Below are 72,089 nucleotides of genomic sequence, written 5' to 3'. Positions count from 1 at the left end.
AATTTTGCAGATTTCTAGCCATTGTGGTATTTGCCAGAATTTCTGTTCGAGTCACACTGACCCAGGATGGCCCCCCAATTTGTTTCAGTGGCACCAGAAGTTCTTCCCGGAATAACCTAACTCCTCAGTTAGAGGGGCTTGGATTTAGAGAGAAGAAAGAGGAAGCTGGTATTTTTCAAAGAGTTATAGAAAGAGGTAGAAAGGAAAGTGCTGATTATACACTCTACGAACAAGCACAGAGGAATATAGGAAGGCCCAAGAGGCACCATTTGGTACTTTTCTATATGTTTCTCCTTCCTTTTTTATTCCCTTGTAATTATTTATTGTTATTAAATTACCCTTCCTAACCATAATCTGGTCTGCATCGGTATTTTTTCTGGGTGCAGGGCCAGCTTCACGCTGCTCCACTGTACATGGGTGTACAGTAACTACACGAGTATCCAGTGGGGTTTTGATAACAAACACCAGGATGAGTAAACATTTGTTCAGTTGGAGATTAGTGACTGGAGGTGTTTGGTCAAACCCCAGGCATCCTTGATTTCAGTGAGTATTTGACTTTGCCTGCACTCTAGACACATGAATGATAAAAATGTGTTGTTTTCATAGTGGTAAAATAGTGAAGAAGTCCTGGTTCATTTCAATTTTCTACCCATTTAAAAGCCATGCTGGAAAGAAGATAAGAGATTGGCAATGACGAGGTGTAAGCGTGTAAGAGCTTTTACTTGCTCTGTGCCAGTTTGTGATATAAATCATGTCTGGTGCATGCAGTTATGAAGAGGTGATTAGAAAATGCTTGGAGGCTGATAAGAACCTCCATGTGTGCTTCATTTTATGTTTCCTAGGCCCAAAGAGAGCAGGTGTCAGCACTGATTATGACAATAAAGCCCTCCTGCCAAGGCTCAGTCCCTGTGTTTGTTCGCCATCCAGATCTTTGTCTGCTAATAGCATTGTGAGGCTGGATTAACACTTAACATAGACATCAGTAGTGCATCTCTCCCCAGGGAGCTTGAAAAGCCAATCTCCACAAGAAAATAGCCGTTCTCTTGGTGCAGGATTGGAGCAAAATGCAAATGAAATGGGATCCCCTGGGAAGAGCAGCAGGACTGAATTACAGGCAAGCTTCAAATGACATCAAAAAAAGAGAACCATTTTACAGCATGGAAGGTCATTACTGAAGAGTCGACAGACAAACAAAGGCTTCAAACCACCACTGGCTTTTATACTACACTTTAAAATGTGGATGCCTACATTATATTGTGTATAAATAAATAAATAAATATATACATACAGTACATACATTATATATATACATTAACATACAACAAAGAGGTTGTTCTTGCATTATTATTATTTATTAATTATTATTTATTTGTATTATTGGAGTTAATTGAGTTAAGAAAGCTATTGTGATAATTACAACCTGCATGTCTTTTTCCATGCAAACAACTATAAACCTGTACACAATATATATATATGTGTGGCAAAATAAAAAAAAAAAAATTATATATATATATATATATATACGTATATATATATATGTATATATGTATATATATGTATGTATATATATGTGTATATATATATATATATATGTGTGTATATATATATGTGTATATATATATATAAATATATATATGTATATATATATGTGTATACATATGTATATATATATATATATATATATATATATACATACAGTGGTGTGAAAACTATTTGCCCCTTCCTGATTTCTTATTCTTTTGCATGTTTGTCACACAAAATGTTTCTGATCATCAAACACATTTAACCATTAGTCAAATATAACACAAGTAAACACAAAATGCAGTTTTTAAATGATGGTTTTATTATTTAGGGAGAAAAAATCCAGACCTACATGGCCCTGTGTGAAAAAGTAATTGCCCCTGAACCTAATAACTGGTTGGGCCACCCTTAGCAGCAATAACTGCAATCAAGCGCTTTTATAACTTGCAATGAGTCTTTACAGCTCTGGAGGAATTTTGGCCCACTCATCTTTGCAGAATTGTTGTAATTCAGCTTTATTTGAGGGTTTTCTAGCATGAACCGCCTTTTTAAGGTCATGCCATAGCATCTCAATTGGATTCAGGTCAGGACTCTGACTAGGTCACTCCAAAGTCTTCATTTTGTTTTTCTTCAGCCATTCAGAGGTGGATTTGCTGGTGTGTTTTGGGTCATTGTCCTGTTGCAGCACCCAAGATCACTTCAGCTTGAGTTGACGAACAGATGGCCGGACATTCTCCTTCAGGATTTTTGGTAGACAGTAGAATTCATGGTTCCATCTATCACAGCAAGCCTTCCAGGTCCTGAAGCAGCAAAACAACCCCAGACCATCACACTACCACCACCATATTTTACTGTTGGTATGATGTTCTTTTTCTGAAATGCTGTGTTCCTTTTATGCCAGATGTAACGGGACATTTGCCTTCCAAAAAGTTCAACTTTTGTCTCATCAGTCCACAAGGTATTTTCCCAAAAGTCTTGGCAATCATTGAGATGTTTCTTAGCAAAATTGAGACGAGCCCTAATGTTCTTTTGCTTAACAGTGGTTTGCCTTGGAAATCTGTCATGCAGGCCGTTTTGCCCAGTCTCTTTCTTATGGTGGAGTCGTGAACACTGACCTTAATTGAGGCAAGTGAGGCCTGCAGTTCTTTAGAGGTTGTCCTGGGGTCTTTGTGACCTCTCGGGTGAGTCGCCTCTGCGCTCTTGGGGTAATTTTGGTCGGCCGCCACTCCTGGGAAGGTTCACCACTGTTCCGTGTTTTGCCATTTGTGGATAATGGCTCTCACTGTGGTTCGCTGGAGTCCCAAAGCTTTAGAAATGGCTTTATAACCTTTACCGGACTGATAGATCTCAATTACTTCTGTTTTCATTTGTTCTTGAATTTCTTTGGATCTTGGCATGATGTCTAGCTTTTGAGGTGCTTTTGGTCTACTTCTCTGTGTCAGGCAGCTCCTATTTAAGTGATTTCTTGATTGAAACAGGTGTGGCAGTAATCAGGCCTGGGGTGGCTACGGAAATTGAACTCAGGTGTGATACACCACAGTTAGGTTATTTTTGAACAAGGGGCAATTACTTTTTCACACAGGGCCATGTAGGTTTGGATTTTTGTTCTCCCAAATAATAAAAGCCATCATTTAAAACTGCATTTTGTGTTTACTTGTGTTATATTTGACTAATGGTTAAATGTGTTTGATGATCAGAAACATTTTGTGTGACAAACATGCAAAAGAATAAGAAATCAGGAAGGGGGCAAATAGTTTTTCACACCACTGTATGTATATATATATATATATATATATATATATATATATATATATATATATATATATATATATATATATATATATATATATATATATATATATATATATATATATATATTGTGGAAGACTGCCGCTTCCGAGGCTGGTCCGCACCCCAGGCCGACAGGAGGAGCTCTCCAGACAGCGGGATCGTGCTCGAGGTCCAGCAGGGCCTTATGGACTCTGTGGTGTTTATACACAGCCCTGCTGGATACCTTGGCCCACCAGGAGTCGCTGTGGGGGACTTATGGGCTCTGTTGTGCCTTATGACCGGGAGTACGCCACGGTCACGGACAGGAAGGTATGGCGTGCTCCCGGTTGAAGTCATAGACTGATTGCCCTGACCCGAAGGAATAACAGACTGCTGGGACAGGAATACCTCTGGGTCGGGGCCTATAAAAGGACGGTGCCTCAGTCCAGACACTGAGCTGTGCTGGGTGGGAGAGGAGCAAAGTGTCTGGGCGAGGAGGAGAGGTTATTGTGTTTATTAGAGTGTGTTTATTTGTAGTTAATGAGTAGTGTGGAAGGTGCTTGGTGCACGGAAAGAAAATAAAAGAGTCTTGGACTGTTACCTGGTCTCGGAGTCGTACCTGAGGGTTCGAGGGTGCACTACTGCCCCCTACTGCCACACTGGCGTAGTCGGCAGGATTCTCTGGCCGCCTGTTGGCAGAGGACCTGCATAACAAACAAATTTCGTGGGGCAGACAACCCTCGGTCGATTCCCCATTTTTACACGGAGGTGCACAACACCACCCGCTGCCAAGGAAGCGGCAACAGTGTGTGCTATCCCGCTCTACAAGGCCATGGGAAAGAAAACGGGAAAAAAGAAGGTCAGCCCCAGCCGCCTGCAGGGCATGACGGACGCCGCGATGTCCTGGACCCTCCTGACCGGGAGCGAGGAAGACAAAGCGCTGATACGGGCCAAACAAGCCCGGGCCGCGAAGGACCCGGACACGGACAAATGCCGGCGCGATCGTACTCCTTAAACGGTCCGGGTGCCACATTCCGCTCGGAGGCGGCTGCAGGTAAACCGCCCGGCGCCCCGCCTTTGTTTTATCATGTTTTGCAGACGCCCGCCGGAGGATTGCAGCGGCGTCTTGGACGACGGCCTCATGCCTCGGCAAAATGGCCGCGGCTCCCAGAAGGCAAGTCGCGGTGAAAGACGGCTAGAGACAGCCGCGGTCGGCGACAACAGACTGGTCACCCGCGGGGGATGTCGGGGCGGTGGAGGAAACCCGGAGTCCGCCGACGAGGCGGTCGCCCCTAACGGGTCCGAGCCTCCTCGGGAGGGGAGGGCGGGCGGCGCCGCCGAAAGAAAAGCCGCCGACAAAGAGGGACGGGTTGTGGCTGACGAGTCTGCCGCGGTAAAGGAGAAGGCAGATCGCAGCCGCTTGTAGTAGCCAGCCGTCCCTCTGAGGACTCCTACTCCCAGGAGCCTTTGCGACCCAGCGAACACGTGCCTGGAGGCGGCGTGCTCATTGGTTCCCGGCCGGAAGGTAAGCACAGCGCGGAAGCGAAAATGCAGCCGGCTGTAGTAACTAACTGTTTGGACTTACGGGGTCTCGAGAAATACCTCGAGCCCCTGCACCGTTTCTTGCAGGGTGTCGAAGACCTAAAGGAACGAGTGGAGGAACTAGGAGCGACGGCTGCAGCACCTGTAAAGGCGCTGAAGGATTTCGTGCAGCGGCTGCGGAAGCTCCGAGATGATCGATGCGGGAGTACAGGTGAGTCCCTCCCGTGTCGTAGAGAATAAGGGGACACAGTGCGATCGGGCACCGCGAGAATGAGTAGCGCGCGCCAAAGCACTGTGTGCCCGACAAGAGACTGGGGCACGATGACCGAATGGTCGGGACTGGAGCAAACAGCCCGGGGCATGCGCGTGGCGTGGCTTTCCGGGCAGTACGGCTCACCAGGACCCGACCGGTCTTGGTCGCGGGTAGCGCCGGTGGTAGGAGTGCCGGGGATGCGCCGCCGTGCGGTGCAGCTGAATAGTGCTGTTCATCGGTGCGGGACGGTGCAAATGACGCCGACTCCCAGTAAGCGGAAGGTAGCGGGTGTGCAGACAGCACAGAGGCTCTCCTCTTCCCATGGAGGGCCTCAGGCTGAGCGCAAGCCCACATTAAGCGGAGATCCCCAAAAGGAATGGTGGGTCTCCCAACAGGATGGAAGGAAGGTTTGAGGGCCGCCAGGCGCCATGATGACTTCCCTGGCAGGTGAGGGGCGGAGACGACGCTGACGGAGTTCCCGAGATGTTTTTGGTCCCGCAGAGGGGAACAGCCAGGAGGACTCCGTCGGTGCTATAATTGCCGGCGACCGGGCCACGAGAGGCGCCATTGTCCCCGGGGAGACAGGAAGTACACCGTCCCTCCAAGGTTCGCCGAGGACAGGGACAACGCATTCAAGGCCGGATGACGCGTCCCTCCTGGAGGAGGACGCCCCTCGGGCCGGACGCCCGCCCAGAAGTCGTCACTAAGGGGGAACTGTGGAAGACTGCCGGCTTCGAGGCCGTCCGCACCCCAGGCCGACAGGAGGAGCTCTCCAGACAGCGGGATCGTGCTCCGAGGTCCAGCAGGGCCTTATGGACTCTGTGGTGTTTATACACAGCCCTGCTGGATACCTTGGGCGCCACCAGGAGTCGCTGTGGGGGGACTTATGGGCTCTGTTGTGCCTTATGACCCGGAGTACGCCATGGTCACGCGTGACAGGAAGGTATGGCGTGCTCCGGTTGAAGTCATAGACTGATTGCCCTGACCCGAAGGAATAACAGACTGCTGGGACAGGAATACCTCCGGTCGGGGCCTATAAAGGACGTGCCTCAGTCCAGACACTGAGCTGTGCTGGGTGGGAGAGGAGCAAAGTGTCTGGGCGAGGAGGAGAGGTTATTGTGTTTATTAGAGTGTGTTTATTTGTAGTTAATGAGTAGTGTGGAAGGTGCTTGGTGCACGGAAAGAAAATAAAAAGAGTCTTGGACTGTTACCTGGTCTCGGGAGTCGTACCTGAGGGTTCGAGGGTGCACTACTGCCCCCTACTGCCACAATATATATATATATATATATATATCTATATATATATATATATATATATTGTGAACGCTGGCCCCAGCACAGACAGACGGACGACATATTTTGCTCCACACACTGTTTATTTACAATATATACAATTATATAAATGTCACGTGCACTCACACAACCCCAGTGCCTTCAGCACCGAATCCCCCAAAAGTCCAGGGCCCACAGTCACTGTGCCTTTCCTCTGGCCGCCTCCTGTCCTCTATCCAGCTCCGTCTTCTGCCTCCCGACTTCCACCAAATGACTGGAGGGAGGCCCCCTAAATAATGCCCGAATGAGCCCCAGGTGTTTCCGCCTCTTCTCCTTAGCCACGCCCAGCGTGGCGAAGTGTCGGCTGCTTTCCTGGCGGCTCTCCGGCGCCACACAAATCTTCCCCGGCACTTCCTGGTGTGGCGGAAGTGCCGGGCTCCCGGATAATTAGGCACCGGGCGCCACCTGGCGGTGGCCATGGGTCCCTACAGGGCTGGGCTTCCAAGCCCTGTACCCGAGGCCCCCTGCCTAACCAGGACGGATGCCCCACTCAGTCTGGAGGAGGCACACGCCCTCCTCCGGTCTTCCAAGGCGTCCCGGCCGGGCTCCATCCCCGGCCAAAGACCACGCAGGGTAAACCGGCATCGGGGCGCCGCCTGGCGGTGTCCACGGGTCCCTACAGGGCTGGGCTTCCAAGCCCTGTACCCGTGGTCCCCTATATAACCAGGACGGACGCCCCCTCGCGGTCTGGAGGAGGCACAAGCCCACCGCTAGCGAGGACACGTGGGTCCGAACGGCACAACCCGAAAGGGCAGCACGTCCCCAGCGAGGGTCCTACTATGTCCCCAGGGTCCAACACGGCACCCTGGGACATCTGTCTTCGGCACCCCCGCCGGCGCAAACGCGCTCAAGTGGTCTGCACCGCTCGCCCCCGCTGTCCCCCCCAGCTGGGTCATCATAGGCCTCCCGGCGTGGAGCTCTCCCAGAGCGCCCGTTCCAGGAGGGCAGGTCCCTGTCGGCGTCGGCCTCAGCGCTCGTCAGGGCTTCGGGCCTGTAGGAAAAGGGAAACAGAGGGCCAGAAGCACAGCCAGGACACTCACCCCGAGCGCCCCGTCGGTCTCCGTACCGACCGTGCTCCTGCCCCCCCGCCAGTCCCCAACTTGCCTGCCTGAAGGCCTCCGCCGCCGGTTCCATGCCCATCCGCTCTTCGGCTGTGGCACCGCTCTTGAAGGCAGCTCGCCCAGCCGCCCAGGGAATCTCCTCCTCCTGGCCGGCCAGGGGACCACAATATATATATACATATATATATATACATATATGTGTATATATATATATATGTATATACATATAATGTATACGTGTATATATATATATATATATGTATATATATATATGTGTATATATATATATATGTATATATATATACATATATATATATATACATATATATATATATATATATATACATATATATACATATACGTATATATATATATACATATATATATATATATATATATATATATATATATATATATATAGCAAAATACCCAAGCTTCGCAGCGATGTCATGTGTCAAAGAAGTTATGAAAAGAAAAGGAAACATTTTAAAAATAATGTAACATGATTGTCAAAGTAATTGTTTTGTGTATTTGGTGGCAGCGTCACAAAGTTGTTTTCGGTAGCTGCATCAGAAAATGTACCACGACGTCTGACACGCCTCCTTTTTACTGTTTTCTCACAGCTTGGATTGCTGCTGTCATATATATACACACACACACATACATACATATATATAATATACATATATATATATATATACATACATATCTTCATATCTACATATCTATATACATATCTACACACACAAATTATATATATGTGTGTATGTATGTATGTATGTATGTATGTATGTATGTATGTATGTGTGTGTGTGTGTGTGTGTGTGTGTGTGTGTGTATATATATATATATATATATATATAATCTAGATAGGGGTGTTTGTGTATATATATATATATATATATACACATACATATACTTGTGTGTATGTTTGTTTTTGTCTATATGTGTATGTATAGCTTTGGTCACTGAGTGCAAGGGAAAAATAATAAAATATAGTCTATAAGTTATTAAACAGTAAAACATTAACGTTTCAAGAAGTACAGGTACATTGAGCACTACTGGAGTGGTTGCGGGTAAACTACATTTTAAAGACTGTGTAACACAACAGGTAAGTAACTAACAGCAGCTAAAATATATATGGATCATCTCTCGGTAGTAGATCCCTTTTGAAAGGCGCTACACGACGGCTGTGGTATAGAAATTACATTTTCTATGTGAACGTTCAAATTTGTGCCTCTGGTAATGTGCCTTACCAGCAATTAAAGAAAATTATTTTTGTGTCCTCTGCAGTGTTAAGAGAGAAAGGCTTTGGTTTGGGATAAAAGGAAAAAGGTGTAAAGAAAGGAAAGTTGCCTTTTCTTTTATATAGTATAGAGAGATGTGTTCGCTGACGTTATGATCGCCTTTTGGGGACAGTCGCGGTGGGTCTTGTGTAGACTGGTGAGACGTCCCCGCCATTAATCGGCTGTGATGGCACTGTCAGTCCTCCACTCGTATGCGTGTCTTCATAATCCGAGGTGAGGACCTGATAATCGTATACGTGCAAAAGAAAGTGTGAATCGCCTTAATATTATTTTGCCGTGGTGTAGAAAAGGGGTCCCATGTTTGCACTTGTCTGGGCTATAGCTCAGGGGGCGGATGAAAAATTAAAAGTGCTCACTTTGACTTAAGGCAGAAGCGCAGTCAGCGTCTCAAAGGCCGGCACAGCTATGCACGTGCGCTGGCTGCTCGACTTTTGCTGGGCAGGAGACCCCTTTTGTACACACGCTCATGATATCAAAAGTCTCAGCTTTTGGAGGTCATATATATATATATATATATATATATATATATATATATATATATATATATATATATAGCAAAATACCGCTACGCAGCGGAGAGTAGTGTGTTAAAGAAGTAATGAAAAGAAAAGGAAACATTTTAATAATAACGTAACATGATTGACATTGTCATGAGTGTTGCTATCATATATATGCCTGCCTAAATAAGTCACCCTCGCTTTGCTCTTACTTTTTACCGCTCATTTAATCATGGCTAGTGGCGGAAAAATTATAAAATGGAAGGAGGATGGCTTTACCAAAACAATTATTGATGGCGAATCGATTATTCATAAAGCTTGAATTGGTGATCTGTTTTTCTGTGTTAACCTCATATTTTTTCATACTTCTTCTCAAACTAAGGTGGTGCGAGGGTAAAATGAATCGGGATGCGCTGATCAATGTAATCGTGTACCAGGAAATCATGCATTGACAAAAGCTCCCTTTGCTTGTAATGCAAAGTGTGATTAAATGCATTATTTTTCAATGCGTTATGGAGCACATGCATCGAAGCTTCTCAGCTGTGCTTGTGCTAAGAAAAGGAAAGATTTTTAAAATAGCGTAACACGATTGTCAATGTGACCTTTTGTAAGTAGTGCCTGGAGGATTCAGTGTGTTGAAACTCTAGAGACAGCGTGTGTATTAACTTGTGGATTTTTCTGTGAGTATTTGGTGGCAGTGTGACGAAGTTGCTTCGGATGATGGCGTTAGCCGCGGAGCTCAGCTCAGAGCGAAATGAGGTGGGAGGGGAGATGATGACGTGACTCCCCACCGCCTTAACTGTCAATCCCCACAAACACAGTCTCTGAATTTGCATAAGCACACCCCTTCACCTACAATTTTAACTTAGTTACAAAGTGATCAAAACTCTCGCTTATATCCTGTGTCCTCTCATTAAACTTGTATCCCGCATTACCTGTGGGCATGTGAAACGCCAGCGGTAGCCTGTCTATGAACTTAATTTAAAGTTTAGGTTTACACCTTGCTTTCTTTCCGAGGTAGCAGCACTCATGAATATGGTAGTATATGTCACTCGCTCGCTTCTTATTGTTTCGCTGCCTTCTCAATTATATAATGCATGTTTTCTTAAGCGCTTTTTGGAGGTCTTCCTGGTTTTCTACGTACTGCGTTGACAGTCAGTTCACGTGATTACGTGGGAGGCGTGATGATGTCACACGAAACTCTGCCCCCCACGTCTTTGCAGCTCAACTCTATTACAGTTAATGGAGAAAAATACCTTCCAGTTATGACCATTAGGCGTAGAATTTCGAAATGAAACCTGTCCAACTTTTGTAAGTAATCTGTAAGGAATGAGCCTGCCAAATTTCAGCCTTCTACCTACACGGGAATAAGGCCGTTATTCTCTGTGGTGTGTTCACTCCTTTCCTTTCTTCGCCAAGAAAGCAGCGTTTTCATAGGTTCTCCACTCTTTTAGCATATTCATAAGTGCTGTGGAAATCAGCACGCCTCCGACGCGGCTACTGTGGAACTCAGCACGCCTCCCACGTAATTGACTGCCTGCCTATATAAGGCTATTCTTCCCCGCGGTGTCTTCAGTCGTTTCCTTACTTTGCGAAGGAAGCAGCTTTCTCACAGCTTCTGCACTGTTTTATAAACGAACGATATATAAGAAAGTCCTTTTCCTTGCTTCGCCAACGAAGCAGCCTTTTTATTTAATCCACGGGTTCTCCGCTGTTTCATTGTTCATTTATTACGATTTTTATAGTTATTGTGTAGGTTTTATTTAATCCACGGGTTCTCTTCTGTGTTCACTGCGGTGTCTTTCGTTTACGAGCTTCGCTAAGGAAGCAGCTTTCTCACAGCTTCTTACTAACAGTTTGAGGGAAGGCTGAAGAATGTTGCGGTTAACCTTCATTATTCTGTCCACTTTGTGCAATGTACCAGGTCCACTAGCAGCAAAACAGCACCAGAGCATGATGGTACCACCACAATGCTTATCAGTTGTGACAGAACTCTTGTGGTTGAATGCCTTAACTTTTCTCCTCCAGACATAACTCTGATCATTCTCTGGCCAAACATCAAATTTATGTCTTGTCTGACCATAAAAACGTTCCCCTAAAAGGCTTTTTCTTTGTCCACATGATCAGTCACAAACTTTAACAGAGCTTGAAGGTTTCAGTTTTGAAACAGGAGCAGCCTCTCACTCCATTGCTGTGTAAAATTTCATTGACTTTGGGCAGTGATACTAGGATGTTCAAACAGCCTGCAGTTCATGACAGACCTGTTTCTTGTTGGTTCTTGCTGGTTCTTGGATTACATCTGAAAACTTGTAGCAATTTCCTCTCAGCTGTGATTCAGAATGTGACAGTTTGGGTCTTCTTGTAGACTTTGGCAAAGTGACTAGAGCCCCACATAATTTGTACCTACAATTACTTGAAATGATGACTCCAAGAGACCTTGCTGTCTTGTGTAAATCTTTGTTCCTTTTTCTTGTGTCTGCACTGAACTCCTAAGACTGTTCCATTTTAGGTTGTCTTCATTCTCATTACGTGGTAAAGATTGGGTTGAATGTCAATGTGAGTGTGACCATGCCCTGCACTAGACTGACTTCTCATACAGACTTGGCTCCACATATAAGCTTGGAAAGGCTCCTATAATGTGAAGTGAATCCTATGATGGAAAACAATAGGTCTAGTAAATGGACAGATGGATGCTTCTTGCTAATTTTCCAGGAATTTTGATTTGCTCCTAGAGGGTAGTATATACTGTAACCCAGGCACAGGGAATGCACAAACCAGTGTATTTCTTTGTGCCAGTCCCAAGCCCGGATAAATGGGGAGGGTTACGTCGGGAAAGGCATCTGGTGTAAAATTTTGCCAATAAATATGCGGACAACAATTTTGGACGATCCGCTGTGGCAACCCCTAACGGGAGCAGCCGAAAGAAGAAGAAGAATAGAGGGTAGTATATAATTAATTAAATTGCACTAAATTAATGGAGCAGGTTTGATAAATGGTAGATAGATGGACTGGCTTCTCTTAAAGGGTTTGGTCTTGACTTCTGACTTATTCTTCAGAGATAAACTATGGCTGTCTGTACATAAGAGTCTTCTGTAATTCAAAAAGTTGATACAGTAAATGGATCAATGGATGTGTCTGGTTAGTTTTTGTGTTATTTTTACATTATGATCATTTGTGCAGTGTTCTATAGTCAAGAACTAATAAACTGGCACCAAAATCATGAAATGAAATGCTGCCTGAAAAAGTTCTGGCACCCCAAATCCCTGAACTGTGTTAAGTCAGTTTGGAAATGGATGGATGGTTTGATGGCTGAGGGTATTAAAGGAGTGAAAACAGCTTCCGTGTAAATCATTGACATGCTTATAAGGATCTGGCTACAGGTCTATTTGTTTTTACACTGATACAATTACAATAATGATTGAAAAGAAACTTAACAATTGTAAGACGTATACAACAGCCTGCATTATTTACCTTTCAGCATTGTTCAACCATTAATTTTGTGCAGCCTCACTGAATTTGGTCTTTTCCTCTAAGGGTGTCTTTGTCTCATTTAACACGTGTGGCTCAGTTTTGACTGTACGATAATGTGCCCCCTCCCCCAAGCCGCTGCCATTCATCAACTAAAGGAAACGCTCATTCAACGCGTGGGCACTCTGCCCAGCTGCTCCGCTGCCTGCGTATTCTAAGGCTTGTCTAAGCATCCGTATTGCAGGAGGCTCACCTGCTTTATGTTGCTTTCACTGTGCTCACTTAATTTCATCAATACAATAAACTTAGTGTTGCATGTTTAATACACTTCATTTCATAGTGACAGACTCTGTAATATTAAGAATATCCTAAAGACTGCCACATTTTTAACAGAATAAAGTCAGTCAGTCAATCATTTCCCAACCCGCTATATCCTAACACAGGGTCACGGGGGTCTGCTGGAGCCAATCCCAGCCAGCATAGGGCAAAAGGCATGAACAAATCCCCGAGTAGGGCGCCAGCCCACCGCAGGGCACACACACACACACCCCCACACACCAAGCACACACTAGGGACAATTTAGGTATTTTCTAAATATAAACAGAAGTTTAAATGCCAATCTGTCAAGCCACAATTAAAATGGGAACAGAAGATGCTCTCAGGCAACAGATAGATTATTACAGTGCGAATCAGTCTTCTGTACAACTGCTAAACAGCACGGTGCTGCTCTTTTATAGCATGGATTAGAAAAATAAAATAAGTTTGGAAAAACTGAGCACTGATGCCTGGGTATAATTTCATTTTTCTGGACCTGAATTAAGCTGCTACCCAGAATCTCAGTTGTGGGACATCTCATAAATTTAGTCCTGTACCAAAATCTAAACCAGTTAATAACCAGAGGATTAACAGCAAATTTAGAGCAAACGCTAAAATCCAATCCTCCACTAGGGGTATCTCAATATCTTTGTTAAGAAAAAGTATAACACCAGTCCAAAAACATTGTTTTAGATTAAAATGCTGTTTGTTAAAAAATATATTGAGAAAGAAAGCTCGTATTAAGTACAAAATCTGATTGGTGTCTTCTTACTGAAATCGTTCTGACTAAATTTCACTCTTTTCCTTCACCTGAGGCAGCACCAAATGGTCATACATTTCTTCATAAATCAAGAGATACTGATTGAGGAAGTGACCTTTGCAGAATTTTGTATGATGATCTGTAAACCATTTCTAAAGAAATAGACAATGCTTTGACACACTCAAATTGGACATACAGACCACCATTCATTGTTCATGACTGAATTTGGTAGCCTTCTGTCTAATTTAGCTGTAAATTATGATCATGTAGTGTTGATGGAGGATTCTAATATTTTAATATCCACATAGGTATGTAAACCTATATTTAGCAAATATTTGACGCATTTATTAAACTCAGTAGGGTTTTGCCAGATTGTCAATGGCCTGTCTCATAGTCATAACCACACATTAGATTTAATTAATGGTTATAGAGTTGAGATTCAAAATGTAATTATTAATCCATTAAATGAAGTTATTTATGATCACTACTTAATTAAATTTGATTTGGTTTTGGCCCTTACCAATACAATCACAGATGTAAATAAGGCCAGTGTGAAATCTAGATTGTATCTCTGCATGAACTTTTGAAGATATTTTGAGAAACTCAAACATAATCATGAAAAATAATGTAGATAATCTCACAAAAAATATAATGTGACTTTGAAAGAGTCTTCAGATACAGTAGCTCCTTAAAACAAACGTGATCCCGACTGAAGACTCACTACTTTAGTTTCGCATACCCTGACTAGAGCTGCTGATTAGCTGTGCATACTATATTTTTGTGTTAATCTTTTGTGCTAAACCATAAGTAATACAATAAATATAAAACGCTATAACCCCTCCGCAATCCTGTTTCTCCTCTTGGCATTTTGCTGTGCCACTTAGTGCTAGTGACCATAAGCCAAGTTGTTCTCCTGTCTAAGGAAAAGGCATCTCAGATACTCTGAGCCTTGGAATCATTGGATGGAAAGATTCTGTTGTCAGATTAGATGGCCCTGAATTCACTCCATTGTAAAATGCCCAGTGAGTGGCTAGTTGTCTGAGGTCTCTAGGACTGTAACTGGGTCTCATTTTGTCTTCTGATTTTGTCGGTTACAATTAACAATGAACCCTCCAGAGGTTTATTTTCTCCAGGGGTGCAGCTGACTGGGGTTTTTGTTTTTCTGCCCTCCGTTGTCAACAGGCCATGGTTCATCAATTAATTAATGGACAGATAGTGCTTTGCTCCATTTATGTTAACCAGTTTTAAACTTCTTTGTGTCTTTGGAGTCAATATGTGAAAACTTTACCTGAAAACCTGTCACAACCCTCTGCACCTGCACTCAGTGAAGAGTGCTATACAATAATAAATTGAATTGAACTGAATAACGAATGAATTGGCTCCAGCAGACCCCCATGACCCTGTGTTAGGATATAGCGGGTTGGATAATGGATGGATGGATGAATATGAATGGTCCTGTTTTCAGATATCTTTGATCCAAATTTATTTGTCATCATTTCTCTACCAAAATATCCTTTTCAGAATGTGACTGACCTGAGCTAAATAGGAGTTTAATAGGAGTAGATTAATTTGAGTTTGCTAGTTTGTCTGATTCTAAAAGGCAAACCACTTGCCTTTGTTTTGGTCTTTTTAAGGTAAAATGTGAAGGGATTTGTTTTGTGGTGCAGGTAGAACCACCTGCAACTCAACATCAGCAAGACATAAGAATGGGTGATGAACTTCCGATATGCCAAAGGGGCTCTGAGGCCATTCACCATTCAAGGGGAGGATGTGGAAGTGGTGCAGAGCTACAAGTACTTGGGCATTCACATAAACAGGAAACTGGACTGGTCTGATGAGCCAGAGCAGACTGTATTTGCTGAGGGGACTCATGTCTTTTCATGTGTGAAGCAAGCTACTGGAAATGTTCTACCAGTCCATAGTAGCCACTGTATTGTTCTGCACTGTGGTAATGTTCTGTAAGTCCGTAGTAGTCAGTGTATTCTTCTACTCTCTGGTTAATAGGGGAAGAAACTTGAGCTCAAAGGATGCATGGTGCCCAAACAAACTTATCAAGAAAGTCTGCTCTATCACAGAGCAAACCTGGGCACACTGGAAGCTGTTGTGAAAAAGAATGTGGTGGCACAATTGGATGCCATCATGAAATATCCTCTCTGTCCCCTCCAGGAAGTGCCTCTGGTGATCTTTTCTGCTCACTGCTATCATGCAATTTACTGCTTCATCCCGATGTCCCAGATGAACGCTTGCACCTTTTAAGTCCATTTAGCAATTTTTCACAATATGCGTACATTTATTTATTGATTGATTATATTATTGGTCCAGTGAGTCTCTATCTTTGTTTTTTTATGTTCCTTCTGCTGTATGTATCTAAATTTCCCCTTGGGATTTCAAATTTAATCTAATCTAAAATGAAAATGTTATCTTTCTGTGGAAGTCTAAAAAGACAGGCTTGCCAAAGCTTTTAATTGCAGCATCAGACAGGTTTTTCCAGGCATGTGTTTCTGGTTTGGGATTCCCCTCATGACATTTTCTTCAAAGAATTTCCTACTAACATTAGCCTTACATTAGATTCTCCCTGGACTTTTTGTTGATCATTATGATTGAGAGCCGCTTATGCTGTTGTACGTTTGGAATTAATAATTCTTAGGAGACCACATACACTAAACAATTACAGATTATGTTAGAAATGAATTTTAAAAATGCAGTCCCCGTGAGTTGCATACTGCTAGTTTTCAAAAGTGTTGTATAACAGGAGAGCACTGTGGTTAGCACCACAGCTACAGGTCACAAATTCACCATAAATGCAAGTCTTTGGGATGTGGTACAAGACCTACATGACCACAGAAAATGTCAATTCCTTCACTGAAAGGGACTGAACAGGTAATTGAATAGGGAACCACGAGTTACAATTGACAACCAATCACTCTACCATGATGACAGTCACAATTCATCTAAAGCTTCTTCTTTTGTTACAGGCGTATCCCCTATAAATCACCTCTGATGGTCCCAGTATCACATGAAAATGTATTTCAGTGAAACAGACTTTTCCTTTTAGCCCACATTCCATAAAACACAAAGCAAATGACAAAATAACCGTACACATCTTCCCTAAAACCCTTAAATCCTCTGATCAGGGTGGTAGCTTGAAATCTCATGTTTCAAAAGTTCTAATGAATGGCCGAACAGAGATGTCTTTTTTAGATGCACATCCCTGACGTGGCTTTATAAATACACTGAAATTAACCGCATATTGTTTATTAGTTTAAGGCATCTGATTGTAATTAACCTGTAACAATATAATGGTCCACGGAATGGTCAAACTATTCCAAATACAATACCTGCTTTAGCATTGTTACACTCACTGCACCTTCTTATTCTTCTTCTTTCAGCTGCTCCCTTTAGGGGTTGCCACAGTGGATCATCTTTTTCCATATTACACTCACTGCACCACTCGGAGTGTTTATATCACTGTATCTGAGTGGGGAATCACAGCTCTACAGCAGCTGATCGGAAAGAGAATTATCGGTATACCACATCAAGCACACGCTGCCTCAGCCATGCTGCCTATTTGAACTGCTCCCATACGGCAAGAGCCTTTCCTGTACAGTCCTTGCGGTTAAGAAACAGTTTCATCCCAAGAACTATAAACACACTCAATCAGTCCATCAAGTGTTCCTTGTAGAACTGTTTGTACGTATTAGTACAATCACCTCACTGTAAACTGTTATAATATTGCACAACCTGAGCCGTTTTATAAAGCGCGTATTTACAGATGATGATGATATCATTTTTAAGATGAAATGCAGCAAAATATGTTTATTACATTATACAGATAAAATGTTAACATCATTTAAATAATCTATATTGTTAATAATTAAACATGTGAGGACACGGTGTCACAGTGCTAGCAAGGAGCTGGTGCCTGCACAGGGATTGTTCCTGCCTCGCGCTGTATTATTGCTGGGGCTGGCGCAACACTGGAAGGATAGATGGATAGAATAATTAAACATGTACTACGAAGATATTTCAATGTTCCTTAAAAGTTTTGAAGAATCGAACATCTAAGCTTACAGATGGCTTAACATCTATTACAGAGCTGATTGTGTGGCGATTGGGAACTTGGAGAAAGAAAAGGAACAACAGGAATTGGGATTAGTACATTTGAAAGAGACAGTACTGCTGCAATAAATTATTTCATCGAAGGTTGCGCACGGCGCAGCAAGCATCTTGCAGGAGGCAGGAACAATCACTACACTGCGCTCCCATGTTTAATAACATGCTTTAATTCCTGTCATCATGAAAATGATATCAAGTATACATCTCTGTATTTAAATTATTCAAAGAGAAGTAATATCACGAATGTAATGGATTATGTATCCTGTCAGAGGAAGAGAAAGCCCGTTTAAGAAACACATAGTGATTCACACACATAGAGCATATAGAAGAACACATAGAAAACAAAGCATTTAACGTGCTACTTTTATTACAATGGTATTTGAAAGACTAGTAAATTAAACAATTTTAAGATTAAGTTTATGATGTTCTACTTTAATGACAAAATAAACTACGTGATTTATAGTGGAAATTTCAAGATTAAAATTGACATTTCGAGCATTTTTCCCACCGTGTGCCTATTTTTCTTTTCTCTGTTCCCTAATAAGCTTTCATATGACACTCAGACGGTGTGCTACGACTCGCCTTTTGACGGCAACTTTGATATCTGAGTACTTCTTTTTTATTTTAGGCACTGTGTGACTTTGTGAACTTGAGATTGCGAGTTTCTCCAACACTCAATGTCACTCGATCAACTTCCTTTTGTTGTTTATACCACTGTTTAAACCAACAAATAGTACGTTTTTCTTTGCCTCCACTTGGTATTTGCTGAAATTCTTCTATTTTCCCCATGCTTTTGTCATTGCCTTTTCACAGAATGCTGAGCTTAAGGGCTATTTATATTGATTTGCATATACAAAGAGGCATAATTCTGGGAGGAGTTTGGGGAGTGGCAGCAGGCACGTGCATGTGCGTTTCTTTTCATGCTGACCGGGATTTATGTAGTGGAAGAACATGGAAGTTGGCAAACGCACAGATTTATGCATCTAGATTTTTTTGTGCGTATGCACATTTTTGCTTTTGTCTGTACACCATATTTTAGTGTGAATTCTATGCACGGCGTTATGCAGGAGACCCTTGGACACTAAGATAGTGTTCTGAAGCAAGTGATGTGTGGTTTGGAGCAGAATGGAGAGAATAGGCTGGCTAGGAGTCAGTAATGAGACCTGCCCTTTTAATTAGCTTGTTGGTTTGGTGGGCCTCTCTTGAAGTGATGTTACCAGCCCAGCATACCACAGTGTAGAAAATCGCATTGGCCATTTGCAGAAGACATGAAGATGTCACTTCCCACATTAAAGGAAAACTGTCTTTTAAGGAAAAAGAGCCTGCTCTGCCTTTTCTTATATAGTTCATCTGTGTTATGAGACCAGTCTAACCTGTCATTGATGTGGACTCCCAAGTACTTGTAGCAGCACACAACCTCCATATCCACACCCTGATATAGTGACTGGGCATAGAGGTGACAAGTCAATAACCAGTTTCCTGAAATTAGAAGAAGAGAGCAATCAAATCTAATGACAGGAAGACCCTAAAGTGCATAAAGTGAATACTGAAGAAAAAGTGGAGTAAAAGAGAGGAAGCTTACAGAACTAAAATAGGAAAAAAAAACTCACTCAGAGTAACACGAAAGATTTTGGAACAGACTGGGCATAATTTCTAGACTTATGCAATACAGGACAATCCATGGACATGGCTAACAGCAGGAAATTTTTTTTAATACATTTTCTCTTCCACCACCACCTTCTTCCAATGTCCAGTTTCCCACACCATCTCTACTACATCAACATCTCCTAGCACTTTAGCTGAAATTAACAGTGATGAGTCCACCTCTGACCATCAGAGTAGATTATCCACAACTGAAGAACAAGTATGGAGACAACTGAGGAAGCTACACACAGGAAAAGCTGTGGGACAGATAGTGTCAGTCTTCAAGTTCTTAAGGCCTGCGTTGACCAGTTTTGTGGTGTCCGGTGTCACCTGTTCAGTCTGTCCCTAAGGCTCCAAAAAAAGGCTGCTACTCTGGAAAACATCTTGCCTTGTTCCTGTTCCTTAGAAGGTGCTTTACTGCCAACCGGTTGCTACAACACTGGCCAACATCTCTGACATTGTACTTGGTGTATCAATTGCTGCTTTACAACACAATAGGCACTGAGCATAAGGCATGACATGAAAGAACAGGCCAAACTTAGAGAAAAGACTGACGGATCCTTAGAGCAAATTAGATAGGAGACTCTGGAATGATTAGCTAATTATCTTCAGTATTGATATTGGAATATAGTGGCTATAAAAACATTTACCCCCTTGGACTTTTGCACATTTTATTGTGTAGCAACATGGAATCCTAATATATTAAACAGAGATATGTTGCCACTCATCAATACAACATACTCTACTGTATAATGTCAGAGTAACAAAAAAAGAGATATTTATCTATACAGTATCTACTGGGTCCTTTATCATTTACTTCTCATTTATATTTGGCAGCTAGTTAAGAAAACAAGATGCAATTAAAAACAGTAAATGTGGCGGTTTAGCAATTAAGGGTACGGAATTTTAAAATGTTACTTGAGCAGTAAGAGCTTGAGCAGCTCCAAGTGTAATACTGGGTGGGCACAAAGATCTGCAGCTGCCAGGTCCAGACTTTGAGGACCCCTGCTGCATCACAATAAAATGTAAAAATGTCCGGGTGTGTGAATACTTTTTATAGTCACTGCAAATAAAGGGGAGTGCTGAGCCAGTTATCTTTGTTACTTTAAGAATGATACCCGTAATTAATTATGTGGGTAACTTCTGGTATTTCCAACCCATATACTGTACTTTATCTTTCACAAAGATAGATAGATAGATAGATAATACTTTATTTGTCCCAACGGTGATTAAAGTTTTGCAGAAACAGCAACAGTCCCAATCACAAACAAACATTAATTCCGGCTTGAATAGCAGAGAGGAGTTGCAGTTTCTAACAGGCTTGTAAATGGCAGTAAAATTAAGTCGGATTGTACCACAAATTTACATTTAATTTCATTAATCTGAGGTAACAAAATTGCTGTCTTTCCAGATGATGAAATTAGGATTAAACTTTCATTTCACGTTCTTTCTGGTTTGAAGGAGTCCTTGTTTCCTCAGTGATATGGATGTAAGTTTTCAGGTTTTTATTTCTCTGTGTTTAATAATAATGAGATTTGAAATATGATATGCTAAATAAAGGTCATCATCAGTGGGTTAAGTAAGCGGTCACCCCCACAGTTTAAACATTATAGTTGCCCAGATGAAGCCATGAATTAAGAACTAGTTTTAACTCTTTTAACTCGATTCCCAGCCAAAAACCACACTTAACAAATGGATGAGGTGCCAGTCTTTCTCAGGGCACACTCATACATATATTCACACTTTGAATCACCACATCCATTGGACTTACATTCAGATTTCACCTTCTGGAGCTTTTAAACCACTTGCAGCCATGGTGCCACCATCATTCTTAAATGATTATACTGCCGTGAGCCATCTTTTGCTCATTAGGCCCAGACAAGACCCTAACAGACAGGCCTGTTCTAATCAATTAAACAGAGGAACAAATAAATAGAAATGCCAGTGTTCACAGAACTTGTTTTTTACCTGACACTCCTATTTGTTCTTTGTTACATTCTTTATTCTTTTAAAACATTTTTAAAGTTTATTATCATAGCCTCTTTTTCTGGGATAGAAACAGCTGAGGAGTATATCGAGAGTTACTTAAAAAGAACCAGAAGGACTAGCAGAGGATACTGCCTATGTAGTTGTGTAATCCGAGGTCATCTCTAAATAAAATATGCTATCAAAATCTGCTAACCCCACCTGCCTGAGGGGATGAGAGCAAAAGGTGCGCGAGTCCCATCTGTTGCTTCTCTCCTCCTTTGATGTTAATGTAACTTACTGTTAGGATGAGATCCTGTCAGGCCAGCAATCTGTTCATTGATTGGCACAGTCTGGCTGCCAAAAAACGTTTCTCTCAAATGTTGTCTTTGACTCTGTTTAGTTCAGATGGCCTTCATTAAATTACTAAATACATAGGATTTGTTGACCCTATTACTTCTGCAAGATATAATTTCCTCCAGTGAATTTCATCATTATTTTCTGTTTATGATGTTACCATCCCATCTAACATTACAGTCTATGAAAAAACGTGTACATATGGTGATCTGAGGGGGATGATGGGGGGGAGGTGGTTGGGAGTCCCCCTCCCCCAATATTTTGCATGTGGAATTAGTGAGGTTTTCACACCTTTGCATGGGACGTTACCTGATAGACCACTGGAACAATTGTGATGAGAAGAGGCCTTTAAGATCAGCAAGCTCTTCCATCCTATCTACGTAGCAGTGGTCGGAAACTTGTGAATGGCAATCGACACTAGATCTTTGAGACTCTCCTTATACTGTAGCTCCTGACAGAAACAGAAAGATTAATACACAAAAATACATTATCTCTGATTAATGTTGAGTTTGGCAAGCGCCCCTCTCTCTCTTTCTCTGTTGATCCAGTTGTATTTTTTCCTGTATAGCAGGTGCTGAATTAAAGTAACCAATTAGATTGTACTGGAACATTTACTGTTGTAAATGTCAGAATACGACACTCACTCGGTAGACAGCGCAGCAGAGGTTCCTAAAAAGAAGGCAAAATTGTATAATTTCGATCCAGAATGGGAAGAGGAATTTATTTTTCCATGGTGAGAGACAAGAATGCATGAATATTGTGTCACCAAAAGCCATCACTATCTAAAAGAAGGAAATCAGGAGCGACACCACAACACCAACCACGAGAAAGTCAAGGACAAGTACCCACCAAAGATTATCATCTTTGCCTGGAAAGTTGACAAACTGAAATCAGAGTTAAAGGCCCAGCAATCACTTTCCACAAAAGCTGTTGCTCAAAATAAAGTTGTTATTGAAGCATCATTTCAAATGAGTTACCTTTTGGCTAAAAACAGGAAGCCTTTTACAGGTTGCAATTTATTGACGTAAGGGTTTGATATTACAGCATGTGACGAGGTGAGTTGTTGCTCCATGCTCCCACTACCTTTATGGGAGCTTTTGAACCCGGCACCGTCTGTAATGTCACCGGATGAGCTGATCAGTGAAGATATTAACGACAAAGCAAGGGGATGGTGCAAAAAGGTGCAAGTACTTTAATTAAACAACAACAAAAACACAGTGTTCAAAATAAAATGCAGTGCTCCAAAATAATGTTATTAAATAAATAATCCATTAAAACAGGGTTAAATCAGTGGAGGTTAAAATCCAATAAATAATTCCTTTGAAACAACACCCGGTGCTGCCTTTCTACTGGCGACTCCCCTGCTTCTCCCATCCAGGCTTTACACCAGGGGAGTCACCCTACCTGCAGCTGACCTTTATGTCTGGCTGCCTTTCAGTTCCTGGCTCCGTCAGACCAAGACTTAGGTTCCCCAATGGCCAGGGCGCTCACACTGGGGTTCACTCCCCTAAGCCTTGCTGGCTCCTGCTGCCTACCGTGGCCTTACGCGATGAGCCAGCCACCTTCTGGATCACTCGAGCTCCCTGATCGTTCAGCTGGAGCGACTGATTCCTTCAGCCCCACCGAGTGTCGGCCAAACACCCTTTCCAGGAGGCTCTTCCTCCAGCTGCCTGATTTCACTAGCGAGCCTGCCTTCAACCTGCTCGCTCTTGCATGCACCGGCTTTTTCCTTCCTGCCACCTTCTTCTCCCTTAACTTCCATTCACTTTTTCTTTTTTTTTCACCTTCCTCCGTACTTGCGCTCCTACTATATATAATGGGGATGTGGCTCAGGTGTGGCGATTAGCAGCTCTCGGCATCAATTACGGATGCGGACGACTCCTTACCTGTGCACTTAAACGAGGACAGTCTGCATCAGAAAGCTCCTGGGAACCGCTCCGGCCACACTAGAATGCCCCCTCTATAAGCTGCGATTGTGTGGGCGATTATATATTTAAAAATTGGGCTTTTTCATCTGAGCTGTGGACCCGCTACACCACACAGCAGAGACCATTTTCAGCCACTTCAAAAACAAAGATGACATCAAATCTGCATTCTGTGTTGTATCCCTTGGCCCTGAAACCGTGACAAGGAGGGTCAAGTCACTGTCGGAGGACGTGGATCAACAAGTGTTGAAAGATTTGACATTCTGGGAAACTACAGTTCAATGAATCCCTGGATGCAATGGACACAGCTCAGCTTGTTGTATTTGTCAGAATGGCTTTCCAGGATTCTACAACAAAAGAGGATTTCCTTACTCGATTGCACTTAAAAGAGAAAACGAGAGGTGAGGATATTTATATTGTGTGTAAAATATATATCAGTGAAAATGACATCCCTATTCATAAACTGGGGGCAATTACTACTGATAGGGTCCTGGCAATGCGTATGCATGGTGGTTTTATAGCTCTGCCGTAAAGACCCTGACTTACCAGAGTTTGTGAATTATCATTGTGTGATTCATCAACAGGCCTTGTCTGGGAAGGTCATGGGGTTTTTCTCATGTAATGACACTGGTAGTTGGTCTGATAAACGCAATACGAGCTAAAGTGCCCCAGCTCCGCTTATACAAGACGTTATTGAACAAGCTTGATGCCGCTTACAGAGACTTACTTCTCCATGCTGACGTCCAGTGGCTCAGTCGCAGCAAAGTTCTGCATTGATTTGTTGATTTACTGCCGGAGATAAAAGCTTTTCTATCAAAAAGGAACAAGGAGCACAAGAAACTATCAGATGATGTGTGGATACTGGACCTTGGGTTTATGACAGAATTAACTACAAAACTGAATGCACTCAACCATGAGCTCCAGAGAAAAGACCAACACCTGCCCTCCATGATAAATGCAGTGAAAACATTCAAGGCAAAGCTCGGTGTTTTGTTCACACATCTAATGAAAGGGAGGCTGATACACTTTCCAACCTGGAAAAAAAGTCTCAAGGCATCGAAGACAAAGATGCTTTTCACCCGGATCAGTACTGTGATCACCTGGACAAAGTGACAACAGAATTTAACTGGCATTTGTTGAGTTAGACGCCATGGAAGATATTGCTGTATCGTCTCAAACCCTTTCCTGCCTTTTTCATACAGAGCAGGCAGTAGCCAATTTCAAGCAAGTATTTGATTTGACATGGAGATGGTTGATTTGCAAAATGGCATGGAGCTGAAAGCCAGATCAAGGGACAATGACTTGTGGACTTACTTGTGGACTGCATGTGCAACAAGAGTGAGTTCCTACTTTGGACCCACTTACCTCTGTGAAATGGCGTTTCACAAATGAAAATGATCAAATCAAAGTACAGGAGCCACATTACTGACAGACACTCAGATCGGCTGTTTGTAGCTATGAGCAAACTACAAAGCACTCTCAGACAGCCTTCAAGCACAGCCATCACACGGACTGAGTAAGTAACGTGACTGAAACAGTTTTGCCTTCTGGAGGCATTGTGAAATGCTCTTGGCTTTAATTGCACTAACTGAGAATGTTGTTAGCACAAAGTTAGGTTGTTACACAGATTTACAGTTCTAATGTTTAAATATCATATGGGGAATGTAGTAACATCAGGGCTTTTCCATTTAGCTTTCATCCAGTGGATAAGCATAGCAGTTAACAATGGCGTTATAGGTTTTGTTTTGTTTTTTTGTCTACAACTAACAAATTAATTTCCTCATACCAATGGAAAATAAGCCACACGCCTTTATTTTTTGTGTTGGAATTAAATAATGAAACTAAAGACAGCTATTGTCTGTTTGATGTGTTAGTTACAGAATTATTTTAGTTGGATCTATTTGAAAATTGGACAAAAGCATTACAATTACATTGAAAAGCATTACAATTTGCTTAAATAGAAGCAGAATCTCGGTTGTATTTTTCTCTCAACGATTCATAAGTAGATCTTGCCTTTAACCGAGGCCGAGGTCAGGGATCTTCAGCTTAAAAAGGTTGCAGACCACTGACTTAGAGTGTCCAAAATAACATCAAGTCAAGATCTGAAAGTCCCTAAACTCCTGCTTTCCACAACTTGGTAGTCTATTCCATGTGCCTATGGTTCTTTCAGTGAATTAAAACTTTCTAATATAAAACTGCCCTTAACAAGTTTCCAACCATGCCCCCATGTTCTTGCAGAATTAATTTTAAAGTATTAGCTAAGACCCACTGTACTAATTCCTTTAATAATTTTAGACACTTCAGTCATGTCACTTCTTAATCTACGTTTGTTTAAAGTGAAAAGGTTCAACTCCTTCAATCTCTCTTCATAGCTCAAACTTCTCAGTTCCAGAATCAGCTTGATTGCTCTTCTCTGGAGTTTCTTTGGCTCTTCCAGCATCTGTTTTGTAATATGGAGACAAAAACTGAGGCCTTACCAGATTATTCTATACCTTAATCTTAACCCCCTCTTGACTTGTACTCTACACATCATGCTACATAACCTAACATCCTATTGGCATTCTTGATCGTCTTGATGTAGATTAGTGACAAGTCCACCGTGACTCCCAGGTCCTTCTCATAAAGTATGTTTTCAAGTTTCAGACCTCACATTGTGTACTTAGATCTAAATTAGATTGTAGTGAAAGGTCAAGCAAAATGACACTTTTATTGGCTAACTAAAAAGATTACAATATGCAAGCTTTCAAGGCAACTCAGTCCCCTTCTTCAAGATACTAAATTAGACTAGAAATTCATTCTTTTGCTCCTTTTCCTCCTCTTCTTCTTGCGGCTGCTTCCATTAGGGGTCACCACAGCAGATCATCTTTTTCCATATCTTCCTGTCCTCTGTTACACCCATCACCTGCATGTCCTTTCTCACCACATCCATAAACCTTCACTTAGGCCTTCTTCTTTTCCTCTTGCCTGGCAGCTCTATCCTTAACATCCTTTTCTTAATATACCCAGCATATCTCCTCTGCACATGTCCAAACCAATGCAGACTTGCCTCTCTGACTTTGTCTCCCAACCGTTCAACTTGAGCTGACCCTCTAATGTCCTCATTTCTAATCCTGTCTATCCTCATCACACCCAATGCAAATCTTAGCATTTTTAACTGCTACGTCCAGCTCTGTCTGCTGCTTTCTGGTCAGTGCCACCGTCTCCAACCCATATAACATAGCTGGTCTCACTACCGTCCTGTAGATGTTCCCTTTCACTCTTGCTGATATCTGTCTGTCCCAAATCACTCCTGACACTTTTCTCCAGCTAATCCACCCTGCCTGCACACTCCTTTTCCAATGACGATAGACATGTATTCCTGGAAGATTCTCTGATGGCTCCAGATGAACTATGATATTTTATTCTTTTTTTTAGTAACTGGAATCCACCCAGTGGACTGTGAGTTGTACACCTCTTGCTGGTATTAGCTATTAGAAATCTCCATTGCATAATGTTTTAACCTCACCTGGAGTTTCTCTTACTCCATAACATCAGCGGTTGTACTATGAGATTCTCCGAAATTGTCAAGATCCTCACTCAGTCTTTAAGAATGAGACAAGAAACACCATGGAAAACATATGTCCATCACATTAATCGGTTAATTTTCTACTAAAAACATTCTTTTTAGTCACATGCCACAGCTCACAAGTACAGATTAGAATTCAGAAGTCCACCCAGGACTTTGCCCTAACTTGACTGTGTGTTGCTGCAAATCCAAAATCTCCATCTAAACTATTTGTGAATCAAATGGCAAGTGAAGTGAACTTTATCTTTTCAGCTTGTGGCAGCTGCTCTTCCATCTCCTACAGCATGAAAGCCACCATTTTCCAGGAGGGAATCGTGGCCTCAGATATGGAGGCTCTTATCAATTCCTCAGTGCCTTTCGAAGATCACTCAGAAGCTTCATCCTCACACAGAAATGTAACAATTGGGTCTCCAAACTGGATACCCTCCAAACTTCAGTTAAGCCTGAAAACTTGACGATGAAAATTAAAATAAGGAATCTCAGACAAACAACATCCTACGTGAATCCCTAAGACCATCCTGAATAGATTATATTTAATGTTTGGCAGTATAATGCTTGATTGCGAGATGCTGGCCAGAACTTACCAATTAGGCTATTTGGATTTATCATGGGCTCACAAAGATTGATGGTTGAAAACTTTTGCCTGTTTAGTCACAGTCATGATCTGGACAAATATGGGGGGACTACCCACTCAAATGAAAGTGTATTTATGGGATTTTAAATGTTACTTATCCAGTAAAGAACTCATGCACAGAACTACAGACTTCTACCCTGTAAACTGAAGGTCTCTCTCTAAGTCTTTAGGTTTCCCCACTAAAGTATAAATCCTGTTGGATTTCCATGCAAGTAATATGTTGTTTAAGGAAAACACCATATCCATCCGTAAGAGTGATTGTAAGTGTAGGTGGTACAGGAGTACTTTATGCCATAGGTCAGTAATTCCCCTTGTTGTTGTGGTGGTATCTCATCTGATATGGTACTTGTAAGAGATCCAAGAAGATATTTGGAGTCCTGGAACTGCCCGGCCGAAACTTTTGCTCAGGATGAATTGAATTCAAACATCTGGGAAAGCATTCTAGAGAGAACAAGGCTGGAGAATCTGACCTTGGCAATGTATGTGGCTGAAAGAATCTGTAGCTGAAAATTTGTCTGTACCTGTTTTGGAGTGTGTTGAAACAATGAAGGAAGTAACCAAGCAGGAAGACCCTCTGCTTTAACTAGGCCAAAGCAGGGGGTCTTAGTAGAGGAAAAGTTTGAAAAATGAACTTCAAGTAACCACAGAGAAAAATACATTATAGGCAGCTGTGCCATAGATGTGTGACCACAAAGTCACTGTTATAGTTTAAATTAATGGAGGAGAAGAAATGTCAAAAAACATCAGAAAAAAATATGGCACCGACAATCAATCGTATCTTTTATCAAATCTAAACTGTAAACCGAGGATTGTAGTTGTAAAAAAGCGTCTGAAATGCTAAATAAGAATACAAAACATTGAGATTCCTTTTGAATTACAGTAACTGCTAACCTGGATGACCAGGAAATACACGGGAACTACACAGTGCCGACCTTTGATCCCATCGTGGTGAAACGTGAGATCCGTACACCTCCAATGGATGTTGCAAAGCGATGCCATAACAGCTGACCTCTTGGGTGCAGAAACAACAGTTATTAATAAAAAAGGGCCATTCAGTCTCAATGTTTGTGATATTATTGTTGTGTTTGTTTTTTGCTATGATCTTGTTTAATATATGAATAATTTCTGTTTTGTAGAGTCTTCACAAATGGCAATAGGAGAGTCTATATATTACTTAAAGGAGACTCCAGGAAATAGTAATAATAATAATAATAAATTTTATTTACAGTATATAGCACCTTTCCCATGCTCAAGGCGCTTAATAAGATAAATAATAAAATTGACCTAAGTAGGCAATACAAGAAATACCAAAATACATAAACATCTTTATTTTCAAAATTCAGTTTGTAATGCTCAACATGTTTCAAACCTGTTCCTCTACCAAGTAGCTATTTCCTTGTTTTATATCTGTCTATTTAGTATTAGTCTTAGTATTAGGGAAATACTTTTTTTGTTTTGGGGAAAAACCCAATTGTTTTACTTTTTGTTTTAAAAATATGTGTTAGACTAACTGCATAAACCAGTTTGATTTTTGTAGGTGATATTAAAATCCATCTATTCACCGATTTTCCAAACTATTCTTGGGCGGTCGGGAGTCAGAGACCCTGTCCACACGTACATTTTTTAAAACATAGCTTTTTGTATGCGTTTTTGGCCTTTCATCCATGTGTAAACTGCGTTTTAGGTCCCTGAAAATGGAGCTTTTGAAAAACGATGAAGATGTTTAAAAACTCTGTTTCCTTGTTTACGTATAGAGTTTTTGACTTGTAACGTAAGAGTGTGCGCCAGTATCTTCTTTGCTTGACGTCGCAGTGTGTGCCAAGTAGTGCTGGTGTTAACTGTGTTAATGGGACTTTAAACATGTTTATATTTAAACATACAGTAACTTTATCACTATATTGCGGCCACTGCTACATCGAGCACTCTAGAAATAAAGCCACCATCCACAAAATTCCATAGATTATTTGAACAGAAAGGGGAGGTTTTCTCTTAACATACAAGCCACCTGTAATTATAAGTGTTCATTGATGACGTCGTAGTGAAATGCCCGTGTGGTGTTTGTGACGGCCGTATTTTCGCAATTTCTATGTTGAACACACATTTTAAAAAAGGGCAATGGACATTAAACTAGATGGCATTCTTTTTGTTATCTATGCCTGTTTTGTGCTCTTGACAGCAAATTTTTGAGATTTTTTAACAAAACGGTCTGCGTGTTTACAGGTTTTTGTTAAAAACAAAGGAAAACTCCCGTTTTTGAAAAATCCTAGGTATGTGTGGACAAGGCCATGGTCTATTTAGACAATGTCAAGCATAAAGCAGGAACCAAAGCTGAATGGGATGTCAGCCAGTTGTAGAAGACATGAATGACTAGCCACACTCCCTCATTATTGGGCTACCCAATGTGCCCATTTTTGGAATGTTTGAAGAAGTTGGATCACCTGAAACCCAGGATTCTGAAGCCACGAGTGTGGTATAGCGGGTCCACAGCTCGTTTAGCAAAGGCCATTTTTAAATAAATAATCACCGCTCTCGCGGCTTAGCGAGGGGGCGTTGGGTCATAGCAACCCACGGGGCGATCTGTGGTGTGGGTGTTTCTCACCGAGTGCAGGTGAGGAATTGCCCACATCCGTGATTGCTACCGTGGCTAATATGCTACAGCTGCTATGGCCCCTTGTTGGTTAGGGGGAAGAAAAAAAACGAAAGAAAAGAGAAGGAAAGAGGACGGAGGTTACTGGGAGCGAACGAGGAAGCAGGACGGTGCAAGAGAGAGAGAGAGAGACATGTAGCGTGTGGGTGAGCGAGCAAACGAGCGCTCGTGGGCAGTTGCATGGAAACCTGGGTGGAAACCCAGGAGTTGAAGTAGAAGTCGCTCCCGCTGAGTGATCATGTAGCGGGAGTGACCAGGGGATGGCGACGAGCAGCAGAAGGCCGGAAAGGCAGCGGAAGTCGGGAGGCTTGGTGGAGGAGTCCCCAACGTGAGCGACCTGGCCGTTGGTGGAAATCAAGTCTCGGGGACTGGGATGAGTGCCAGACCGAAGCCAGGGATCGGGAGGTCTCCACTCTCGTTTGAATGTGTAATGGAAAAAGGGCAGCTGCAGAGAGAGTCTCGCCTGCTGCTAAGCCCAAGCGAGATAAGCAGGTGAGACGCTAGCACAGAAGAAGCACCAGGCTTGTTGTTGCTGATTTTAAAAGACTGCTTCCAAAGAAACATTTTAACCTCTGGTTTTAAGAATTGTTTTTTTCTATTTATTGATTTTACCTCCACGTTCCTTTTTATGGATCATTTATTGAATTTTTGAAGCACTGCACTTTATGAACACTTTGTTTTGTTGACTCTTTTAAATAAAAGCACTGTTTCACTTTTTACCATCCCCTTGCTTAATTGTTGCCTTGACTGACTAGCTCACTCGGTAACATTATCGACGGTGTTGGGTTCAAGTGCTTCCAATCAGCAATGGGAGTGTGGAGCCAGAACCCGCATCGTCACAACGAGGCAGAAGTGTTTACTGCTGCACTCCTGATATTTAAAATGCTGGTTAATGTTTGAAGTGTTTAAATGCACCATCCATTATTGGTGTTAATGCTAATCTTTTTCAGGGCAAAAAGTAACTGAACCCCCTCTGAAACCGTTTTTAATTGTGCCATGCTATATAGTGCAAATTAAAGAAAACAACAATACACTAAGAATACAACAACAACCCAATGGCTCTCCCTGACAGCTGGCATCTATCTTCCTATCTAACTGACGTGCGTCCCAGAAGTGTAGAATGCTGGAAGCGATTTATTACAAAAAAAAAAAAGAAACCAAAAACCACACAGAAGGGCGTTGTTCCAGGTTTTAAGTGTCACACCACTCATTCTGCACTCATTGAGTACTTTCTAATTGTGGCCTTTGTGACCTTCTCCGCCCACCCCAGTCGGCATCTGCTGCTTTTTTCTTTTGTGGTGCACTCTTTATGACAGAATGTTAGTTTAGGAAAACAATTTGTTTGGCTCTTTGAAAGTATCTGCAGTTTTCATCTTTGTAAAACAGTTGCTGAGATTCTGATTAAGTCATCTATTGAGGAGAGTGAGGGATCACCCAGCCTACTCAGAGCAGTGCTAACTGCTAATGCTGTTTGTGATCTGAAAGGTGACAGGTGTCTCTTGGAGGGCACAGCCTTGTAACTCACTCATTCCCAGCAGTCTAGCAATAACAAGGCCAACAGAAGGACAAATGAGAAGGTGGGACTGCAGGCTTCAGATGGGAGTGAGGCCTAGGGGCAGGCGTTGAATTAACAGTGATCCTGTGCTGGCCAAAATTTTGTATTTCTTACTTGTGTTGTCTGAATTAAAAGTTTGTTTTTGACCAGTGATTTTTAGGTAGAGGTTTCAGTAAATGTGTTGTGTAAATTTAGAGTAAGCCTGATCTTACACTAAGGAACAGGGAAATAAGGAATAGCAAAAATTGTGAAGGCGGTTGGTGTGCTAACAACTGAAATATATGTGAATAAAGACAATGAGTAGTATGACGTAAGAGTGACCAAAAGAATTGCATTTTATTGATTTGCTAGGTCTTCCTTTTCAGCAGCTAGACAGACCTAAATAGATGTTAGTGTTCAAATTAAAAGAAGTGGGAGTTCAGGGTGATGTTTTAGATGGGTGCAGAATTGGCTCAAACACAGGAAGCAGAGGGTGATGGTGCGAGGAACCTCATCAGAACTGGCCGATGTTAAGAGTGGTGTTCCACAGGGGTCAGTGGTAGGGCCGCTGCTATTTTTAATATATATATATGATTTAGATAGGAATATAAGTAACAAGCTGGTTAAGTTTGCAGATGATACCAAGATAGATGGATTGGCAGATAATCTGGAGTCCATTGAATCATTACAGAGGGAATTGGACAGCATACAGGTTTAGGCAAATTTGGGGCAGATGAAATTTAATGTCAGTAAAAGTAAAGCATTAGTCATCCATCCATCCATTTTCCAACCCGCTGAATCCGAATACAGGGTCACGGGGGTCTGCTGGAGCCAATCCCAGCCAACACAGGGCAGGAACCAATCCTGGGCAGGGTGCCAACCCACCACAGGACACACACAAACACACACTAGGGCCAATTTAGAATCGCCAATCCACCTAACCAGCATGTCTTTGACTGTGGGAGGAAACCGGAGCGCCCGGAGCAAACTCCACACAGGGAGGACTTGGGAAGCGAACCCGGGTCTCCTAACTGCGAGGCAGCAGCACTACCACTGCGCCACCATGCCGCCCAGCATTAGTCATAGGAAGTAAAAATATTAGGTTTGAATACACAATGGGAGGTCGGAAAATCGAGAGTACACCTTATGAGAAGAATTTAGGAGTCATAGTGGACTCCAAGCTATCAACTTCCCAACAGTGTTCAGAAGCCATTAAGAAGGCTAACAGAAGGTCAGGTTATATAGCACGATGTGTGGAGTACAAGTCCAAGGAGATTTTGCTCAAGTATTTATAATGCATTTTTGAGATCTCATCCTGGAGTACTGTGGGCAGTTTTAGTCTCCATGTTACATAAAGGACATAGCAGCGCTAGAAAAGGTCCAGATTCGAGTGACTAGGCTGATTCCAGGGCTACAGGGGTTGAATTATGAGGAAAGACTAAAAGAGCCAATTAAGAGGTGACATGATTGAAGTGTTTAAAATTATGAAGGGAATTAGTACAGTGGATCAAGACTTGTATTTTAAAATGAGTTCATCAAGAACATGGGAACACAGTTGGAAACTTGTTAAGGGTAAATTTTGCACAAACATAAGGAAAAAGTTTTTCTTTCCCCAGAGAACCATAGACACTTGGAAGAAGCTACCAAGTAGTGTGGTAGACAGTAAGACTTTAGGGACTTTTAAAACTCGACTTGATGTTATTTTAGAAGAATTAAGTGGATAGGACTGGCGAGCTTTGTTGGGCTGAATAGCCTGTTTTCGTCTAAAGTGTTCCAATGTACTAATGTTTAAGCAAATTCATCTTTTTTTGTTGACAAGTGCATTTTACAGAACTGGTTTATTTAACTATCCACCTTAATAAAAGTATAAATGCCTGTGCATCTGTCAGTGTGTCCATCTACTGTCATTGCAAAAGATGGTGCATCACAAACATTAACTCTGCTTTTATGAATGTGCTACCAAATGGCATATAACAGAGACATATGCACTGCATGGCGCACTGGAAACATTAACGCTGAGGTCTACGTTGATAGGTTTTAACCTTATTAGGTTTTAATAAAAATTAATGTGTTTGGAACATTGACAGCATGCAACTGGATGACTTGACGTAGATTATGTGACACGAGTTATGTGAGGTTTTTTTCATGGATGTTTTTGATATTTTTTATGTTGTCCAGTGTTGGTCACCATACGCTATCATTCCATCAGAAATTTTATCTCCATTCTGTATGGAAACAATTAAAAAATTTCCACGACAAACTTTATTGAGGAGATAGGATATAAAAACTTATTATGTTTCGGTGGAGTTTTCCATTAAGGGTGAGGCTGCGTTCGAAGATTTATCCATCCTAAAATTTGCAAGACCTTTCTACTCCAATATTATGGTTGCAGGTGGTCCAAGTCTATCACTGCTATTGTAGTGTGTCTGTAAAAGCTTCAGAGCCATACACATACACATCTAACTTGAGAATGTCCATGCTTGTACTCGGTGTACTTTCTTTTCGTGGCTTTAGTGAAGTCCAAAGGTGCCCCATGGCTTTATCTAGACAAGCTCACCGTGAATTACAAATGTGGTGAGGTTCCAGCCATCAAGCTAAGAATTGTGGTTAAAGGCTGTATGGATAGGGGCATTTGTTAGGAATGACTTCTTTGTTGACAGCCTAAAATTTGGTGTAAACTTGAAGACCACCTCATTTTATTCTTGTGGTCTAGCATGAGAAGAGGAATATAAAAGTAGAAAGGAGGGAATGCAAGCCATCATTTCTGTAGCCAGATGTTAAAAGTCGTGTCCCATGAGCAAGTTAAAAGTCTCAGAGGTTGGTGTGTTTCTTTGCAAGAATGGGATTAAACTTTAATTGTGTCAAACTGATAAGCTTAGTGCAGAACTGGGGGGGCACAGATATTATAAAAAATATCATATATGCCAATTCATCAGTGTCTGTAAGCATGGGCATTGGGCAGGATTGGAAGTAGGGTGTCCTGTAGTTGGACTTGTGAATGACTGGTGGGTATGTCGTGGTCTTTAGGTGCTGGAAAAGGGCAACATCTTGACATGACGGAAAAGTTTCTGTCCATTTCTGTGTTTGTGCCCTTGAGCTCTCCAGTAATGGATTTTATCTTGATATTAAAGTCTCTTGTTATTTCATCTAGCAATGTTCTGAATTGACACAGATTGGCCAGGTGTCACAGGTCTGTCATCATATGGTGAGCTGACTTATCAAATAATGGGAATCACTGACAGAAAAAGGATCCCACTGTGCAGTTCTTTGTCTTCAATTTTGAGCCCAGATGGTTGAACTGTCTAATCCTTGTGCTTGATAAAGTATATAAATCAGTAAGGCCTCAAGATTACAATTTCAAATTCTACTACAGAGCCTTCTATGAATATTGTAACAAATGAATCAACTGAAATCACCCAAGAAAGCTCATACGTTTATTTGGCACACTATATAAAACTGAGTGAAATGTGGGAGTTTCTGAGGCAAAATAAGGATCTATGGCCAACTGCTTCACAGAACTGTTTATGATGTGTTTGTGATATGACATTCACAATCAAAAGACAGAAACAAGAATCTTTATTTAACTTTACAAAATGATGAGTTTTAATACAAGAAGCCAAACTTCTTTTCTGACTACAAAGCTGAGGAGTTCATCACTTCTAACAGCATCCACCCTCATGGCATTACACCTAACACTACTTGTATGAAGAAACACAAATCTTGTAAATCATTTCTAGCATTTTATTCATTATGTTACATAAGAATCTTTCAAAAAAAGGAATGGGCACACAGGAACAGATCTGCTCAAGTCTGATTGTGTACTGGTTGAAAGTCAGTTGTGATTCAAAGACGGAAGTGATGCACAATACTTTGTGCTGCTTATGCGCTAACAAAACACACTAACAACAAATGAATACATTAATCTCTAAGTCATAAATATAAATTAGTTAAAAAAATAGATATATATCTTAAATGATGTTGCGCAGATTGATGTTGACATGAAAGAAATGGTTAGGTGGCTCATAGAAAGTATGTTGTGAAGCATTACAAATACTCAATTTATGCCTTTAAATTTGGCATCTTTCACATTTTCCTTCCCAAGGATTTCCATTTTATGTCATTCAGTGATAACAGAACACTTGTAACAAATTTATTATGTAACTGGTATGATACTGAGATGAAACTAATCACCATAAAGACCAAAAATGTTTTTGATTTGATTTCCATCACAGCATCAGTGCACCAAAGCAAACACACAGAGGTTTCCAAGACTAGAAACACACAGTCCTGAAAATTCACAGTATAATTTCATACAGACACTAAAACCGGTCCTGTTTTTCGAATGGGTGGTAGTTATTATTTTCAAAACGTATAATATAAAAACATTTATGACATTACATTTAATATTTGATATGTATTTTTGGGAAAAATGGAGGTCCTCGATTTGTTTGCCTTCTGGTTCATTGAGCTCAGTGGGTTCTTCTTCAGATACTGTCAGATATAATTGTGCTGTGTGTGTGTGTGTGTGTCCTGCAACAGACTGGAGCCCTGCTTAGTTGGAACAGTTTGGTCCACTGCTGCCAGAACTCCCTTCAGTCCCTTTGATTCTGTGTCAGGTTCTTGCTAGACATCCATTACTGCAGTTTTGTTAACAGTTTTTCTGTTTCTTTTCCATTGAAATTATTTGGTTCCTTTTATTAGTGAAGTAAAAATATAGATTGCTGACTGGAATGATTCTACTGTTGATAAAGGAAAAGGAACCAAACCTCTGTCCAACAATACTTCAGCCTTCTCAATTTAATTACCCGCGAACAGAACTGCAAAACTTAAGTCAGCAAATGGGCACAACAATAAAATGGGGGAGAAAGTGTTTAACTTTCACCATATAAGAGAGTATAAGAGGAAGTGTTTTAACTGGGGTTGAAATTTGAATGTGTTTTAGGCATCAACCCCAAACAAGTTTGTCTGGGGGTGTGCGGCACATGTGACGTGTTTCTTCATTCAACTGCTTATCACAAATCTCACTCTCTTACTACAATCCTCTAGAACCAAATTTTAAGCAAAATTGGCTCAAAGAAACTTTTGGTTTCCTGAATTATATTTTATCTTTCCAAAAATATTTCAATTAAAAATGTAAGAAAAATTAAAGGCCTTGAAATTTCATTTTAAGTGTCTCTAGTGTTTCCGGCCAGCAGTTATTTTATTTTGACTTCAGTGTATGTCACGACAACCCCCTTAAGATAAAAAGTTTACAAATCATGGGGCTCTGAATAAAAATGTCTAAAAAGTATTTATTTTTAATTGTTACTTATATTTTGTTATATAGTTTCTTTAATTTTTTGTTATTTTTTATTAATTACACTGGTCAACACTAAAATACTCCCATGCAAAACAAATCAGTGTACAAATTTATGTTTCTGAAACTGGAGTTTCTATATCGCAAACTGTTTCCGCAAGATTCTGTGAAAAATGCCATTTTTAACTTTTTTTAGGAATAGGTTAAATTTGTTTTATGGTATTTTCTATGTTCAGAGTATTATTTGAAGTATACTGTATTTTGAGCTGAAAATATCAGTCTTCCTCGTTCTTAATACTAGTTAGTTGAGGTGGAAACAACCCAAAATTAATTTTTTCTCTCCACTTATTCCTTCAAAATAGACAGAAATTTATATTTACAAGGTTATATGGATGCCTTTTTATTGTCCAGAAGAGAAAAAGTTGTTTAAATTGTGTCAACAGAAATATGCAATGGATCCATCCATTTCCTTGACCAAGTTAGCAGGCAAGCAAACACTAAAAGAATACACACCAATAATTTATTATAAAAAAATAGCATGTGCCATAGTGTTCTTGGGAATTCAAGAGTGGAAAATTATGAGGAATAAGTTGAGGAGCTTCTCTCTTTCTACAGTACCTAACACATGTCTTTAAAAAATCGATTTCCTATGCTCGTTACTTGGATTTTGTTTTTCTTTGAGAATAGGAGAGCCGTTTCTGATGAACATGGGAAGACGTTCCACCAGGACATTGCTCATTTGGGGAGACATTACAGTGGCAAGCGGAGGGGAGTCTGTGTTAGCACCCTTCTGCTGGTCATTCCACCATGAAACAAATATGAGGAAAACAATTACCAGGTAACTCCATTTTGTAAGTAATATTTATATTTTTAAAAAGTCTCCTTATGTAATTTATCATTTTTCAAGTCTAAATAATTAATTTAATAAAATTACTTTTTCCCTAAAATAGAGATTTCTTTTTTATTATTTTAAACCTTCATCTTTCAAAAACAGGATGTGCTAGAACAATTCCGTAGCCTGATTTGGATTTGGAACCCACAAGTCTAAAAAAACACGCGGACTGGAGCAAAAAATTTTGTTTTTCTGGTAGACCAAAAATGTGTTATTTTTGGTGATTAATTTCTTTGTCATTTTCTTTTGTTTCTTCTCCTTTTTTTGTTGCCCCCAGGGGACGGTGCCTCCTAATATCGCAGCTGGATTAGCATCTGAGTCCACCAATGAGGCATTCACAGGCCCCAGTCAAGGTAAACACTAAGAATTTCTCTTTTCTTCCCGTTTTTGGGATAACCTCCTGATTTTGGATTTTTCTCATTTATAACTACCCACTTCTGTATTACAATTATTAAATCTTGCTTTGAGGATTGGCAATGAGTTTCTCTATCTTTTTGTATGACTAATTTTACATTTTTAAGAAAGTCTTTGGATTCTTTTTAAGAGGCTGGGTTTCTTTTCTTTGTTTTTGTAAGCCTTTCGGATTTTTGCCTTAATTTTTGAATAAAGTCATTTTTGTTTAATTTCCTAGATTTCGTTTTCACCTTTTCCTCAAATCCTGAACTGAATTACGCAGGTTTAATAATGGAGAGATCTTTGCATTACACGAGTAAGTCACCCATAAGCTTGAGGTGGTGCATTCTGTATGTTGGCAAACTTCATTGCGCACTGATGTGTGTCATTTTTTAGGTCTCTATAGTCTATCTATCCATCCTAATTATGAACCTAAAGGATGAGGTGATTCCTGGCAGCAACATGCCAAGGCAGGCGTGCGTGTGTGCTGGCATTAATCAGTCCCAGGCTACTCTCCAACATGTGCATTGTACTTAACCGATATGGAGACTCCAATTAATGTAATGTGTTTCTTATTTACAATGTTGATGGAAGCAGAAGCACCTGAAGAAAACCCACACAGAGACTGTGCAAACTGCACACAGAACAGTTTCTGCTGCTGTGAGACAAACACCATTTGGCTACCATGCCATTTATGCTATGGATATGCAAAATTTCATTTGATGCAATTCTGAACTATGAATTGGCTAGTGATTCCAGGCCAGAATTCTAGGTGTTGTTCAAATAATCTATTCATCCATTTTCAAAGTCTATCCTGGAAGCAATGGCAACAACTTAGGAATCAATAATGACAGAGTCAGTAGTCTGTTGTAGGACACACACCCACAAATGGCCATACAGGCCAAGTTAGAGTCACCAGCTCTCTTAGCCTCCATATCTATAAGACAATGGGACGGATCTGGAACATGTGAAGAAGAATTCCAAGTGGACAGCTTGTCACAGATAAATACAAGGCAGGGACTGAATCTCTAGTCCCTGGAGCTGTGGCGTGGCACTAATAATCACTGAGCTACCACACTGCCTAGTCATCATTATGCTAAATCCTAACTGCTTACTTTGGACTTTACATATCTTTGTAAATTAAACATGATAAAATTATGAAGAAGGTGAAGTGAACACAATCAATTGATTTCTTGTTAAAAAAAGAATGAAAAGTTTGTTTTCATTGAATTACATCACATTATACAGTATATGCTGCATCACATAAATCCTTACTACCTAGTGGTGGGACAAAAATCCCTAACATTTTATTCAACAAAAATGTAAAGTAAGGATAAGGCTTCCCATAATAATGAACCAGCTTCATGCAGTAGGCATAAATACCGGCACCCCCCGGAATATGGAGAAACTGCAATGACCAATTATGACTGATCATTATCAAGGCAGAGGCACAGTGTACGGAGCTATGAATTCTTCACATACTGTAAGTTCCTTTGCGACATTACCTGAAGGTGTGGAATGTTGGTTGTGATTAATAGAACGTTTTCTCATATGATACCCAGAGTGCAATTTGTTGCATTCTGAACACTGCACCTACAGATTCATCCATTGTAGGTAAGACAATTCCATTTTAATGTACCCTTTGAGGAAATAAATCTTAATGTCCCACAGGGACAGAAAAGGTGCAGAACCCTTCAAGGTACTCTCTAGGTACTACAGTGTGACCATAAATAAGTAGGAGAAGATAATGTCTCACAGCTTCAGGTTTTTCTTTAAGGGCTGAGTGACGGTGACACAGCCATGATAAATGAGGCAGCGTGGCATGGGGGGCTCCTCTGTAAATTCTCCTGAGGAAGGCTCGAAGCTGAATACCTTGTCGGTGCCCATTCCCTGTTCATTCCTGCCACCAAGAATGTACATTTTGCCATGGCAAATCGCCATGCCACAGCTTTCCTGAGATGGAGAAAAAAAGACATATGATTAGTAAGTTATGTGTTCTTTGAATTGCTAAAATACATACTTTCAAATTTAAAATGAGATAAAAATATTAACACTGTCAGGCACGTGCACTAAGAAGTGTCTTGGGGTTTGCGGTCAGGAACAATAGGGTTTAAGAGTGGTGTGACACTAGTGTTAAAAGTCTTACCCTTCTCACCTTTAGAGCAAAGGAAGCAATCGAGGATCAACTGTGGCACCATTTCCGGTGTGACGCCTTAAGTGCTGCCCCTTCCTCTACCTCCACCTCTACTATTTAGAAACAATGCAGACCAGAAGTCAGGGTCCAGTATTGAACCGGCACTCAACAAAGACAGAACTCCGTCCTTGGAAGCACAATATTCAGGCTGAGACCAAAAGCTCATTTTGGATTGCAATTAATGAGGACTTCGCCACAAACAGTCATCTGTGTCACCTCGTTTGGTTTTACAATAAGCTTACAAATTTATTTTGCATCATTTATGGATTCCATTTACCTCTAAGGACTTTTTTAAAAGCACTCAAACAATTGTAATTTTTGAGATGAGCAATTGAAAGAGAACACCTTCAGCCTATTCCTCTGATGTCATTAGTTCTCATTTGTTATTTGTTACATCTTAGAACAAAAAGAACATCACAGTCTTGATTCGGCCCCAAGCACAGAATTCCTTAGTGGACTCAACACCATCTACATCCAGACAGTGTATGGAGCAATCTAGAAAGCTAATAGGAAGTGAGGTTATGTATCACCCTGTGTGAAGTACAAGTCAAAGGAGGTTACATTTAAGCTTTATAATATGCTTGTGAGGACTCACCTGGAGTACTGCGTACAGTGTGGTCTCCACATTATAAAAAAGCACCTAGCCGAGTTAAAAGAATGTCCAGAGAAGAGCTGCTCGGTTAATTCCAGGACTAAGAGGTATCAGCTATAGATCGAAGGAGTTGAACCTTTTCAGTTTAAGGGAATGGAGATTAAGAGGGGACATGACTGGAGTGTTAAGAATTATGAAAAGAATTAGTATAATGGATCCCAGCTATTTACTTAAAATAACAAGAACTGGGGGGACGCAACTGGAAACTTGTTAAGAGCAGATTTTGTTCAAATGTTAGAAAATTTTCTTCAAGCTAAAAACCTTAGACACATGGAATAAGCTACCAAACAGTGTGGTGGACAGTAGGAGTATAGAGACCTTCAAATCTCACCTTGATGTTATTTTGGACAATTTGGGTGAACAGGATGAACAAGCTTGTTGTGCTGAATGGCATCAACTTTTATATATGTTCTAATGATCTCATCTCAACTGATCCTCTGCATAAATGACTCGAGCCATTCTTACCTCCATCCATTATTAAACCTGCTTAATCCAGTTTGGGGTTACCGGGGCCAGAGTGGGCAGCATTATGTGCCAGGAAGTAACAAATCTGGGTTGTCAGTGAGGTACAGGATCATTTAGAAATCTTGGCAAAGTTGTCAACCTACACATTCACAAATAACACAGGAGAGTTTACAGGAAGAGCAGCCATCTTACCAAGGGGCCGGGCAAAGTCACAGCTTCACTCCACAGATTCTTTTCTGGGACATAGCTATACATTTTTTCCATAAGTCCACCAACAACATATATGGTTTTGTCAAGAGTGACAGCATTCAGGCAACGGAGGTAAAATGGAGTAGGGGCCATGTGAATCCATTTATCTTCATCTGGATCATAGCATTGTACCTGACAGAGGAAAACAAAATCACAAATATAAGAGCCAAAAATAAAGACTGGAACCATTCTGTTGCTCACATGACAAATAAAACGCTATTCAATACTTCAACTGTTCTTAATTTTATTAACTATGGACTGAACTTAAAAATTAGCAAACTGATACAAAAAATTAAACAGATGAAAAAGTATATTAGTATTATTTGCATTTATATAGCGCTTTTCTCACTACTCAAAGCACTCAGCAACTGCAGGTTAAGGGCTTTGCTGAAAGGACCCAACAGAGCAGAGTCCCTTTCTGGAATTTACGGGATTCGAACCGGCAACCTTCCGATTGTAAGTGCAGATCCCTAGCCTCAAAGCCACCACTCTGCCAATAAAATATGAAAAAGATCATAACCGGAATTGAAAACTAGACGTTGGCTTTTAGACACGTTCATCCCTAAACGAAATCTGTCTTTCTGGTGTGATGTCTCTGTGCGTCCATGGCACACTGTTCTTCATCAAACTTCACACTCTTACTACAATCCTGAAACACACTTGTACAACATTTTGAACAAAATCAGTTCGAAAAAATGATTTATACTGGTTTTATTTACAGGATGTGACTAAGTTTTCCTATTCAAAAAAATATTTTAAAAAAATATCTCTGATGGATCCATTTTGCATTTGCTTCAGAGGAAGCTTTTCCCATTGATGGCATGAAAACTTTAAAATAAAGTATACAAATGAAGGGGGCTCTGACTAAAACTATTTAAAAAGCACTTTTTTTTAAATTCTCAGCTATTTTCTAACAATAGAAGAAAGCCTGACATGTCTTTCTAGCCTTACCTCATTCATCTTCATCTCCGACTTTATAAATTTAGACCATGAAACACAGATGAACTGACATTGAGAGAGATCAGAGTAAAGATAAAAGTTTTGTAACTCCCTTAGGCCCAATTTGTTAGGCCTTCTTTTAATAAAATGTGAAAATAAATTTGGCTCACAGAATTCAGATGCCGCACCACGGGCTCAAACAAACAGACAGACAATCTCCATACATAATGATAATGAAAGGCCAGTAAAACAAACTAAAAGGCTTGACTTAACACTGGCAAAGCTTGCAATGGCGCACGGCACTAAAAACAGGCCTGCAGTCATTTCCCTTCTCAACTCGTAATTAAGCCTAAATAGAATATTTCAATAATCCTGGAAAACCTCCTTTTTCCTTCCTGTCCTGCTCCTCGAGTTACCTTCATCGTAGGCAGCTTCCTGAATGTTCACTGCCACACTCGTGGGTGTAAGATGAAGCCTAAACCTGAAAGGTCATTACAGTCTTCAGTAATACAGTTTGAACATTTCCTGGCTAGGACTCTCTTGATTTGTCTCACTGGATGGTAGCCATGCACTCTAATGATCAACTAGCAAACAAGATGTGTATTGATGGCCATTCTCCTTGTTGAGCACTAACAAGAGTCTCAGATCAACCCTGAGTTTAAGTAATGCTGTTAGGGAATATAACAGCTCACGAATAACAAATAATTGCAATTGCAATAATTGCAAATACAGAGCTACAGCACAATCGGTCAAATATTTTTTTCATTTACAATTAGAATACTGGTAAGTTAAACATCCCATTCATCCCATTTAATTGTGAGCTGTGAAGCAAGGACTGTGATGTAAAGTCAAATGCAGTAGCCAGTAGGGGGCACTTTCAAATTAGTTGCATTACTGCCCTAACTGGACACATTAAACATTTACTGTACAATATTTTATAATGGTTTAGTTTATTTATTCCAAAGGTCCTGCACACAGGTTTGGGTTTTTCATTCTTTGTATACAGTCAGGTCCATAAGTATGTGGATACAATTTTCATAAGTTTTGCCATTTACACCACTATAGTGGATCTGAAACAAAGCCATCAAGATGTGATTGAAGTGCAGATATTTCAGCCTTAATTGAAGGGGTTTAACAAAAACATTGTATGAGCTGTTGAGAAAAGACATTTTTATACATGGTCTCCATATTTTCCGGAGCTCAAAAGTATTTGGACAAACTAACAATCATAAATATAATAATCGTTTTCAATATTTGGTTGAAAACCCTTTACAGTCAATGACTGCCTGAAGTCTGGGACCCATGGCCTTCTCTAAGCGCTGGGTTTCCACCCTACTGATACTTTGCCTGGCCTTTACTGCAGCTGTCTTCAGTTGCTGCTTGTTCATTAGATTTTCTGCCTTCAGTTTTGTCTTCAGCAAGTGAAATGTATGTCTAGTTGGGTTGAGGTCAGTTGATTGACTTGGCCTTTGAAGAACATTCCACTTCGTTGTCTTAAAAAGCACTACTTGGTTTGCTTTGGCAGTATGTTTTGGCTCATTGTCCTTCTGTACTGTGAAGCATCATCCTATCAGTTTTGCAGTATTTGACTGAATCTGAGCAGACAGTACAGCCCTGTACACTTCTGAATTCATCCTGCAACTTCTGCTAGCAGTCATATAATCAGTAAACACTAACAACTGACTTCCATTCACAGCCATGCATGATCATACCATAAAACTGCCTCCACTATGTTTCACAGATGATGTGGTATCCATCGGATCATACACCATTTCTTCTTTTCTTTTCTCCATTTTCTCTTTCCAACATTCTGGTATATATTGATCTTAGTTTCCTTTTGTCCAAAGAAAATTGTTCCAGAACTGGACAGGCTTTTCAATGTTTTCTGGCAAAGTTCAACTTGTCCCTGTGTTTGAGGCTGACCAGTGGTTTAAACCTCAGGGCAAATCCTCTGTTGTTACTTTCATGAAGTCTTCTCTTGATTGTAGACTTTGACAATGATAGGTCAGCCTCCCAGAGAGTGTTCTTGGTTTTGCTAAATGTTGTGAAGGAGTCCTTCTTCATCAAGGACAGAATTCTGCAATTCTGTTGTCTTCTGTGTCTTCGGCAGAACAGTTGTCTTCTGTGGTTTTCCAGTCCTTCTCTGGTATTGCAGAGTTCGTTGGTGTGTTCCTTCTTTTTAAGAATGTACCAAATGTATCACTCCTGGTGTTTCTGCTGTCTCTCTAAAAGGTTGGTTTTGTTTTCTCAGCCAAATGATGGACTGTTTTTACTTGAATGGACAGCACTTTGGACTTCATATTGAGAGTTCACAGTGACAAATGCAAATTGCACACTTGGAATCAATTTGAGACCTTTTACCTGCTTAATAGTTAACGAAATTGTGGGGGATCTACTCCCACCTGGCTATGGAACAGCTTGGCAGTCAAACGTCCAAATACTGTTGAGCCCCTGGAAATGGGGGGGCTATGCAGAAAAATGACTGTCATTCCTAAATGATATTTTTGGTAAACCCCTTAAATTAAAGTTGAAAGTCTACACTGCAATTACATAATAACTGATTTATTTCTAATCCATTGTGGTGATGTACAGAGTACAGATGGCCGCTGTCTTAACTAGTGTCATTACAATGACATCTCAGACATCTGGTAGCAATGGAGAACTGTCATCAACAACAGCATGGCTGGAGCCAAGTGAAAACATGGGAAATGGCAGCGCCCACAATGAAAATCAAAACTGAAGATGGCAGTGCTGTGACTTCACCAAAGTAACAACACAGTTGAAATGAAGATAAGATTAAAAAATACTTATGAAATGAAATTTACAGTGTCTAAAACATAATATAACATTTAGTGTTTTTTTTTATTTTACTTCTTTTGTTTGGCTAGCACTTTTCCTCATAGTTGGCTGTCCTGGGTATGACTTCTGTCTCTTTCTAGCCTGTGTTCTTGTCTGTTACCCATTTTAATATTGTTGCTGCTTCTCTTACCTGTCTGCTTGTGACTTTCTGCTTTGTCTTTGTCAGCATTCTGAATTACAATTTCTTTTGACAAGTGAACGTGTTTTTAACTGGTTTAATGCATGATGTTTAATATGAGAAGGATGCACGGAGATGGCAACCACAGGCCTAATGAATGAGAAGCAAGAATGAGCCCTAAACTGGGCACCAGCCATCACAGAGCAGAGTCAAAGCACGATTCAACTGGGTCTGTTTAGATAATCCAGTTAACTTAATGGTACTGCCTGTGAGGTAACCCACATGAACGCAAAATCAAAAGGTCAAAAAGTGAGCACTCCCTAATCACAAATGGAAATGAAGGTTAAGACACTAAATGGTATCCCATATGCAGTCCTCATAGTCCATATTGACTCTGTTTAATCAACATAAAGTAAAAGTATTGTTGCACCTGCATCACATAAAGATTAAAAGATATGCTAAACAGTTCATAAATTTAACACTGATACAAAGCCATACCTTTATTCACACACAAAAAAATACTTTGTATTGTGGCTCAAAAAGTCAGCAGTAAGCATTTTGTAATAAAGTCCGATGGCAGATGTCTTCCTCCAGTATTGTTCCTTGCTACTCTATAAGACATGGACACATTGCTCAGACTCATATGGCTAGCACACTTACTTGGTTTGTATTGGTTTGATCGTTAACAGCTCCACCAATCACAAACAGCTTGTTGTGGCATGTGGTGACAGCAGCAGAGCTCACAGCCTCCAGCAAAGCAGCAACAGGATGCCACTCATTGGTAAAGGAATTGTAACATTCAACACTCGCCACTCTGCCATTTCCATCAAATCCTCCCACTACATAAATCTACAAGAAAAAAGAAACAGATTCTTTACAATTTTGTATATGCACTGTAGCATGTTTCACTGATGTCAAATTGTCCAGACCTATAAACTGAAAAAAGCTAAATCTAAGCAAGTGAAAAGATTTTATATCAATCCGTTAAATCTTGTTTTCCATACTGAAGGATTTATTGTCTTATCAAGAAATTTGTGTTTAAGATTTTTAAGCCTATTTAAAGAAATTTTATCATGTACATATTTCCTACCCGATTGGCATATTTTTGTGGTAAACAAAAGCAAAATAACTTGTGTTATACATTGTTTTTTTCTGTAGTTTTTGCATATGTGTCTTTTGCAGTGTATTAACTTCACTACGTGGACAGAATTCCAAAGACACAGTAGTACTGGCTGCCTACAAACCATTTTCAGGGTTAAAACTGAATTTTCACGTACGTATACTGTAATATGAGAATTTTTAAATCACTTCCCATTCATATCAACACATGGGAATAAATAGTTACTTTGGAATTCATACATCTGTATGTTTGTGATTCGATAGAATGTAGTGAAGAAGAACCTGATTATCTGGAGAATAATTAAAGAACAAACCAGCCTTTGTTTGAACATCTGGACCACTGTGGCCCCTAAGGTCTGAACACTTCTAATGCAAAGCACTTTTCTTAAAAATAAAATAAAGTACACATCTAAAGAGTTAATGAACACTGTCAAACGTGTGCATGGGAGGCAGCTGAAGGGCTCACAAACGGATAATTCCATATCAGACTGGTGGGTGGCAGGGTGTACTGATCCTCCCTCTTTTTCATCGGCAGACCAACTGTGGGAAATTTCACGTGGACTCGAGGACGTCACTTCCGGTTCAGGGCCCAATGATGTCTCTTCCAGTTCTGATGACATAATTTCCGGTTCCTGTCCTGATGACATCACTTCTCTTTGCCTATTATGATCGTTCTATTGTTGAACTGAAGTCTGTTGAGACCTGTTCTATGGAACCAAACTTTCCATTTTGGCAGCCTGATTCAAGCATACTGGCGGCTGCCCCCAAACCTCTTCCTGTGTCTGTCAAATCATTTCACAACACTCAAATTTTGTACTTCTAAAGGTTTCAACAGTTAAAATAATAGACTACTGAACAGAAGAGTGTTTAAAGAACAATTATATGCTTCTGTCTTTTATATTTTCATAGGATTACCACATCAGTCCTCATTACTTATTAAATAAAGTAAAAAAATTACTGTGTCACACCTTGCCTTGAAGTGCTACCATTTTGTGCCTCCATCGCCCTTTGTTCAAGGGTGCAACTTGAACCCATGCATCGAGCTTTGACATGTACCTCCACACGGCCTTGCTGTTGATATGGCCACCTGAAAGAGCAAACAGCACATCAGCAGATAGTTTTGCATTTCAAAGCTGTTAGTTGTAGTAGGTTGTTGTACTGTGTTAGCCATTATGGATGCAATTAGAAGTGAAGCGAAATGACACCATTTATTGGCTAACTGAACAGTTCTTCTTGCCAGGGCTGTCTTGAAAGCTTGCATATTGTAATCTGTTCAGTTAGCCAATAAAAGGTGTCATTTTGCTTCACTTCTCAAAGCTGTTAGTTAAACTTTCTCATTTAGGTATAACAGTGACACACCTTGTTCCCCACAGAGCAAGTCATTTTCATTCTACACAGTGTCACGAACGGGGATGGAGGGGACAGGTTAAGGAGTCCAGCATTGTAATTCCCCACCGCTCCAGGTGTGGACGTTGTGTTCTAATACCTTTTCTGTTCCTCCCTCCCTCCTTCTGCAGACTGGAAGATTAATGGCTGCAACACCACATCCGGTGTCCACCCACCTGGACCCGTCTCTTCCTGCCAGTAGGACTTAAACCCGGAAGATCTCTCATCTTGAATCAATTCATACTTAGACTCACATCTGAGAAGGTTCTTACGATTATCTTGAATTCCTGTTTATTGTTTCACCAACAATTATATGGGGTTCTCCATCTGATGCCCCAATTGTTTATGATCTCATCTGTCTTTTGTTACAGCATTTAACCCGTAATATTCAGAACAATAGTAATAAATATGCATTAGAATCATATTGTTTATGTTGTTGTGACAGACAATCCCCACTAAACAACATCAGGACCCTTAATAATGGCTTAGTAAAGACACTTTTTATGACATACCTGACACATAGATGTCGTTTTGAAGTGTGCATACAGCAAATTCAGATTTTAAACCCCCTGGAACAGTAGCAGCTGGTGTCCACTTTTTTGTTTCAAAGTTATATTTTTCAGTACATGACAGCTGAAAGAATCCCTTTTTATCACAACCGCCAATGACTACTAACATCTCAGTCATTCCTAAAAATCTAAAACACAAATATCCAAGTTAGTACCCTGTATAGATGGTGGAAAAACATCTGCTGATCTAAGTGGTAAATTACACAACACGTTCAAAGGACAGCTCTCTTCATGGTGGATTTGTTGATTGTAACCACTGAGAGTGGAGCACACTTTCTCAATACAGAGTAAGCCTTTTATTCTGAATGAATATGGCGAGGAAATTTATAAATTTCCTATACTGCTTATTCCAGTTAGAAGTGTGGTCAGCCAGAGCCTTATATAGCAGCAATGAGGGAAAGGCAGGAAGCCACCCAAGGTACGGCACCTACTGCAGGGAACAGTCAGCTACAAACCCACAACGAACCACACTGGGCACTGAGACAACTATTACACTAACTGCACATTTTTGAGATGTCCTTTCAGAAAACTGACTGTGCCTTTGTTTTGCATTCTGTAAATTATGTCATTTTCTTCAGCTCTCTTCCTAATTCTGTGTTTGTAAATTTTGTAGTTCTATCAAACTATTAGGTCCTCCATGTGTAACCTAAAGGGCCATGTTTTTCAGGGCCGAGGCATTAGCTATTCCTGATTATGCTGTTCCACTCACTTTGTAATCCTTGCTTGTCAAAGAGTGTATTTGTTTTATTATTTTGGATATTTGGCTTTTGGACCATTTTGCTTTATTTCAGAAATCAGTAAGATTTTGGCCTCAACAGTTTTGTTCTTGGGAGAACTTTCATGGTAGTTTTGATTTTTTTCTCCTATCCTATTTATGTGTCCTTTGTTTTCCTCTTTAAAGATTTATATTGGAATATTTTGGATTTTCTTTTGATGTTTGTTAAAATGAAATAAATTTTAAGGCAAGGCTTTGTCATTTGTGGCCCAGGGTTAGGGTTAGGGTTAGGGTTAGGGTCAGTTCTCCTCTCACCTTCATAATTTTTCTAGGCACTAAGAATTTTTGAAGTTTGTACATTTTAAGCCTTTTTATGAGGGATTCCAGCCTTTTTGAATTGATTAGGCCTAATCATAACAAGGACACCTCATTACTACTAAGCTGGGGGTAACGGGGTGCAGCAGTTAAGGTTTTGTACTTTAAACCCTGAGGTTGCAGGTTCAAATCATGTTACTGACACTGGGACCATGAGCATGACACTTCACCTGCCTGTGCTCCAACTGGAAAAACAAAACAAATGCAGCCAATTATATCTTAAATGTTGTACGTCAACTAGAATAAAAAGATCAGCCAAAGAAGTAAATCTAAATGGGTAAAACTGACTGAACCAGGACCCCTATAAAAGGCCACCTTCGCTCCTCTGTTCTCCTTCTCACTGTGGAGCATGAGCTTCAGAACAGGAATGTTTGGTGACATGACTTTCAGGAAAGGAAGCATCTTAATATCTTCTGAAAGATATTGTCATATTATACAGCTGTAGGTAGCATTGACCAAAAGAGAGGAGACCACACTTGCTTATCCTTCACCAATTTGCAGTTGATAATTAAATCCTCAGAGAAAACCCACATGAACTCTAAAGGTTACTGGGCTAAGCAGACACTAAAGGAACTGATCTCAGATATGAATAACATCTTAAATTGTACACAATGGGAGATAAAAACAATTGTAGATGTGAAATCTTGCACAGTGTTGTATAGTATAGCATGTTCTATATACAGTAGATCAGAGGACCCCATCCAGCATTTTAGAATGAAATTGGGTGCAGACTTTACATTCAAGCAGGAATAACTGTGGGGGCAGCAAAAGCAGTTACAGTTACTCCCCTCCAGGATGGCTGGGGTCATGGATCCCATTCGCTGTAAAGCGGATGTCATTCTGCATGCACCAGAACCAGGAATCCATCCATCCACTTCACAACCGACTTATCCAGAGCAGGATCATGGGCAGCTGGAGTCCATCCAAGAAAGCATTGGTCACAAGAAGGACAGGGTTCCAGTCCGCTGCAGGGTGAACAGACTCCCTCAAATACTCACATTAGGGCCAATTTAGAAACACCAATCCACCTAACCTGCATGTCTTTGACTGTCTGGGGACACCAGGAGGAAATCAATACGGACATGGGGAGGACTTACAAACTCCACTCGGGGAGCACCTAGTGACGCAAACCCTGGTCTCCTTGATGCAAGGAAGCAGCACTGCCAGTGTGCTACAACGTCAATATACAGTAAACCTGAACATCCAATGTCCCAGAAACCAAAGTAAGTTTTATAAATGTATGACAGGCTATTAATTTATAACAGTTTATTTCACTGTTTGTCTGCAACTGCTGATTGTTGGTTGTGTATAAGTGTTGTTTTTGGCTGTTAAGTCTCTGTAAATAACCAATAAAAGTTGATCTTTGTAGGAAACAAAAAATCAGTCTGTGGGAAAATGACAGGAACTGGCAACTGGAGGACAACTGCCTCCATTCTTGGTAGCAACTGGTAGAAATCTGGTAAACCCGGGACCTCCTCTACAGCTTTCCCATTATCAGGGCAGCTGATGTCATTTTGGATATTCATTGGACTCAGTTATATATCAGTATATGACTCAATTTGGAATGTTTATGTGACATAGTCATGATGTATTGTAATTTATATGTATTGTAAATCAGGGAGCAATGCAATGTGGAGCAGGATGAATAGTACTGTACATGATCCACTAGTACTGATCTAATTTTGTTTTCATATACTGTGTTAGTGTGGGTCACCCAATCTTCTCATTTTATTTTTGCTGCTGCTCTAAAGGGATTTGGTGGCATATAATTGTACCATTCAAAGGTCAGTACAAGCCATGATAATAAAAGTTCATCCATTCTTAAAGCCTACTATTTCTAGAGCCAGAGAATTAACAAATATAGGGCAGCAGCCGACTCTGGACCAAATGCCCAACAAGGGCAGTCACACTCCTGAATAGAAATTGTTCCCATCAACATGTCACACAGTGATGGCAAAAAGAAGCTGAATTTGAACTACTAAAGCATACATCGCTTCAACATCCATATGCAAGATAAACACCCTTAACCTATGAGAGCACCAACTCATTAAAATACTGTCTTTATAAGAAGGATCATTGTTCATTATGACAGTTGTGACAGGCTTTGTAATTAGCCAAGCATTGCCGGGGTAGAAGGAACTACAGCATGTAAAGGGTTGAGGGAATGTCCAGCAGGGGCTGTCTGTGACTAAAGAGGTGTCATCCCAGATGCAAGTGCCATTTATTTCTGTGATAGGATGCACAGGACAATGGTAGAAAAATTAGAGACATCAGGCCACAGCTCATAGGTAGACAGGATAGTGGGAGTTTGGTGGCTACAGACGGACAGTTATAGTGGGAGCGTAGGTTGGGACTGCGAATGCATGATTGTGTTTCGACAGATTGCTCTTCCTTCAAGTCCCATGTCTGGTTGTAACTGATGGTGTAGCATTTGTATGTTCTCCCTGTGTCTGCAGAACTAACCCTCTGTGAGTGTTGATGTGTGTGTGAGTGGATCATTTGATAGATTGGCTTGCTGGCCTGCTCTTGGGGACCCCTGCAGCTCTGAAATGGACTAAGGTGGGCCTGTGAATATTCTGCTATGTTATGGGTGTGTGAAAAGTCTGAAATTATTGCATGTACTGGAAAATGTTTTCTGCTATTGTGCTTTTCACCTTCTGTACTTACTGGAATGGTTGTATGACTGAAGAGAACGCTTGTCTTGGCATTACTCCTTTCAAAGAACTTTGTAATGTGTAACAGAAAACTGCTTCTTGGCATTTGATAGGAATTTAGATGTCAAATTTTGCTTCACTGGAAATCTGACACTTACTTTGAACTGACATATAGCTACCAGATTGCACGTAGTGGAACTTAACATGGGTGCTGACATCTCTACCACACCGTCCTGTCAGTGAATACGTGTTTTATTATCACTTATACAAATAGAGTCTGCCATTTTCCATACCTAGATTTCTCAGTTTTGGGATCTCATGGCAGGATTCTTCTTGTTTGTCATTTTTCTTTTAGAAGACGTAAAAAAGACTAATAGGGCAGAGATTAATACTGCTGCCTAGTCACTGTTTGTCACCATTTGCCATTGTGGGTCTTCTTCTAGCACACTGCTGTCAACCTACATCTCAGATATGTGCAGGCTAATGGGTCACTCTACATTGGCCTGATGTCAGTGACTGTGACTTGCGTTGAACGATTCCCTTTGCATTATTGTATTATTTACTGTATATACTCGCGTATAAATCAGGTCTTAAAACCCAAAAAATCGATCATAAAATCAGACCCCAACTTATACCCCTGCTCAAAAATGCAACACTTACATTTTTTTTTACATCATCTTGCCTCATCCAATCTCACATCAGTTTCTCAGACGCATCGAATTTTGCTGCAGCAGCGCAGTTACCAATTTCTTTTGCCACTTCAACGACTTTTAATTTAAAATAAGCCTCATATTTTCTTCTGATCCAACACACTGTCGTAGATAAGGGATGCTCTTATTATAAAGGAGTATGAGAGTGTGAGATACATTTGCTTCGGAATAGTTCGGGTATTACTGTGTGGTTACTTTGGCACAATGTACAGAAAAAAAAGGCAGTGTGCTCCGTGATTACTCTCTCAGGTGGGCGTTAACATATCATAATCTCTTGGACCAATAGCATGAGTTTTCCACATTCGACTTATACAATCGACATAATAAAATACCTAAAATTATATGGTAAAATCAAGCCCTAACTTATCTGCGGAAGAACTTAAACGTGAGTATATACAGTAGTTCTGGCCCACCGTGGCCCTCCACTGGAATAAAAGGTTTAGACAATAAATGGAAGAACAGATTAAAAAACCCCAATCCTGCATCTCCACCACTGGTCCAGCATGTGACCATGAGAGAGCCACTCAATATGCTACTCTTAAAATTGAACAAATATGATAAAAATGTGTAGGGGTTAGCTATGGGCAGCAACTATACAGAATAAAGGCTTTGGTTGTCAAAACACCACCTACTTGCCTTGAAACAGATAATTAATTCGTCGTTGAGGTCTTGAAGTATTGTATGAGGGACGTTCAAAAAGTTTCCGCACTTTTATGTTTTCGTTGGAAATGATGAAGGCAGGAGGAGCAGTAATTGGGCTTTAAAAAGTTGGTATGATGCTGGGAAAATTGCACCGCAAACAAAGGTGATTATGTAGATTTGTTTTTGAAATTCTTAACAAATAATAGTTAAAAAAAAGTGCGGAAACTTTCTGAACGTCCCTTGTATATACAGCTAGCACTACCAGACTTCTATAAAATGTTTAATGTGTACATAATGTCAAGGTTGAACTTTCTTCCACTTTCACATTTCAAATCTCAAGATGGTGCGACTGTACAAGCTTAATGGTGACTCTAAATTGGCCTGCTTGGGTGAGTGCATCCTCTCCAGGATTGGTTCCCACCTTTTATTTGATGATGCCAGGACACACACTCAGCACCTATAATTGTGTTAAGGAGGTTTGAACATTAATTAGCCTGAGGGAAATGTCTGTAGTTTTTGATAGTAAAGAACAATAATGTCAGTTAATCCTCAAAAAAATTTAAGAGGACATCTGTCCATCCATCAAGTTTTTAATCTCCCTTTTTCCAGCACAGGACCATTGACAGTCTGAGCCTATCCTCCATCTTGCTGACATGGGCAGAACATGCAAACTCCACACAGACACTGCCCAGGGTGGGATTAGACCTTGGGGCTGCAACAGGGACAGTTTGATAATTCAAATAAAACCAGATTTACCTGCGCGGATGGGTCCTTGTAGACATGACTTCATTTCCAAAAATATGATACCGCCGAGCTTCTTGAAGTAAGGGCCAGCACTCCTCGGATTTCATGATGACTTCATCCATTTCAATTTTATTAACGAAATACACAGGGTCAAGCAAAGGAAGCTGAACTAATGCCAGCAGGTTCTTCAGGTGCACCTTTCTCGCAGGAACGTCATGGTGAAGCCATCGAATCACCGCATCGACAACAGCCTCATGTTCAACTGTGAGCCGTTCGCTGCAGAGAAACTCAACGAGCTCCACGTCTGACAGCAGCAGGAATTCCTCGTGTTTGAACACTTCAGCAAAATCCTCAAACAAAAACTTGGTGCATTTCTCAGTCAGGGTGTGAACAGAGAAGGATCGTGCTAACTTGAGAATTCCTAGGCAGTTGGAAGGGTCAATTTGCTTTTCAAGAAATTTGACACAAGCATCACGAACGACATTTATTTGCAAGTGATCAGATGCCAGAAAAATTGACTCCACATTATCCTCATGGATGTCCACTTTCCCTTCATACATAAAATTTAATAAGGCCTCCATATTGGATGGTGAAATATCGTGGATCTTCACTTTATCCTGGCAGCTCTCTTTCAAGTTGCTGTGAAACATAGCACGGAAATAGATGCTGTTGGCTGAAAGAGCAGCTCGGTGGCAGGGGAACTCCACTGTGCCAACCTGAAGCACCACATCTGTAAAGATGCCATTCTGCCTGTAATTGTTCAAGACCTGCAAAATCTGCTCAGCGTGGCATGGGCCTGAACAGTAGTCCACATGCTTCTTGGTCTGCTCCATCTGCATTTCAGATGAATTTCCAAACCCCATGCTGCAGCAATGATGGGGATTGATCCTCCAGAGATGTCTAAGCAAAGAAATAAGAAGAGTCACACATAAGGCATTCTACAATGGACCTTAACACATAATTCTAATAAAGATTAAAGGCAGCAGCAAAAAAATAAAATAAAATAATTTAAAACTTAAACTTGGGTAACATGTAGAGTAAGCCAAGAATATTTGGTCTAAATCTGTAACAGCTTTGTCTGTTCTTCAAACCAGTACTGAAAGTTGCATCCTGTGAAAAAGGCACTATATAAAACAAAGGTTTACATCTTGCAGAAGACACATGTACTCCATACAGGATGAACTTTATAAACTCTAAAGCCATCCCTCCGTCCACAATCAAGATGGCTTAATCCAGTGCAAGGCCAGCTACTATCTTGGTATCATCAGGCAGGAAGCTGCCTTGTACAAGGTGCCCCTCAATCATTTACTCACTGGGCACTTTTCTGGGATGGAAGAGGATAAATGGAATATCTGGGGGATGGAAACCTACATAGACACCAAGAAAATGCAAAAATCTAAGTGGATGGGAATTTGAAACCACCTTATGGAATTGTTGCTCATCAGCACTAACCACTGTGTTGCCCACCCCCTAAAATTTAAACACAATATTGAGCTGCAAAATGAATACATTTAAGGTATTAAATGAACTTACAGATATACTGTATATATTGTCACACATGGTCAACTGGGGATCACCTTCCGGCTCTGCTGAGGTAAGCTATACCACTCCAGAAAGAGAGGTGGCGCTCACGCTAACTGTTGCTTCTTTTCTACCCACAACACCCGGAGCCACTCGGTGAGGTCAACAAACCCTAGCCTTTCTGGTTGGGGCACAATAAAACTGTACAGTCCCCGGAGGCTGACGTCTGACTTTGGACCCAGTCAGAACCCAACCTGGGACCAGTGTCCTGGGCCTTGCTAACCTGGTTAAACCCTTTTTTTCTTGAGCTATTACACAAACATTTTTCATTTTTTACCTCTGTGCATGGTTTTTGTTTATCCCATGTATGAAATGGGGACAACCGGAACAACAAGTGGCTTGTGATAGTCCATTCATCAGTCACAATACTGTACAGAGAGATAGTTTCCTATGACAGTATTTAACAAATTCACATTGACAGATAGCTATGAGAGACACTATACAACATATCAATAGATAGAAAGCTATGACATGTACTCTGTGATACAGTAGTCACATAGAAAATGCACTACAAGATACATAGATATGAAAGACACTAGATGGATAGATGGTGCAGATACATATAGGCTATAAATAATAGACATAGATATGAAAAGCACCATATACTTAATAATCAGACATTCCAATGTATGTGAAAGGCATTGCATAATATGTAGATAGATTAGGAAAGGCACTTTATAACTGATAAATAGATAGATATGAAAGGCACAAGATTATAGATAATTAGACAAACAGGCATGAAAGAGTCTACATAATACAGAGATATGAAAGGCACCAAATAGATAGATAGATAGATAGATAGATAGATAGATAGATAGATAGATAGATAGATAGGTTAGTAGCACACACCGATACAGTTCATTGCCACACCCACCACAAACCAACTCAGGATCAAGATTAGGACCTGAGTGCAGCCATGCAATGAATGGGTGATACCTCAGCACCACACTAGTTCAGATGGAGTGGAACAGTGTAGATAGATAGATAATAAATTATGTCCATGTCTCGACTCTCTCCCACCACAACAGCCGCACAGCTTGTTTAGGTAACTCATCATGCATTCCTCTTCTGGTTTCTCGCTTAGATGCTCGAACGATTTACTGCCCTTCCAAGCGCACACCCCAAGAGAGAATGGGAGCGGGAACAATAAATCAATTGGAATAAAAATATCTTGTTTCAACGAAATAAAGTATTACTATGCTGGGTGTGTATGTATGAATTTACTCGTTTTGATTCGGAAGGTTTCAGTGATAACAGAAGCAAAACCTGGGGTCACCGATTCATATCCGTGCACAAGAATAGTTTCATTAATATTTAACGAACCCATATGCTTAAGTGGGCTTAGTTTTAATTTTTTGTGTTATTATCGAAAAGTAAAACTGGATTTTTTTTTTATTTTTGCCATTGCCTCCATTTACGAAATCATAGAATACATAACAAAAGTTCTCTGATGCTCCTGATCCCCGTAGTACGCAACATCACACATGTCGAGAACAAAAGAGCGCTGACGGCAGCCGTAACAAAGGTGCTCCGCCGAACCAGAACGAAGAACATGCGCTCCGGACGTGGACGTGTCTTTATTATTGTTGTTTTGGTGTTATAGGTAGAAACGTAATCCAACGAATGTTAATGTTATATAAATGCATTGGCCAATAGTTAAAGTAACCGTAAAGTAAATGTAATTCAAAAATATGATAAAAAGCAAATATTTAAACAAACTAAAAATCAGTATTACTGTAATATGTAGAAAAATCTCGCTCGCAAAAGCACACATTTCTTGCCTTACCCGTCAAACGGCCAGTCTTTCCGATTTTCTCTTGTTCTGTCTTCTTATTTATGCCCAGGTGAGCTAAATTCCACAGACGGTGTGCCTGCGCTCTTGTGTTCGCTTTTGCTGCCCGTGAACGCGCGGCTCGCTCTTGTAGCCAAATGACAGTCACGGGGGAGGACCCTGCGTGTGACTCGAGACGGAGACGCCGCTGTGAGGCCGCCCTCAGCTGAGCTCACACACCGCCTTTGGTGTAAACTCTTGAAGAATGTCGGTACAGGAATCATTTGGTATTTTTATCCAATGCTTGTATAAATACGAAATGTAAGAAGTAGAAATAGAGGTTATTAAGAAACTGCAATTTTATGTACAATGTGCGCGACAAACGCGTACACTTAAACGTAACTTTAACTCTTCATAATTTTGAAAGCTTACATTTGCCAGTTAACCTTTATCATGTACATGATCTTTTCTTTGCTTGGGCTCCAGGAGCCATAAACTACAGAATATCCATAAACCACAGAATGTTGACATCCATACGAATTCTTTATGACAAAATACCAGTGTGGTAAAGTCAGGCAGATAGACAGTTTATATTCAGGCAGATATGGTGTTCATCGCACTAGTCCATCCTAGCGCAGGATACAATTTAAATGATGGCCTTAGAATGACAAAAAACAGTTCATTCTTCAGGATTCATTCACACATGGATTGCCAGAGGATGACATTTAAAAATCTTCTACTGGTGTCCTCCATATGTGCACTCTCCGTTATCAACTGCTATTCAGGCTCAATTCTTCAGCATACTTTGTCAGAATAGCATACCGGTAGTGCAAACTGATAGCTATATCTATCAGTTCAAGATACCTTATCAGAATAACATACCTACCTGTTGTTTTATAAGCGGCACGATGTTCTGATGGCTACATTTACACTGTCAGAATAGCATACCTGTTGTTTTATAAGCAGTATGACGTTCTGATGGCTACATTTACACTGAAAGAATCGCAAGAAACTTCAGAAAACTATAATAAAACTTCATTTTCAAACAGTACAACTACGTTTTTTATGTGTGAACTACTCTCAAACTGTACTAATGGTACTAATAATGCACAATTACTTACCTTTAGTCGGTGGTATCCTGAAATGATAGACAAGAGCGAAACAAAGTTTAGCGCATGCGCATATAGCGTGTTAACGTTCTGGGTATGCGCATTAGCCCACAGTATGCCATTCAGATAGGTATGCTGAAATGTCAGAATACCGGCTGTCTTCCCAATCGCTCTTAATCCCTGGGTGAGTCACGATTTTGTGAGATATCTCTAAATGTAAAAACAGGATTGATGTTATTGTCAGGTGATCGAGACTTCCATAGACAGCGATCACTAGCAAGCATTGACGGCCCTTCTTCATCTAATATGCATATTGTAATTATTTAATTTTAGGGACTGGCACGGATATGAATGGGAATGGAGCAGAGCACCGTGTGCTTTCTGTACAGCACCCTGCCTCCTTTGCATCGCTAGTTCAGTTTTCTCTCTGGGTCAAGCAGCTCCAATGGTTTGCGTCTCAAAATGCAGAACTACGGTACTTCATTTATAAAATGAGGAACAAGTGTAGTTCATTAGTATAACATGTGAATACACGATACAGCAGCTCTCTGCTCTGGCAATGACGAGGCGTAGAAATGATGGGTCACTTTCTCTGCCATCTTCTAGCAGCTCCTAGTGAGTTAGAGCAGCTCACAAGCGCTCTTAAATCTCAATTGAACGTAGGAGTAGTTTCCTAAATTAGTAAAAATTGATCAAATGCTTTTACTCATACTCATAAGTGTTTGACCACTCTGAGTGTCACTCTGAGATTTATGAGCCAGTTAGGACAGTTTTCTCACTCTGAAACGCTTAACATATATGGACACTGAGTCCAAATTCTGACTTTTTGTGTATGTGTATGTGTGTGAAATTTCCAATCTTTGCCCACGTTCTTATCCTTTTTTCCCAAACCTGTGCATATTTAGTTCATTGGTGGCTATACACGAGTCTATTCATAGTAATCATGTGTGTGTCTTTTGAGTGTGCACTGCAATGGACATACACAGTCTCTCAGTTTGATTCCTGCCTTGCACTCACATTTGCTGGAAAAGGCCTCAATCTTCGTGACATCGAATTGAATCAAGTGGGTCCAGTAATCTGGAGACAGTGACTGCTGCTGCTGCTGTGCATTGATGTCCATTCAAAATAAATAACATCGTCTTACAACTTGTAGCAAAAAGGAGCCATGGGTTTGTGGGTATTAAAGAAATTCTTTCTTAGCAGGAGGAAATGAATAACGTTGGTTGAACCGAGTCATCAAGATAAGAAAACCTTTTTTGAGCTTGAACTTGAACTTGGTATGACAGTCTCACTTAGTTAGTCAACACTGCCACACGGAGCACTTTAAAGTTATAGCACCTGAGATGGAGAGCTCCTGATAGTATGGAGTGCAGTGGCGTCCTCAGCCATGGCACAACACGACTTCAATATTTAGAAAAAGATGCACACAAAAGTCGGGAAGGTTTTAGAATTTCCCTAGAACTTTTTCTTTTCACAGCGCACTTAATGTTTGAAGATTTTTCCACGCCGCGGCAAGTTAAACCGCAGTTTAGTTTATTGTTTTACAGGGAGATTTAATCGAAAGAGGCCGCAAATATTCCGTAATAACTCTCGCTAGGACAAAGGAATCTGAACGAAACAACGTGCAATATGTTCCTCAGTATGCAAAGCTTCGAACAAGCCGGGATGCCCCCTAATTGTCGGAGCAATGAGGTAGGGACCAGACAGCCGTCGCAACGTTTAACCTCAGTTTGCAACTTCTGGGTGCATAACTCCCGTACCCCCTCCACTCAGTCACTCGACTTCTCATCAGGATGGTGGTGTACAGTATTGAACAACGCGTCCTCATGGTGCAAACCTATTGAGTCCAATTCGTTTAAACGATGTCAGAATCAACTGGATGATCGTGAGTTAACAGAATGTTACTTATAGCAAGATGGAGCAACATGTCACACATCGGAGCATGGCAGAAATTGAGTCCTTCATTGGCAACAGGGTAATTTCAAAAGGGCTTTGGTCACCACAGTCGCGGGATCTGACACCACCAGACTTCTTTTGGGGTATGCTCAAAGAAAAAGTCAATCAGAACAAGACTCGCACTTTTGAAGGCAAACATCCAACATGAAATTGCTGCTATTCCCCCGAGACTTTTGCCGATATGTTCAGGAACATGGAGCGCCTCGTTGAAATGTGTCTGGCAGAAAACGGAAAGCACTTCCAGCATCGCATGTGATGGACACTATACATCAGGTTATATAGCGTATTTGTTTTGGTTCAGATTACTGAACTTCATCCTAACGGGAGCTACAACAGAACATTCTGGGCCTCTTTCGAGTGAATTTTTTCGAGCCAGTTAAAGTGTAAAGATGTCAGTTTTGGTAAATTCAAGTCCTTTGAGTATCTTACCGTTGATATTCATGAAATTTGTCAATTTCTAGTATTATCCGTGTATAATTCACGCTTTTGTTTTCAGTCGACTAGATTACTATAACGCACTCCTCTCGGGACTACCCAAAAAAGACATAAATCGTTTGCAACAAGTGCAGAATGCAGCTGCTAGAATCCTAACTAGGAAAAGAAAATCCGAACACATTTCTCCAGTTTTGATGTCACTACACTGGTAACCTGTGTCTTTCAGAATTGAATTTTAAATTCTGCTTATGGTTTATAAAGCCTTAAATAATCTCGCTCCATCTGATATATCGGAATGTCTGACACCTTATATTCCAAATCGTATCCTTAGATCCTCAAATGAGTGTCTCCTTACAATTCCAAAAGCTAAACTTAAAAGAAGTGGTGAGGCGGCCTTCTGCTGTTATGCACCTAAAATCTGGAATAGCCTGCCAATAGGAATTCACCAGGCTAATACAGTAGAGCACTTTAAAACACTGCTGAAAACACATTACTTTAACATGGCCTTCTCATAACTTCACTTTAACTTAACCCGGATACTCTGTATTTTCAATTCATCATAATAACTATTCATAGTGGCACCATAATCCGTACTCACCCCAACTTTCTCTTCTGTTCTTTTCCCGGTTTTCTGTGGTGGTGACCTGCGCCACCACCACCTAATCAAAGCACCGTGATGTTCCTACATTGATGGATTAAAGGCCAGAAGTCCACATGACCATCATCATCAAGTCCTTCCATGAGAACCCTGAATACCATGAGGACTGATTGAGATCATTTATGTTAGGTAGAATGCCTAGTGACGGCTGGGCAGTCTCATGGTCTGGAACTCCTGCAGATTTTATTTTTTCTCCAGCTGTCTGGAGATTGTTTTGTTTTTTCTTTCCTCCCTGGCCATCCGACCTTACTTTTATTCTATGTTAATGAGTTTTGTCTTATTTTTCTCATTTATTTTGTCTTTTTTTCTTTCCTCATCATGTAAAGCACTTTGAGCTACATTATTTGTATGAAAATGTGCTATATAAATAAATGTAATGTTGTTGTTGTTGAATCTCCCTGTATGATACATACCTGACTTTTTCAGTGTGCAGTTGGTGGCTTGGCGCGATTAGTTTTAAAAAACAGTACACGTGAATTATCTCAGATGTTTAGAGTAGTTTTTAATCAGTTCTTCTCTGAGGTGCACCATATAGTTGACAAAAGGCCAGTTTTCCAAATTAGTTGACCATGATGATTGACCGTTTCAAATTAAACATTTGTTGATGTTTTCATATGTTGTAATTTATTCAATTCAAAGTAATTTATATTCTTTTTATGCTTAAATACTCTTCCACTTCTTCACACACCCGCCACTCATTTGTGTCGCAAACTCTTCATTTTTAGTCCTAGTGTGCTTATTAAAGTTCAACAAAAACTTGTCGATTTTTAGGAGGATAAGAACAAAAACTTTTAAAAACTATTTTGATCGCAACATCACATGGAGGGGATTCGATCTTCAATAAATAAGAACACAGACACAGCGATTAATATACGGGTGCCAACAACAATCAGAAAAACACACATTTCGACCATGTGACTTCTTTAAGCATGTTGGTTGGCCCTGACCAGTTCATGTTTCACGAATGGAAGAAGCCTATTATATTCATACACCTGATGCCTGGATGAGTTAATTTGGGTCTACTCTCAAAATAATACTGTTTGGTCCCATCAGTGGTGCATCAATTTATTATGAATAAACCGATCGTAGCACTGGAGAAAACACTTAACTTTGAAAGGATATTGTTATTATAATGCTGGCATTATTATTTCTATATATTTTGAACTATTTTTGGATTTGTTACGGTTGCAAAAGATGTCTAATATTGGAATATTTTGCTGCATCCCTGTCGGTCAGTTTGTGAACCGTTGCTCTAGAATATCTTCTTTGTCGGTTGCCAGATTCCTGATTCCATTCCTTATTCAGTGGTCATCAGAGAAGCAGTATAAAAAACCTTACAATTGTGTTTATTCACTCCATAGTGCATTGTTAGAATGGTAAAATGGATCAGGGTTGGAAAGCAAATCTTCTTGAAAAAACTTGGATCGGCAGAGAGGCCAAAGAGCATATGCTTAAAACAAAATATTCCACTGTGTGTCTTAAATGTTGTAATACTCCTGTCATTAGAATACAGATATACTGGCAATTTATGACAGACAGTAGGACTTTACTGGCTTTCTAAACTCGACTAGATGTTCTTTTGGAAGAATTCAGTGGATAGGACTGGCGAGCTTTGTTTGGCTGAATGGCCTACTCTCATCTAGATTGTTCTGATGTTCTAATGACTGTCACTGCCATGACCCTCAGGAGGAGGAATGGACAGACTGTGATGAATGAGAGAAGGGACAAAATATGTGAGAATATCTATGACGAAGAATGTCATGTCCCAGTGTTTCCCAATACCATGAATTAAGTTGCTCCACTGCATCCCAGTGTCTACAAAATGATTCAGAAGATCAACAGTATAGATGACTTTCCAAGATCTGCTTGCCCTCAAGTGACAATACAAGAACAGGTTGGACAACTCAGACTGGTCCATCTGTGAAATCTTTTCAGTTCTGCCACCAGTGCGGCTGCTGAAACCGCCAGCAAGCTCCATATCAGCATCAGTGACTAGACACTGAGGAACATGTAACCTATCAGCGGCCCTTTTACATTTTATAGACATCTGACACTACCACCGTATAGCAGAACAGTGCCAGGCCACACACAAATGTCCTGAGAAATGCTGGTGGTGTGTGGGTGCTGCCCGCCTGACCTTAACTCCATAGACCACATTTGGGATGCCCTGGATTACAACCTCCAGAAATATGACCCTCTTCCCTGCCAATGGCAAGCAACTTTGTTGGACCCTAATGCAGGAATGGGGTATCACTCTAAAACCATTTCTATAAATTAAGCCCCTTTCTTATCTTTTTATTTATTTGTCTCTGCTGCCTCACCTTTGCTGGTTATACAGGGCCCCCTAACAAAAACACTCCTTGATTTTAAATGGTTACAAAATCAAAATTAATTGTAATATGTTTATAAATGACAGCAAATACATTAACTCAAAACATTTCTTCTCTTCCCTGCAAATTCTTCTGTGCACTCCTTATATCGCTAGCGGACAGTGACATTCAAGATGGCGTTCACCTGACGGCAACACAGCTGGCATGTGTTGGAATTTCATACAACAAAAAGTGTTGTGACTGTGCAGCGTGCATTCAGTCGCAAATTTCATATGAATCCGCCTACTAACAAGTCCATTTTGTTACTTTGGGGGTACATGAAAGACAGAGTGTACGTACCTCCACTACCCGCAACTATGGATAATCTGCAGGAATGCATCACTGAAGCTATAAGCCCGATCACGCCAGATATGCTTTGGAGAAACTGGTCCGAGCTCGATTATCGCATTAATGTTTGCCAAGTAACAGGTGGGGGCGCACATATAGTGTATGTAATCAACAGATATCACATGAAACTTTATGAGTTGATGAAACTGTAGCCTCAAAGGTGAAAGAATATTCCAATAAATTTTGATTTTGTAACAATTTAAAATCAAGGAGTATTTTTGTGGGCACCCTGTATATTTGCAGGTTTTGACCTCTCCAACGACCTTTCTTCGGGACTTTAAATCCTGAAGATCAACTTGGAGTCCTTGACCTCAACACCTGTATGACGAGAGACATTTTTCATGTCAGACATGTCTGACCGCTTTATTAGTGGGTCTTATCAGAAATGGCTTTGTGTTATGAAGCTAATTAGAGATGCAGAAAGCTATAAAGGCAAAATTAAAGAAAGCGTTCTGAAAAAGAATGATCCATTATAATATACAGTAGCTGTTGGAAATGTTACCATTGAGTCAAAGATTTTAAATATTCTGAACTGTAATTCACAGTCAGGAAAGCCCAAGCTTTATAAGCCCTTTGCCTGATAGATTAAAATGTTTAAAAAACAGAAGAACAAACCATTACGTTACAGACATACGTTATTTTTGGAATTGACTTGGCTGAGGACTTTGCCACGTTGCCTGCTTTAAATCTCTCTATTATTGACATTCACTCATTGACCAGTGGTGAAGTCCAGCTGCTTTGTTTTTCTTGCTCTTTGGATGTAGCAAAATATTGACATTTTTATCAGTTATTTTTTCTTCCTCAAAAGGTAAATGTTATGGACAAGAGCAATGGCAAGTGTTCATGAGCTCTCCTTCACTCTCTACAGAAATGCTTTATGCTGTCTGCTTGATGAACTTTTATTTTCTGTGGTAACCTTCTCATATTGCACCATCACTGTCGGCTGCCATGAAAGTCAATAATACTCAGTGCATAGTGGATTGAATTAGCTTTGCACTCCTATAACCTTCTTATGAAAAATATTCTTTTTTAATGTGCCATATTGTGTATATTTTTGGTTGTTTTTCCTTTTTATCATACTGTATATTGTTGCTTTCTAAAAAAATGTTCATTATTATGCTCAGCTGACTGTGAGAAAACCTCTCTCTCACGTCAAGTGGGTGTCTGCTACTTTATGTTTGTTTTTTTCAGTTTCTGATCTCTGGGGTAAGCAAAGGAAAATGCTTCAGTTTTCTTACTATTTGCAAAGATCTGTCCAAAAGTCATGGTTTTAAGCATATTGCAGCCCATCCTGGAGGCCATAATGTATATGATGGGACAGTGCACACCAGACAGCAATCGTTCCAACCTGTAATAAAGATGAACAAAAGTCAAAAGAGTATCAGAAAATGGATAGATAAGTAAAGGGAGAATACAAAGTATAGTATATTGACAGAAACATAATGAAAACTTCCACTTTCTCTAAGTCTTTTGCTCTACTGCTCGACCAAAGTAAAACCTAAAGCACTTTCTCTGCCCCCTCACTTCCCATTTCTTACTCCTTTCATCTCACTGCCTCATCCTTTCTTCTGTGATCTCTGCTCTTACCTCAGGCACCTGCCAATTCTGGACTCAATAATTCAAATCAAGGGCAATATCTGCAGCCATACACCAGAGCGCCCTCCAGTGGCTCCTAAGTACATTGCACCATATGGTCTAATTGACACTTCTGTATTACGCTATTCAAAATTACTGCAAACGTATAATTAAAACATTCCTGTAAATTTTTTTGGGCCTCTTAATTGTAGACTGTTGTACACAGTAATGCCTTAATAGTACTGATTTCTGATACTGTATAAATGAGTCTCATTAAAAGGACACTTTCTGTACCCTAACAACTTTTCTCATAAAGACTTCACATGCCAGTACATATATATATACATATATACAGTACCTATACGTATACATATATACATATATATATATACATATATATATGTATATATATATATATTAGGGGCCTCACTCCTCGCTTCGCTCGCCTTCCCCACCCCCCTAAACCGCCAGTGCTATGCGCTGTTGTGAAGAAGGGGGCTGAACGCACCCCAAGGAGACGCAGTCGCTCCTCCAAAACCACTCTTAAATGGTGATACAATCGGAAACAAATAGTTTTTTTTTTACCTTCTCTTTGCTCAATCAGCTGCTGGCTTGCTGCTGTGCCGCGTGATCTGCATTTCATGCGGCACTTTGAACATTTAAAAGCCTGTACAGCAGCTTTACTTTTGTCTCACTGCCTTGTCTCTCTTCTCCCCTAGACATCCTCAAACACTATGCAATTTCTTTTTTGCTGTTCTGTTATTTCACCGAGTAATATTTTCTGTTTGTTTGTGCTAATGTGACCTTTACTCTCCTTTATTTGAGACTGTCGATTTTTCCTACTTCCATTATCTCTAACCTGCTCTGCATGTGTATCACGGGACTTGCTTCCAAAGGTTGTAAGTATGACGTGACTTGACTGTCTGGCGGTACTTGAAAGTGTCCCTCTGTCTCTCTTCAAAAGATCTCTCTTCAATAGATCACGTCTCATCACAGGAAAAAAAAAGGAACAAAGTAATGAATGTTGACCTCACTGTTAATGTTTGCAATGCACCATGCAATACACAAGCCTCTGTTATATGCCATTTGGTATGGGATATGTAAAAGCAGTGACAATGTTTGTGATGTGTTGTGCCTCTTGTTGGAATGACATATGCATTACATTTTATTACCAAAAACGTTTGTGATGTGCTATCTGTTGGAATGACATTAGACATAGACACCGGATGGACGCACAGACACTTATCCTTTTATTAAGAATGGAATAACTGGAGTATGCAAGTGACTGAAAGAACTATCTATAGAGTACAGAGAGCAGGCACACTTTCTAACAGAGAGCACCTCTGCATGACACTATAGATAGATGGGAGCCTCCATCTGCCGCCTCCAGTCATCGAGGAATACCGCAGTGGCCATCTTCCTAGATCACCAGCCTCCCTATACTCTCTCCTTGTCTCTCTCTCTTATATGTTCTGGTGCACCTTTTTCAATTACATGTCTTGCCGCCCCCAGCTAATCAATCAGTCATAGAAAGAGATAATTTACTGATGGTAGGCTGCCTAGCTTTGCAATTCCTGACCCCTTGGATCAACTCAATTGAATTTCACAGCTGATGCCACACATTTCTTTTGAATCTGTTCATCTTTGTAATTTATATAATTCATCAGCAGTCTCGATTGGCTCAGAATACCAAATAAAAAATACACATGACAGTCACTCGGGGATTATGGAGACGTGCTCCGCTACCCATAAATATTCAGGAAAAGAAGAAATTGGGATTAGAGTATTATTGAACACTCCCTCATAAGTCTGCACAACTTCAGCTTTTAATGAACAGTTAAGGTCATAGTAGTGGAGCACAGGGCTATGCTGCTGCCTCATGCTGCTTACGCCCTCATTTCTATTTATTGTGTATAGGTCCTCCCAGTGTAATTTAATTTCTGCCTGCAATCTGAACATACAGTGCATCCGGAAAGTATTCACAGCGCATCACTTTTTCCACATTTTGTTATGTTACATCCTTATTCCAAAATGGATTAAATTCATTTTTTTCCTCAGAATTCTACACACAACACCCCATAATGACAACGTGAAAAAAGTTTACTTGAGATTTTTGCAAATTTATTAAAAATAAAAAAATTGAGAACGCACATGTACATAAGTATTCACAGCCTTTGCCATGAATCTTCAAATTGAGCTCAGGTGCATCCTGTTTCCCCTGATCATCCTTGAGATGTTTCTGCAGCTTAATTGGAGTCCACCTGTGGTAAATTCAGTTGATTGGACATGATTTGGAAAGGCACACACCTGTCTATATAAGGTCCCACAGTTGACAGTTCATGTCAGAGCACAAACCAAGCATGAAGTCAAAGGAATTGTCTGTAAAACTCCAAGACAGGATTGTCTCAAGGCACAAATCTAGAGAAGGTTACAGAAAAATTTCTGCTGCTTTGAAGGTCCCAATGAGCACAGTGGCCTCCATCATCCATAAGTGGTAGAAGTTTGAAACCACCAGGACTCTTCCTAGAGCTGGTCGGCCATCTAAACTGAGCGATCGGGGGAAAAGGTCCTTAGTCAGGGAGGTGACCAAGAACCCGATGGTCACTCTGTCAGAGCTCCAGAGGTCCTCTGTGGAGAGAAGGGGAACCTTCCAGATAGACAACCATCTCTGCAGCAATCCACCAATCAGGCCTGTGTGGTAGAGTGGCCCAACGGAAGCCACTTTTCAGTAAAAGGCACATGGCAGCCCGCCTGGAGTTTGCCAAAAGGCACCTCAAGGACTCTCAGACCATGAGAAACAAAATTCTCTGGTCTGATGAGACAAAGATTGAACTCTTTGGTGTGAATGCCAGGCGTCACATTTGGAGGAAACCAGGCACTGCTCATCACCAGGCCAATACCATCCCTAGAGTGAAGCATTGTGGTGGCAGCATCATGCTGTGGGGATGTTTTTCAGCGACAGGATCTGGAAGACTAGTCAGGATAAAGGTAAAGATGACTGTAGCAATGTACAGAGACATCCTGAATGAAAACCTGCTCCAGAGCACTCTTGACCTCAGACTGGGGCAACGGTTCATCTTTCAGCAGGACAACGACCCTAAGCACACAGCCAAGATATCAAAGGAGTGGCTTCAGGACAACTCTGTGAATGTCCTTGAGTGGCCCAGCAAGAGCCCAGACTTGAATCTGATTGAACATCTCTGGAGAGATCTTAAAATGGCTGTGCACCGACGCTTCCCATCCAACCTGATGGAGCTTGAGAGGTGCTGCAAAGAGGAATGGACGAAACTGGCCAAGGATAGGTGTGCCAAGCTTGTGGCATCATATTCAAAAAGACTTGAGGCTGTAATTGCTGCCAAAGGTGCGTTGACAAAGTATTGTGCAAATGTTTTGTGCATTTTTGATGCCCGGGCTGCTACACTGTCAGATGAGGACAATGAGAGTACCGCTGAAATGTGCCCACCGTATAAAGTCTGCAGAATGTCGTGTGAGAAGACTCTGCAGAGATTAATCCCTGGCAGATCCCTTGGTTGCCAGATTTTTAAAAAAGTTGTAGGGTCCTGGGGATTCTTTCAATTTTTTTTGAAGAATGCTTTTGATGTGATGAGTGTGGAAACAAAAAGATGTGAATAACATTTTTTTGTTTCTGTCTGTGAGTTATCAGCACATTTCTTTTTCATAATTTTCGGCCATACATAAGAATAAGAAGCACAAGCCAGTCTGTAGTAACAGGTACAAATAACAGCGTCAGTTATGCAACATGTATTGCTAACTGTGTAATACCAATGCACAATTTGAGGAATAAACAATTTTCATAAAGAGTGATTTTTTTTAGTTGAGCCTATACCATGACAAAACAAGAAAGGAACATCCTCCACAGAGCTGAGAATCATCAGCACTAATCTAATAGGTTTGATTGTGTTTGTGCTAAACGGATTGTTTGTGAGTTGCTATTATGAGTAATGAATCCTGTTTCTTGTGTGAGCTTCCTTAAATCAAACTCTATGGATGCAACATTGTTATGGTAATAAAATATTTCATACTTAGTTTCTAGGTCTGTGTTCTCACTGTGTATATTGGACAATTTATGACGTATTATGCTGTGCATTCTAAGGCTGTGGCTTTAGAGGATTCAAATTTTGATGTTTGGAATTTTATTTACACAGCTGAAATTTGTTATTTATTTTTGTGACGTCATCTGGTAGAACACATGACACAGTAAGTCACACTTATCATGTTGTGGAAGTGAGTGTATGTTTTCCCACTATTGATAAAACAAAATCAAGGAATCTTTAGCGTTAGTTAGCTTATTTGTCAAGTAGGCCCTAGTCGTAGGATTTTGCTTTCCGTTTTGACTTTGCTTTGCATTGACTCTGACTTATCATTTTGTTGTTTTGTTCTTGGTAGCCACAATTAATTTTGAACTCTTGGTTCTGACCTTTGCTTTGCCTTTGTTCTTGTTATTTTCTCCTGGTAATTTTCAGAGCTCAGAATGATCTCCATCATGTTGATTTATTTAATACTAAGTGCACTGTCTTTTTTGTTTCTTGCTGTTATTCTGGGTAAGGAGTATCATGGTGCAGTGGTGTAGCAAAAGGACAGATAATGCCGGCAACTGTCTGGGGCCCTGAGCTGGGAGGGGGATTCCAAATGGCATCCATTAACAGTTAACATCAATAATGACAATTCTGTTGGAACCCCCGAAGCATAGCATTGACAAACTATGAGGATACAGCTGGAAATCCCCCAAGGGGGATACCCAGTAGTGAGAGTGTGATTGTGATTACTTTTTTAGCAGTGTTAAATATAATCAATGCCATTTTCATAAATCATGAAGGGGATTTACATGTTTAGGAGCAAAAGGTGGAAAAAACAAGGACAAGAGGAAAAGATGAAGGAGAACAGTGGAAAATAATAGTGAATCTTTAATGTTGATTCAAATAACTTACTCAGAGGGGGTTAGAATTAAAATGGAGAATCAGAAATACAGGAGCGTCTCACTCACTGTGAACAAACCTATCAAGTGTTTTACATCAGCAGAGGAGAATGGCCGATAACTCATCTGGAGCAAAAAAGTAATCAAATCCGTCAGTAACACAAAAA

General features: G+C 40.6%; 1 protein-coding gene across 1 annotated transcript; it reads right to left on the bottom strand.

Annotated features, from left to right (window-relative positions):
* Nucleotides 1-35,772: 35,772 nt before the first annotated feature.
* klhl35 (kelch-like family member 35) lies at nt 35,773-58,639 on the bottom strand. The gene is made up of 7 exons (XM_039745435.1): nt 58,552-58,639; nt 55,197-56,084; nt 49,288-49,472; nt 48,358-48,476; nt 46,931-47,119; nt 42,298-42,486; nt 35,773-40,747 (listed from the first exon to the last, which is right to left on the bottom strand). The coding sequence occupies exons 2-7, from the start codon at nt 56,045-56,047 to the stop codon at nt 40,547-40,549; spliced, it is 1,734 nt and encodes a 577-aa protein (XP_039601369.1). The 5' UTR covers nt 56,048-56,084; nt 58,552-58,639; the 3' UTR covers nt 35,773-40,546.
* Between the last annotated feature and the right edge of the window lie 13,450 nt (nt 58,640-72,089).

The sequence above is a fragment of the Polypterus senegalus genome, chromosome 2 (assembly GCF_016835505.1).
Source record: "Polypterus senegalus isolate Bchr_013 chromosome 2, ASM1683550v1, whole genome shotgun sequence".
Taxonomy (NCBI): Eukaryota; Metazoa; Chordata; class Cladistia; order Polypteriformes; family Polypteridae; genus Polypterus; species Polypterus senegalus.
The sequence above is the reverse complement of the archived record's forward strand: the minus strand, read 5'-3'. Positions and strand labels throughout refer to the sequence as shown.

Coding starts and splice junctions, on each gene's coding strand:
- klhl35 (XM_039745435.1), bottom strand. CDS start 56,047: ATGGGGTTTGGAAATTCATCTGAAATGCAGATGGAGCAGACCAAGAAG. Junction 48,477..49,287: donor AAACGACATCTATGTGTCAG/GTATGTCATAAA, acceptor TTGCTCTTTCAG/GTGGCCATATCAACAGCAAG. Junction 47,120..48,357: donor TGGTAGCACTTCAAGGCAAG/GTGTGACACAGT, acceptor TTTTTCTTGTAG/ATTTATGTAGTGGGAGGATT.